The 64,955-nt window shown below is 46.8% G+C and overlaps 1 protein-coding gene across 4 annotated transcripts; it reads right to left on the bottom strand.

The window, feature by feature from the left end:
- Window positions 1–20,526: 20,526 nt before the first annotated feature.
- LOC123189235 (DExH-box ATP-dependent RNA helicase DExH7, chloroplastic) lies at window positions 20,527–50,179 on the bottom strand. 4 transcript variants are annotated; one of them, XM_044601606.1, is made up of 35 exons: window positions 49,767–50,179; window positions 49,582–49,687; window positions 49,034–49,236; window positions 47,794–47,893; window positions 47,281–47,654; window positions 45,568–45,786; window positions 45,256–45,367; window positions 44,950–45,165; window positions 44,428–44,504; window positions 44,217–44,339; window positions 35,525–35,611; window positions 34,709–34,809; window positions 34,538–34,595; window positions 34,290–34,355; window positions 34,103–34,185; window positions 33,808–33,991; window positions 33,031–33,189; window positions 32,844–32,945; window positions 32,587–32,739; window positions 32,412–32,516; window positions 31,299–31,439; window positions 30,833–30,922; window positions 30,573–30,629; window positions 30,362–30,445; window positions 25,803–25,901; window positions 25,561–25,698; window positions 25,336–25,406; window positions 24,697–24,766; window positions 23,785–23,883; window positions 23,381–23,577; window positions 22,696–22,788; window positions 22,242–22,364; window positions 21,618–21,704; window positions 21,265–21,364; window positions 20,527–20,800 (listed from the first exon to the last, which is right to left on the bottom strand). In XM_044601606.1, exons 1-30 carry the CDS (start codon window positions 50,067–50,069, stop codon window positions 23,431–23,433), a joined length of 3,927 nt encoding a protein of 1,308 aa, XP_044457541.1. In that variant the 5' UTR covers window positions 50,070–50,179; the 3' UTR covers window positions 20,527–20,800; window positions 21,265–21,364; window positions 21,618–21,704; window positions 22,242–22,364; window positions 22,696–22,788; window positions 23,381–23,430. The 4 variants fall into 4 exon arrangements, with proteins under 4 accessions (XP_044457541.1, XP_044457540.1, XP_044457539.1 ...); XM_044601605.1 differs by having other exon boundaries at window positions 23,381–23,593; window positions 49,034–49,230; window positions 49,767–50,178; XM_044601604.1 differs by having other exon boundaries at window positions 21,294–21,364; window positions 23,381–23,593; window positions 49,767–50,177.
- Between the last annotated feature and the right edge of the window lie 14,776 nt (window positions 50,180–64,955).

The following is a 64,955-nucleotide window of genomic DNA, read 5'->3' on the forward strand; positions in this document are numbered from 1 at the left end:
GTAAAGTTAAGTTTCAGGTTATCTACAACCGGACATTAACAAATTCCCATTTGTCCATAACCGCGGGCACGACTGTCGAAAGTTCAAATCCCTGCAGGGGAGCCCAACTTAGCCCATCACAAGCTCTTACGGTCAACGAAGGATATGCCTTCTCCCAAGACAATCCGATCAGACTCAGCATCCCGGTTACAAGACATCCTCGATAATGGTAAAACAAGTACAACAACACCGCCCGAATGTGCCGACAAATCCCGATAGGAGCTACACATATCTCGTTCTCAGGGCACACTCAGATAGGTCAAGCTACGAGTAAAACCAACCCTCGAGTTTCCCCGAGGTGGCCCCGCAAGCTGCCCAGTTCGGACCAACAATCAGAGGAGCACTGGCCCAGGGGGGGTTAAATAAAGATGACCCTTGGGCTCCGGAAACCCAAGGGAAAAAGAGGCTAGGTGGCAAATGATAAAACCAAGGTTGGGCATTGCTGGAGGAGTTTTATTCAAGGTGAACTGTCAAGGGGTTCCCATTATAACCCAACCGTGTAAGGAACGCAAAATCCGGGAACATAACACCGGTATGACGGAAACTAGGGCGGCAAGAGTGGAACAAAACACTAGGCAAAAGGCCGAGCCTTCCACCCTTTACCAAGTATATAGGTGCATTAAGATAAACAAGATAATATTGTGATATCCCAACAATAAACAATGTTCCAACAAGGAACGATCTCCAATCTTCACCTGCAACTAGCAACGCTATAAGAGGGGCTGAGCAAAGCGGTAACATAGCCAAACAACGGTTTGCTAGGACATGCTGGGTTAGAGGTTTCACATGGCAATATGGGAGGCATGATAAGCAAGTGGTAGGTATCGTAGCATAGGCATAGCAAAAGAGCGAGCATCAAGCAAGCAAAGATAGAAGTGATTTCGAGGGTATGGTCATCTTGCCTGCAAAGTTCTCGGAGTTGCCTTGATCCTCGTAAGCGAACTCAACGGGCTCCTCATTCACGAACTCATCTCCCGGCTCTACCCAAACAAGAACAACAAGCAAAAGGAGCACAATCAACCACGTGCAATGCTCAAGCAACATGATGCAAACATGGTATGATATGCGGGATGCGACATGTGATGCATATGCAAGATTTGACAAGGAATGATTGAACCTGGCCTCAACATGGAAATCCAAGAGTTCCATTGGAAATGTGAGGTGATTTCGGTTGAAATCGATATAAAGATCACCGGAATCGGATGCACGGTTTGGAAATAGCAAGCAAAACAAATATGGCACCGGTCTGCGATAATCAGCAAGTGACCAACTAAATGCATCAAGATAAATATGCTACAGCACTCAAACATGATAGCAAAATACATGGCAGGGATCCACTCATGATGCTTGACAAAAGATGAACACTGAGCTACGGCTAATTCATCCATTAATAGGTTCAAACAAGCATGGCAAAAGTGCAAATGATAATAGGTTTCAGACTTAGTGAAATTAACACAAGTCTGGAATTTATCATCAGGAAGCACACTTTTGAGCACGAAAACTACATGCTACAGGAACTTAACATGGCAAGGCAAGGCATGGCACGAAGCTACTCTAAGCACTTAACAAAAGTCTCTTAGTGACCTTGAGCGAAAAGAGATCAGAAAATACAATTGCAAGCATGTGAACATAGCAAAAATATAAACAGATTCAGACTTAGTGAAAAACTGGAGCATGCAAATAGATTAACAAGTAGGCATGTTTACGAGCTCGATGCACTCACTACAGAGCAAGACATGACAAACTAAGCATACACCCATCAAGAAAACATGGCATAGAAGCTAGATATGGCAAGAACAATAACATTGCATGCACGGATCAATAGCAACATCCTCGGAAAAATCGCTAAACATGTCAACAATCTGTCAGGATTATTTTATAGCAAAAGTAGAGCTCGATTGACTCAAGATAGGTTGCTCCATAATTGCAAACAAAGACATGGATGGATATAGCACCACAATATTAACAAAACATCCTTACTGATCATCCTCAAAAGACGCACGGATCACTAGGAAACAACATGAACATATGGCATAACAACAAAATCAGGACAAGGACTTCGTGAAATTCTAAGTCCCTGAAATCAACATCAACGATTACGTTACTTTGCAAGCTTGTGCTAGTCACCACCAATATCACACAAATACATGGCATACACCCCTGTAAAGATGGCATGGCATTTAACAAAACACATGTAGAGCTCAGGATCTTAGCATGCACACATTCATCATGGCAAAAATGACAAAAGGCCATTTGCTGAAACAGATCTGACAAATTCATCACATAGCCCTCTTCCAACAGCATTTTGGGCATCAAGATGAGCTCAAATGAAAATGATGCAATGAGATGAAATCATGTACTCGTCGAGATGAACATTTTGATATGCTACATGCACGAATCGGAGCTACGGATGCAGAGTTATGGCATGTCAAAATATGCAAACTAGCTAGGGTTTGGAGGGGAAAAGGTCAACCACGAAGTTCCAGATCCAGATCTGGATCTCGCCGGAGCACGGACTTCGAGGTTCACCGGCCGGGGCTGTCGCCGGAGAGGAAGTGCGGTGCGGCGGCCGGAGTCAGAGGAGGCCGGTGGTGGCACGGACGACGAGGAGGGCGGCGAGGCGGCGCCGGAGTCGAAGCAGGCCGGGCGGCGCCGGAGCTGCTGACGGCGGCGAGCGGGCGAGGCGGCGTTGTCACGCTAGCGGCGAGGGTGCGGCGCGGGCGCGAAGGCAAGCGGTGGCGAACTCGGGCTCTCGGGGGCCCTCCGCGGGCCGGGCGGGCCGCGGCGCGGTGGAGGCCGGCGGTGCCACGTGTTGGGCCCTCAGTGGCTGCGGGCAGCGGCGGCTGGGGTGTCCGGCGCGGCGAACATTGTCCGGCAGCGGAGAGGGGTTTTTTTCTAGGGTTTGGGGAAGAAGAGATCCGGGAATTTCGGGGAGAGGCCTTTATATAGAGGTAGGAGGAGCTAGGAGTCTCCAAATTGAGCACGGTTTGCGGCCACGCGATCGTAATCGAACGCTCTAGGTGAAGGAGGGATTTTTGGTGGGTTTTGGGCCACTTTATAAGGGTGTTGGGCTGCAACACACACGAGGCCTTTTCGGTCTCTCGGTTAACCGTTGGAGTATCAAACGAAGTCCAAATGGCATGAAACTTGACAGCCGGTCTACCGGTAGTAAACCAAGGCCGCATGACAAGTCTCGGTCCAATCCGAAAACATTTAACCCCCACACACGAAAAGAGGCAGAAAGGGCCACCGGAGGACATAGGAGCGCCGGAATGCAAAACGGACAACGGGGAAAATGCTCGAATGCATGAGACGAACACGTATGCACATGCAATGCACATGATGACATGATATGAGATGCATGAAAAAGACAACAACACATGGAGACAAAAACCCGACAACAAGGAAATAAAATAACCTAGGCCGGAAACGGCAAGAGTTAGAGTACAGATAAGGTAAATTACATCCGGGGTGTTACAACACTCCACCCCTACGAAAGGATCTCGTCCCGATATCTAGGACTGGAAAAACTCCGGGTACTCAGAACGGAGGTGATCCTCGCGTTCCCAGGTGGCTTCACGGTCAGAATGGTGTGACCACTTGACTTTGAGGAATTTGATTGACTTGTTGCGAGTCTTGCGCTCAGTTTCTTAGAGAATAGCAACTGGGTGCTCACGATAAGAAAGGTCTTCTTGGAGATCAATGTCTTCGAAGTTGATGGTGCGGTCAGGGGTCTTGAAGCATTTGCAGAGTTGAGACACGTGAAACACGTCGTGCACGTTTGCAAAGTTGGAGGGAAGCTCAAGTTGATAGGCGAGATCGCCTCTCTTGCTGACGATCTTGAAAGGACCCACGTATCTAGGGGCAAGATTCCCTTTGATACCGAAGCGACGAGTACCTTTCATTGGAGAAACGCGGAGGTAAACATGGTCTCCGATCTCAAAAGCCAAATCACGATGCTTACTATCATAGTAGCTCGTCTGGCGCGACTGCGCAGCTTTGAGATTATCACGAATGACTTTGCACATTTCTTCTGCTTCTGTGATCAAGTCATTGCCAAGAAGTTGTCCTTCACCAGTCTCTGACCAGTTAAGAGGAGTACGTCACTTCCTGCCATGGAGAATTTCAAATGGGGCCTTGCCCAAACTCGCTTGAAAGCTGTTGTTGTAGGAGAACTCGGCATATGGAAGACAATCTTCCCACTTCATACCGAAAGAGATAATGCAAGCCCTAAGCATATCTTCGAGAATCTGATTGACACGCTCGACTTGGCCGCTAGTTTGAGGATGAAAAGCTGTGCTAAAACGGATGTTGGTGCCCATGGCCTTCTGAAAAGAATCCCAAAACTTCAAGGTGAAGATGCTGCCACGATCTGAAGAAATCAACTACGGAATGACGTGTAGAGAGACAATCCGAGAGGTATATAGCTCTGCCAATTGAGTTGCTGTGATAGACTCCTTGATAGGAAGGAAATGAGCCACTTTAGTGAGTTTGTCGATGATAACGAATATAGCATCATTGCCACGCTTGGACTTTGGAAATCTAGTCATGAAGTCCATCTCAATGTGGTCAAACTTCCATTCTGGAATGGCAAGAGGTTGGAGGAGACCAGCTGGTCGTTGGTGTTCTGCCTTCACTCTTCTACAGACATCACATTCATTCACGAACTGAGCAATCTCGCGCTTCATTCGAGTCCACCAATATGACTGCTTGAGGTCCTGGTACATCTTTGTACTTCCAGGGTGGATAGAGAGGAGTGAATTGTGAGCCTCGTTCATAATGACTTTACGAAGGTCACCTTTAGGCACAACAACGCGATCCTCGAAGAAGAGAATATCCATGTCATCAAGACGATAGCACTTGTACTTGGATTGACTCTTGGCAATCCCAATCTTCACCTTATTCACCATAGCATCAAGAAGTTGAGCCTCGCGAATCTGATCTTCCAAAGTAGGAGAGACTTGAAGGTTGGCGAGGAAACCTTGAGGAACAACTTGCAGATTGAGTTTGCGGAAAGCTTCACAAAGCTCGGGTTGGTAAGGCTTGAGAATCAAACTGTTGCAGTAAGCCTTCCTGCTCAATGCGTCAGCAATTACATTGGCCTTGCCTGGAGTATATTCGATACTCGGATTATACTCTTGAATCATTTCGACCCAACGAGTCTGCCTGAGGTTGAGATTAGGCTGAGTGAAGATGTACTTGAGACTCTTGTGGTCAGTGAAGATGTCCACTTTTCTTCCCAATAAGAGATGCCTCCAAGTCAAAAGAGCATGAACAACTGCCGCCAACTCGAGGTCACGAGTAGGGTAGTTCTTTTCATTGGGCTTCAACTGGCGAGAAGTATAGGCCACAACTTTCTTCTCTTGCATCAACACTGCACCAAGACCTTGAAGAGAGGCATCACAGAAGACCTCGAACGGTTTGGATTCATCAGGAGGAGTCAGAACTGGAGCAGTGACTAATTTCTCTTTCAGGGTGTTGAAAGCGATGTCACATTCTGGAGACCAAACATACTTCACGTGCTTCTGGAGAAGGTTTGAAAGAGGCTTCGCAATCTTTGAAAAGTTCTCAACGAACCTTCGACAATAGCTTGCAAGACCAAGGAAGCTGCGGAGTTGCTTCACGTTCTGAGGTGGTTCCCAATTCACAATTGTAGACACCTTCTCAGGATTCACCGCTATGCCCTTGGCAGAGATGATATGCCCAAGATAGAGAACCTCATCGAGCCAAAACTCGCACTTTGAAAACTTGGCATAGAACTGATGTTCTCTGAGCTTATCTAGCACCAAACGCAAGTGCTTGGCATGATCTTCCTTGTTCTTGGAAAAGACCAAAATGTCATCGAGGTAGACCAAGACGAAGTCATTTGTGTAGGGGGTGAAGATGAAGTTCATCATGCGAGAGAAAGTCGGAGGAGCGTCGACGAGGCCGAAAGACATGACAGTATATTCATATGAACCATAGCTTGTTCTGAATGCTGTCTTGGGAATATCTTGCTCACGAATTTGAATCTGGTGATAGCCCATACGGAGATCAAGCTTGGAGAATACTTGAGCACCTTTGAGTTGTTCAAACAGCTCGTTGATGTTGGGAAGTGGGTACTTGTTCTTTATAGTCTTCTTGTTCAATGGACGGTAGTCAACACAAAGTCGGTCCGTTCCATCCTTCTTCTTCACAAAAAGAACTCCACAACCCCACGGAGAAGAACTAGGTCAGATGAGACCCATTCGCTCTTGAATATAGAGTTGCTTCTTCAGCTCCTTCAACTCTTCAGGTCCAAGCTTGTAAGGGCGTTTGCAAACAGGTTCCGTGCCAGGCTCAAGATCGATGACAAATTCAACTGGCCGGTGCGGAGGCATTCCTGGAAGCTCTTCTGGAAAGACGTCTTGATATTCGCAAATGACTGGAATTTGAGAGATGGCATCCAGCTCACCCTTCTCATTGAGGGAAAACAGATGAATGGTATCATCCCTTGCGGCAAAGACAATTACATCCTCAGACGAATGAGTCAATTGAATCTGCCTGGCAGCACAATCAAGCTGAGCCTTGTGCTTAGAAAGCCAGTCCATTCCAAGAATAAGATCGATATCCGAGTTACCAAGGACCATTGGGGAAGAAAGAAACTTATAGTCGCCCAACATGATAGTCACATCTGGAACCTCCAAACTGGCACTCAAACATTTACCAGGAGAAACGATATCCATTTGTTTGCCCAAATGGGAAGAAACGAATTCATTCTTGGCAAAAAATGGCTTTGACATGAAACAATGCGATGCACCAGTATCAAAAAGTACTTTTGCAAGAACATCGTTAACAGGAAGGTTACCCATGATGACATCTGACGAGTCCTCTGCCTGAGCTGCATTCATCAAGTTGACCTTGGCGTGCTTGGGGTTATGCTTGACCACTGCGGTACTTGCCGATCTCACAGGAGGAGGAGGAGGAAGACGCCTCTGATTGAAGCATTTGTTGGCATAGTGACCCTTCTGTTGGCACTTGTTGCACGTGACCTCTGAAAGCGGATGGTGATACGGAGCACTTGATCTTGGAGCTTGAGACGAAGTCTTGTTTTGAAAGCCCGGGTTGGGTGGGTGGGAAGATCCGCTGCCACCTTTGCTCTTTTGCTGATAAGGCTGAAGAAACGGAGGAGGAGGCAGCCAATACTTTTGCTGCTTAGCCACTTGAGTAGAGGAAGAAGGAGTTGCATCTCTGACTCGCTTCTTGGAAGCATCACACTTCAGTTGGCCAGCCTCTTGCTTCATTGCCATATTGTAAAACTCATCGTACTTCTTGGGTTCAAAAAGGACGAGAGCTAGCTAGAGTTCTTCCCTGAGACCACCCCTGAACTGATATATCATGCTCTTCTCGTCAGGGACGTCTTGCTTAGCGAAACGGGCGAGCTTCTGAAACATGATGTTGTACTAGTAAACAGACCTAGTGCCTTGCTTCAGGTTGCGGAATTCCTCACGCTTGCTCTCAACCACACTCCGGGGAATATGATGAGCTTTGAAGTCTTGACGGAATTCATCCCAGGTAATTGCACGACCTCCTCTGGAATCCTTGTACTGCTGAAACCATTCTGCAGCTTGGTCTTTGAGTCAGAAGGAGGCAAACTTGACAAAGTCCTCATGCCTGACGTTACTGCATTCGAAATGCTTGCATATGTCCACGAGCCAATCATCAGCGTCTATTGCCTCAACACAATTGCTGAAGGTCTTTGGCTGATTAGCGAGGAACTGGTTGAGTGTAGCAAACTGATTCTGATTGTTGCCATGGCCCTGGTTCCCTTGGTTGCGCTCTTGAAGAAGTTGCATGATCAGCTGCATGTTTGCATTGGTAGCAGCCATCACAGCTTGCCATGCCTCCGGAGGTGGAGGTGGTGGTGGCGGATCAGGATTCGGAGTCGTGCGCGTTGGAGGATCCATCCTAAATAGGGTTTCATCAAGTAGATATACTCATATCTGCTCAGATCATCTGTGAAGATCAGAAAATAATGATACCTGTCGCGAGCTTCAATATTCATCAGACCACATACATCAATATGCATGATTTCCAACAAATCTGTTGCTTGCTTCATTGTTCCGGAGAACAAAGTATTAGTCATCTTGCCCATGAGGCATGGTTCGCAAGCATCAACTGATTCATAATCAAGTGATTCCAAAAGTCCATCAGCATGGAGTTTCTTCATGCGCTTTACACCAATATGACCTAAATGGCAGTGCCACAAATAAGTTGCACTATCATTATTAACTTTGCATCTTTTGGTTTCAATATTATGAATATGTGTATCACTACGATCGAGATCCAACGAACCATTTTCATCGGGTGTGTAACCATATATGTAAACATAACAACAATTTATTCTCTTACTTAAATGAATAACCGTATTGCAATAAACATGATCAAATCATATTCATGCTCAATGCAAACACCAAATAACACTTATTTAGGTTCAACACTAATCCTGAAAGTATAGGGAGTGTGCGATGATGATCATATCAATCTTGGAACCATTTCCAACACACATCGTCAATTCACCCTTAACTAGTCTCTATTCATTCTGCAACTCCCGTTTCGAGTTACTACTCTTAGCAACTGAACCAGTATCAAATACTGGGGGGTTGCTACGAACACTAGTAAAATACACATCAATAATCCGTATATCAAATATACCTTTGTTCACTTTGCCATCCTTCTTATCCGCCAAATACTTGGGGCAGTTCCGCTTCCAGTGACCAGTCCCTTTGCAGTAGAAGCACTTAGTCTCAGGCTTAGGACCGGACTTGGGCTTCTTCACTTGAGCAGCAACTTGCTTGCCATTCTTCTTGAAGTTCCCCTTCTTCTCTTTGCCCTTTTCTTGAAACTAGTGGTCTTGTCTACCATCAACACTTGATATTTTTCTTGATTTCTACCTTCGTTGATTTCAGCATTACGAAGAGCTTGGGAATCGTTTCCGTTATCCCTTGCATATCATAGTTCATCACGAAGTTCTACTAACTTGGTGATGGTGACTAGAGAATTCTGTCAATCACTATCTTATCTGGAAGATTAACTCTCACTTGATTCAAGCGATTGTAGTACCCAGACAATCTGAACACATGCTCACTGCTTGAGCTATTCTCCTCCATCTTTTAGCTATAGAACTTGTTGGAGACTTCATATCTCTCAACTCGGGTATTTGCTTGAAATATTAACTTCAACTCCTGGAACATCCATATGATCCATGACGTTCAAAACGTCTTTGAAGTCCCGATTCTAAGCTGTTAAGCATGGTGCACTAAACTATCAAGTAGTCATCATATTGAGCTAGCCAAACATTCATGACGTCTGCATCTGCTCCTGCAATAGGTCTGTCACCTAGCGGTGCATTAAGGACATAATTCTTCTGTGCAACAATGAGGATAATCCTCAGATCATGGATCCAATCCGCATCATTGCTACTAACATTTTTCAACATAGTTTTCTCTAGGAATATATAAAAAATTAAACGGGGAGCAATATCGCAAGCAATTGATCTACAACATAGATATGCTAATACTACCAGGACTAAGTTCATGATAAATTTAAGTTCAATTAATCATATTACTTAAGAACTCCCACTTAGATAGACATCCCTCTAATCATCTAAGTGATCACGTGATCCAAATCAACTAAACCATAACCGATCATCACGTGAAATGGAGTAGCTTTCAATGGTGAACATCATTATGTTGATCATATCTACTATATGATTCACGCTCGACCTTTCGGTCTCATTGTTCCGAGGCCATATCTGCATATGCTAGGCTCGTCAAGTTTAACCTGAGTATTCTGCGTGTGCAAAACTGGCTTGCACCCGTTGTAGATGGACATAGAGCTTATCACACCCGATCATCACGTGGTGTCTAGGCACGACGAACTTTGGCAACGGTGCATACTCAGGGAGAACACTTTTTATCTTGAAATTTAGTGAGAGATCATCTTATAAAGCTACCGTCGAACTAAGCAAAATAAGATGCATAAAAGATAAACATCACATGCAATCAAAATATGTGACATGATATGGCCATCATCATCTTGTGCCTTTGATCTCCATCTCCAAAGCATCATCATGATTTCCATCGTCACCGGCATGACACCATGATCTCCATCATCTTGATCTATATCAATGTGTCGTCACATGGTCGTCTCGCTAACTATTGGTATCGCATAGCGATAAAGTAAAGCAATTATTTGGCGCTTGCATCTTATGCAATAAAGAGACAACCATAAGGCTTCTGTCAGTTGTCGATAACTTCAACAAAACATGATCACCTTATACAACAACTTATATCTCATCATGTCTTCACCATATCACATCACAACATGCCCTGCAAAAACAAGTTAGACGTCCTCTACTTTGTTGTTGCAAGTTTTACGTGGCTGCTATGGGCTTAGCAAGAACCGTTCTTACCTACGCATCAAAACCACAACGATAGTTTGTCAAGTTGGTGTTGTTTTAACCTTCGCAAGGACCAGGCGTAGGCACACTCGGTTCAACTAAAGTTGGAGAAACTGACACCCGCTAGTCACCTATGTGCATAGCACGGCGGTAAAACCAGTCTCGCATAAGCGTACGCGTAATGTCGGTCCGGGCCGCTTCATCCAACAATACCGCTGAACCAAAGTGTGACATGCTGGTAAGCAGTATGACTTATATCACACACAACTCACTTGTGTTCTACTCGTGCATATTACATCAACGCATAAAACCTGGCTCGGATGCCACTGTTGGGGAACGTAGTAATTTCAAAAATTTCCTACGCACACTTAAGATCATGGTGATGCATAGCAACGAGAAGGGAGAGTGTTGTCTACGTACCCTCGTAGACCGAAAGCGGAAGCGTTAGCACAACGCGGTTGATGTAGTCGTATGTCTTCACGATCCGACCGATCAAGCACCTCCGAGTTTTGCACACGTTCAACTCGATGACGTCCCTCGAACTCCGATCCAGCCGAGTGTTGAGGGAGAGTTTCATCAGCACGACGGCGTGGTGACGATGATGATGTTCTACCGACGCAGGCTTCGCCTAAGCACCGCTACGATATGATCGAGGTGGATTATGGTGGAGGGGGGCACCGCACACGGCTAAGAGATCAAGAGATCAATTGTTGTGTCTTTGGGGTGCCCCCTGCCCCCGTATATAAAGGAGTGGAGGAGGGGGAGGGCCGGCCCTCTCTATGGCGTGCCCTAGGGGAGTCCTACTCCCACCGGGAGTAGAATTCCCCCTTTCCTAGTAGAACTAGGAGCCCTTCCAAGTAGTACGAGTAGGAGGGAAGGAAAGGGAAGGGAAAAGGAGAAGGAAGGAAGGGGGCACCCCCCTCCCTAGTCCAATTCGGACCAGCCCATGGGGAGTGGTGCGGCCACCCTTTGAGGCCTTTCTCTCCTTTCCCGTATGGCCCATTAAGGCCCAATACGAATTCCCGTAACTCCCCGGTACTCCCGAAAATACCCGAATCACTCGGAACCTTTACGATGTCCGAATATAGTCATTCAATATATCAATCTTTACGTCTCGACCATTTCGAGACTCCTCATCATGTCCCCGATCTCATCCGGGACTCCGAACTCCTTCGGTACATCAAAACACATAAACTCATAATATAACCGTCATCAAACTTTAAGCGTGCGGACCCTACGGGTTCGAGAACTATGTAGACATGACCGAGACACGTCTCCGGTCAATAACCAATAGCGGAACCTGGATGCTCATATTGGCTCCTACATATTCTACGAAGATCTTTATCGGTCAAACCGCATAACAACATACGTTGTTCCCTTTGTCATCGGTATGTTACTTGCCTGAGATTCGATCGTCGGTATCTCAATACCTAGTTTAATCTCATTACCGGCAAGTCTCTTTACTCGTTCCGTAATACATCATCCGGCAACTAACTCATTAGTTGCAATGCTTGCAAGGCTTATAGTGATGTGCATTACCGAGTGGGCCCAGAGATACCTCTCCGACAATCGGAGTGACAAATCCTAATCTCGAAATACGCCAACCCAACAAGTACCTTCGAAGACACTTGTAGAGCACCTTTATAATCACCCAGTTACGTTGTGACGTTTGGTAGCACACAAAGTGTTCCTCCGGTAAACGGGAGTTGCATAATCTCATAGTCATAGGAACATGTATAAGTCATGAAGAAAGCAATAGCAATAAACTAAATGATCAAGTGCTATGCTAACGGAATGGGTCAAGTCAATCACATCATTCTCCTAATGATGTGATACCGTTAATCAAATGACAACTCATGACTATGGTTAGGAAACATAACCATCTTTGATCAACGAGCTAGTCAAGTAGAGGCATACTAGTGACACTCTGTTTGTCTATGTATTCACACATGTATTATGTTTCCGGTTAATACAATTCTAGCATGAATAATAAACATTTATCATGATATAAGGAAATAAATAATAACTTTATTATTGCCTCTAGGGCATATTTCCTTCAAAAGGCACATAGTAACGACGAGAGTCTTCATCGAACTCCCACTTGAGCTCAAGCGCATCGTCTGGAGCGGTATCATTGGTCCCTGCATCTGGTTTGTAAGTAATCTGTGAGTCACGGGGACTTAGCAATCTCGCGCCCTCGCGATCAAGACTATTTAAGCTTATAGGTAAGACAAGGTATGATGTGGAGCTGCAGCAAGCGACTAGCATATATGGTGGGTAACATACGCAAATGAGAGTGAGAAGAGAAGGTAAAAGCACGGTCAAACAACTATGATCAAGAAGTGATCCTAGAACAACCTACGTCAAGCATTACTCCAACACCGTGTTCACTTCCCAGACTCCGCCGAGAAGAGACCATCACGGTTACACACGCGGTTGATGCATTTTAATTAAGTTAAGTTTCAGGTTATCTACAACCGGACATTAACAAATTCCCATCTGTCCATAACCGTGGGCACGACTTTCGAAAGTTTAAATCCCTGCAGGGGAGTCCCAACTTAGCCCATCACAAGCTCTCACGGTCAATGAAGGATATTCCTTCTCCCAAGACAATCCGATCAGACTCAGCATCCTGGTTACAAGACATCCTCGACAATGGTAAAACAAGTACAACAACACCGCCCGAATGTGCCGACAAATCCCGATAGGAGCTGCACATATCTCGTTCTCAGGGCACACTCAGATAGGTCAAGCTATGAGTAAAACCAACCCTCGAGTTTCCCCAAGGTGGCCCCACAGGCTGCCCAGTTCGGACCAACACTCAGAGGAGCACTGGCCCAGGGGGGTTTAAAGAAAGATGACCCTTGGGCTCCGGAAACCCAAGGGAAAAAGAGGCTAGGTGGCAAATTGTAAAACCAAGGTTGGGCAGTGCTGGAGGAGTTTTATTAAAGGCGAACTGTCAAGGGGTTCCCATTATAACCCAACCGTGTAAGGAACGCAAAATCCGGGAACATAACACCGATATGACGGAAACTAGGGCGGCAAGAATGGAACAAAACACTAGGCAAAAGGCCGAGCCTTCCACCCTTTACCAAGTATATAGGTGCATTAAGATAAACAAGATAATATTGTGATATCCCAACAATAAACAATGTTCCAACAAGGAACGATCTCCAATCTTCACCTGCAACTAGCAACGCTATAAGAGGGGCTGAGCAAAGCGGTAACATAGCCAAACAACGGTTTGCTAGGACATGGTGGGTTAGAGGTTTGACATGGCAATATGGGAGGCATGATAAGCAAGTGGTAGGTATCGTAGCATAGGCATAGCAAAAGAGCGAGCATCTAGCAAGCAAAGATAGAAGTGATTTTGAGGGTATGGTCATCTTGCCTGCAAAGTTCTCAGAGTTGCCTTGATCCTCGTAAGTGAACTCAACGGGCTCCTCGTTCATGAACTCATCTCCCGGCTCTACCCAAACAAGAACAACAAGCAAAAGGAGCACAATCAACCACGTGCAATGCTCAAGCAACATGATGCAAACATGGTATGATACGCGGGATGCGATATGTGATGCATATGCAAGATTTGACAAGGAATGATTGAACCTGGCCTCAACTTAGAAATCCAAGAGTGCCACTGGAAAGGTGAGGTTATTTTGGTTGAAATCGATATAAAGATCACCGGAATCGGATGCACGGTTTGGAAATGGCAAGCAAAACAAATATGGCACCGGTCTGCGATAATCAGCAAGTGACCAACTAAATGCATCAAGATAAATATGCTACAGCACTCAAATATGATAACAAAATACATGGCAGGGATCCACTCATGATGCTTGACAAAAGATGAACACTGAGCTACGGCTAATTCATCCATTAACAGGTTCAGACAAGCATGGCAAAAGTGCAAATGATAACAGGTTTCAGACTTAGTGAAATTAACACATGTCTGGAATTTATCATCAGGAAGCACACTTTAGAGCATGAAAACTACATGCTACAGGAACTTAACATGGCAAGGCAAGGCATGAAATGAAGCTACTCTAAGAACTTAACAAAAGTCTCTTAGTGACCTTGAGCCAAAAGAGATCAGAAAATACAATTGCAAGCATGTGAATATAGCAAAAACATAAACAGATTCAGACTTGGTGAAAAACTGGAGCATGCAAACAAATTAACAAGTAGGCATGTTTACGAGCTCGATGCACTCACTACAGAGTAAGGCATGACAAACTAAGCATACACCCATCAAGAAAACATGGCATAAAAGCTAGACATGGCAAGAACAATAACATAGCATGCACGGATCAATAGCAACATCCTCGAAAAAATCGCTAAACATGTCAATAATCTGCCAGGATTATTTTATAGCAAAAGTAGAGCTCGATTGACTCAAGCTAGGGTGCTCCATAATTGCAAACAAAGACATGGATGGATAGAGCACCACAATATTAACAAAACATCCTTACTGATCATCCTCAAAAGAGGCACGGATCACTAGGAAACAACATGAACATATGGCATAACAACAAAATCAAGACAAGGACTTGGTGAAATTCTAAGTCCCTGAAATCAACATCAACGATTACGCTACTTTGCAAGCTTGTGCTAGTCACCACCAATATCGCAAAAATACATGGCATACACCCCTGTAAAGATGGCATGGCATTTAACAAAACACATATAGAGCTCAGGATCATAGCATGCACACATTAATCATGGCAAAAATGACAAAAGGCCATTTGCTGAAACAGATCTGACAAATTCATCACATAGCCCTCTTCCAACAGCATTTCGGGCATCAAGATGAGCTCAAATGAAAATGATGCAATGAGATGGAATGATGTACTCGTCGAGACGAACATTTTGATATGCTACACGCATGAATCGGAGCTATGAATACAGAGTTATGGCATGTCAAAATATGCAAACTAGCTAGGGTTTGGAGGGGAAAAAGTCAACCGCGAAGTTCCAGATCCAGATCTGGATCTCGCCGGAGCATGGACTTCGAGGTTCACCGGCCGGGGCTATCGCCGGAGAGGAAGTGTGGTGCGGCGGCCGGAGTCGGAGGAGGCCGGTGGTGGCGCGGACGACGAGGAGGGCGGCGAGGCGGCGCCGGAGTCGGAGGAGGCTGGGCAGCGCCGGAGCTGCTGACGGTGGTGAGCGGGCGAGGCGGCGGGGTCGCGCCGGCGACGAGGCGGCGAGGGTGCGGCGCGGCGGCGCGGGACAGATCCGGGCGGCGCGGGCACGTAGGCAAGCGGCGGCGAACTCGGGCTCTCGGGGGCCCTCCGAGGGCCGGGCGGGCCGCGGCGCGGTGGAGGCCGGCGGTGCCACGTGTCGGGCCCTCAGTGGTTGCGGGCGGCGACGGCTGGGGTGTCCGGCGCGGCGGACATTGTCTGGCGGCGGAGAGGGTTTTTTTTCTAGGGTTTGGGGAAGAAGAGATCCGAGAATTTCAGGGAGAGGCCTTTATATAGATGTAGGAGGAGTTAGGAGTCTCCAAATTGAGCACGGTTTGTGGCCACCCGGTCGTGATCGAACGCTCTAGGTGAAGGAGGGTTTTTTGGTGGGTTTTGGGCCACTTTGGAAGGGTGTTGGGCTGCAACACACACGGGGCCTTTTTAGTCCCTCGGTTAACCGTTGGAGTATTAAATAAAGTCCAAATTGCACGAAACTTGACAGGCGGTCTACCGGTAGTAAACCAAGGCCGTATGACAAGTCTCGGTCCAATCCGAAAACGTTTAACCCCCACACACGAAAAGAGGTAGAAAGGGTCACCGGAGGACATAGGAGCGCCGGAATGCAAAACGGACAACGGAGAAAATGCTCGAATGCATGAGACAAACACGTGTGCACATGCAATGCACATGATGACATGATATGAGATGCATGACAAAGACAACAACACACGAAGACAAAAACCCGACAACGAGGAAATAAAATAACCTAGGCCGGAAACGGCAAGAGTTGGAGTACAGATAAGGTATTACATCCGGGGTGTTACAGAGGAGGAGCTGGCGTCGATGGAGGCGGAGGAGCCGAGGCAGCTGCTGTCGGGCTTCAACATGGAGCAGGCGGAGGCGGAGTTCGCCGTCTCCCGGCCCGACCAGATGGCGGAGCAGCAGGCCATCCTCGAGTTCATCCAGGATGAGGCCTATGTGGAGGCCAACTGGGCGTTCCCCGGCGGGAGCGGGCGGAGTCCGACGCGCTCTTTGCCGAACTCGGCGCGGAGAGATAGAGGCGGAGGAGGCCGAAGGCGCCGGAGTAGCCAGAGCTGCAGCTGCCACCAATCCTGCCGGAGCCGGGCACGAAGATCGTAGACATCTCCGACAATGAGTAGCTAGATGATGGACGTAATACGTATGTTATTTTGTTTGCATGTCTTTGTATAAATTTAAGAATATAGTATGAGATGTCCGGATGTAACAAGTGAAATTTGAGGCCTCCTCAGTCAGTACCCAACGCGTCCGCGGGCATTTGAAGGGCCACATTTGATATATCCGACCTTAGATGCTCTAAGGGACATATCCGGCTTTAGATGCTCTGAGGAGTACTACGTCTCACGACCACAGGACCAAATGGCCACTAGCATGCGTGAAAGATGATTGGAAAGTCAAACCACCGGCATGCCGTGGCCATCTGGCCTCTCCATCTTATCTCGGCGATGATCTCTGTCGATCCATTCTCACTGTAGATGACGATTATATCTGACTAGTTAATGATCCTTGTGCTTGAGTACCGGAAGACACAAATGGCAGCATGCATTATATTTCAACAATGCTATCTGCCCAGCTGCACATCTTTATTAGGTGTAGACTGACCGCTTAACAGTTTGGTGAACCACTCCCGCATGTCTTCTGATTGTCCTGTGCACACATATCCGACCTTTCCAGTGCAGATCCGTTCGTTGTTTTATACCACTAGGAAGGAAGGGATATGCTTCCCAACGTGTTGGGGTCGAAGCAAAATGTCAGTTGAACAGTCGGGACTAGACTCGACGTCCATCGGAAATGCTTGCACGATTTTGTTTATGGATGATTAGTCAACACACAATATTAAATCTCATCACTACCAACCATGGTTAATTAGTGCGCAAAGCTCGTGATGCAGTTAATTATTATTCATACGTGAGGATAAAATGATTCATGTGTATATGAACGTACGTATGAATATGATATCAACTGTATATAACCTCGTTTAACTTGTATATATATAGTATACATGTGTATATCACTCAAGAAATCAAGAGAAAAGAAACTAAGAATCAAGCTCTCTCTCTCCCAATAAGGAACAAATGAAGAAACCAAGAAGAATCGGATGAGCACACGGTCTATCACGATATCTATGTACCGAATGAATGAATGGGCGCGCGTTTCAGGGCTCGTTCTTGCCGACCGATCGCCGGCACGGCCGCCACGCGGTGGCCGTGATGAGGGCCCTGTCTCGCCACCCCAGCGCCATGGCCTTGCCGTCGCCGGCCTCCGTGACGCGGAACCCGCCGCCGCCGCACCCGCCGCTCTTCATCTTGAGCAGCAGCTTCGCCTGGCTCACCGTCCTCGAGCTCAGCCTCGCGTCTTCGAACCCCGCGCTCTCCAGCCTCTCCTTCCAACCGCGACTCATCTGGTCCGCCGCGCGGTCGCCGGCATGGCGCCGACGGTCCAGAGAGGCCATTGCGTCGCTGATCTCCACGCCGAGGTGGTCCCTCTCGATGGCGATCCTCTCGGCGCTGTCGGCCGGGAGGCACTCGTGCAGCGACTCGAACACGGCCGCGTAGTACCGGAGGTTGGCCGCGAACCGCGGGAGCAGGCTCGCGCTTCCGCATCTTCCGGCGCCTTTGCCGCCGCCGCTGCCTTCGTCGACCTTGTCGATCAGGAAGACCAAGGACGGGTTCAGGGACCGGATGTGAGCCAATGCGCTGCGCGGATCCCATGAGCTCGCCCTCGCGTTCTGTGCGGCCGGGAACACGAGGTTGACGACCACCGTCGCGGCGGGGTCGGTCTTGATGCGTTCATGGCGGCCATCCTCCGGCCCGTTGTTGACGACGCCCTCGAACTCGAACCGTAGGTTGGGGCAGCCGTCCGCGAAGCGGGCGAGCCGGGCCTCCGTGTCCCGCAGCTCGTCGGCGCTCGCGCCGAACCCGGTGATGCGCAGGGACACCGGCTCGTCGCAGCAGTCGCCGCTGTCGTCCTGGGAGGATTGAGAGGAGCTGGTGGTGGCGGCGTCGGAAAGGGACTGGATCAGGGACGGCCACTGGAAGCCGAACGAGACGTCGAAGTCCACGACGTGGAGGCGGCGCCGGCCGCCGGCCTCGAACGCCTCCACGATGGCCTGGTTCGCCGTGAAGTGCGCGAACTGGTAGAACGGGGACGCCTGGTAGAACATGGTGAACGCCAGGAACTGCTCTTCGCGAGTCGTCGTCGTTGTCTTCGCCTTCGCCGGCGGCGGCAGCAGGAGCCTCGACGCCAGCGCGTCCGCGAAGTAGGCCGCGACACGCTGGGCAGGGTCGCCCCCGCGGAAGGACGCGTGCCGGTAGACCTCCTGCAGGGCCACGGCCGCTGCGTGCGTGTCGCCGACCTCCCCGGCGACCGCCGACGAGAGGAGCAAGCGCATCAGCGGCGACGGTCCGGAGCCACTCACATCCCCGTCCTCGTGATCAAGCTCAACCTTCACCATGCGATCTCTGGCCTGGAGGAGCATCATGACAGTGGCGCGATCACCGCCGTCAGCGGCAGCCACGTCGCCGACGCCGTCCATCACCTTGCGCTTCTTGGCCGCGGCGCCGCCACCATTGACGCCTAGACTCAACGTCAGGTTCATGTACACCCAAACGCCCAATTGATCTCTCCAGCCTCTCGATCGATCGTCTGTCTAAGAACCTCAGAAGCTAGCGCGCGAAGATTAATGGAGATGGGCGAGGCGCGAGACGTACGACGTAGCGGCCGGGAGAGGGAGGGGGGAATGGGCCACGGCGACGGGGAGGGGTATATATAAGCGACCAAAGGGAATCTAGATGTTCCGCTCCGCGTGTAGCTTAGTTTGCAAGAAATGAAATGGCCGCCAATATGCTCCTCCCGTTTTGGCTGGTTCCCGGGCGCGCTGCCCTTGGATCCCAAGGATAGGATATGCCGGTGGAGTGCTCGCCTCTCAGCCCCCTTGTTTTATGCGCAAGGATCTATCTGCCAAGTGCCAACCTATCATCTACCGGCTGCTAGTGCTACCAAGCTCCACCGCTAAGAACATCTCTCGCTGAATTAAGCATTGTTCAAACCTGGTGTTAGTTAACAATGTGTGTGTCTGACAGAGGAGAGCAGAGTGGACTAGTAGCTTGTGATGAATATACAATGGCGGTTTCAATGGTATCTCGCCATCTAGTCCACACCGCAAGATCCGCTTTTACACTGTAGTATGTATGTATGGCTAACCAAACGGAGGTGGGGCACACATACAGATGTACTATAGTACTATATGGCTTGGCTATGACAAGCCTTGATCGACGCCAATTTAATAGGGTTAGGTGGAAGAAAGATTGATGCCTAAGTTGAGGTCTATAGTTTATTTAAGCGTGTTCAAACTCGTGATTCTCTTGGAAGGTGCATGTGGGGCTAACATGGACTCGATCGAGCATCATCGTATACGTCAAGACGAGGACGGTTTGGGGCATACGTTGTGTGGACTGGACTTCTTTGGACATGGAATCAGTAAAAGTCGCAGAATCTCATTCCCTCAAGAAAATGTAAAAATTGTGGAAAGGGGGGAGGCCGGGTGGTTGCCTGGTTGGGGGCAAAGGTGAAAAAGGGGCTAGGAGTGTGAAGAAGATGCGAGGAAGAGCAGTCAGGAGTGGACCCTTACCGAAGGAGTAAAGCGACCAGACACGAGATTTGGCCAGGAAAATGGGCCGGAGAAAAGGGAGGGCATCAACGACCGTCCCTGCTGACGAAACCATGGCCCTACCATACAACCCCTGAAGCTGCCTCCTGTCGGGCTGCCCTGCTTTCTAGAAACAATATGGCTTCCTATCATTCCATCCTACTTTTTGTGTATATGAACACTACAATATTTAATTAAACAAGTTGGAAGTTGCAAGAGAGTATTTCATTTCAATGCAATTATCTTTCACCGTAGCATATAGGCATTGTGATATGAGTAAATCATACACTTTTGTTCTGTAAAGAAGTCAAGCCAATGAAATCTGGTCACTCTGAAACTTCTTCTCCGTCGTCAGTCACCAACACAGTAAAAGACCGCAGGCGAGCCCTGAGAATCAACCTTCGCTACTTGATAGCATTCATCATGTAGCATGAAGGCCCGGTACAGAAAGCTCATGTGCTCCAAAAAGGCCAGCGGCTGCAGAATATAATTATATGCATTATCACACTGCGTCAAAAAGTAAATGCTAGCTAAACATGATAGGCATGATAATTTCAAATTCCATGCTCCTTTCAGCATTACCGAAGAGTTTCCACGCACTAGTGACGCTACAAAGACGTGCACGTCACTTCTGCTAGCCAATATGACAACTAGAATGGACAAGGTGGGACACCCATAATTTCGTGTGTTCGTGAGATGAAATCATAAGATCACATGGTGAGTTGGTGACATGGAGGGCCACATAAAGGTATACGAAAATTGGCACTCATTGACTAGTTACGAGGCGTCTGTTAGACACAAATGAAGTTAACAAACTAAAATGCCCAAAATCACTAGATCCAACTTTTTTACTAGTATAAGAAATTCACTAGCATGATTTGAGCACACAGGTATCAGGACAAAGACTACTCAGTTACCAAGACAAACATGCTAGAATGTACCAGGTCATTTGCAATGTAGATCCGGGCACCTGATCTGAGGACAAGTTCTCAAGTTAATTCCGCCACAGTTCCACCATTATCTGTACAGTAATCCATTGACCTATTGGAAGTAACAGAAGTTAGTTCAGAAATCAAAACACTTAACCTCGAAACTTAATAGATGACATCCCAAGGCTTGTTTTAACATGTTTTCTATGTAAAATTTGAAAAGTCGAGGACAATGATTTCTTCCATTGAAGAAGCTCTAGTGCTCCACATTTAACATTTAAATCTGCAAGATCATACTTGCCACGCTGTTTGCTCATTCTCCAAGTAAGATCATGTACAAGAAAAAATCAATATGAAGAGATTACCACAATTCATGCTTGTTGGGCCTTTTCTTCTTCCAACAGCAAATGAATGATGGATCTGACCACTTCGTTGTCAACAAAAGTTGCCATCTGAAATCATACATTCAGACCAACTAATTAGAAAATTGCAAGATACAGCATATAGTATGAATACCATCTTCAAGCAGCCTTCTGTGCATAGCACGTTATACATTTTTGCATATACTGAAGCAGCCTTTTGTTGAAAGTAGGTTCCAAATTTTTACGAATAGTGAAGTGATACAAAGCAAATGTATGCGAAGATGGTATGAATACTATCTTCAAGCAGCCTTTTGTTTATAGCAAGTTATACATTTTGCATATAATGAAGCCATCTTTTGTACAAAGTAGGTTATACATTTTTACAAACGATTAAATGATATGAATACCATCTTCAAGCAGTCTTTTGTTCACAGCAAGTTATAGATTTTTGCATGTGGTGAAGCAGCCTTCTGTTCAAAGTAGGTTATACATCTTTTATAAATGGTAAAGTGATACTGGTATAAGCAAATGTATGCACAAATGTGCAGGAGACGCTACAACTGCATGGCATATTCACGTTATCGGTGGTTTCACCTTTATATATCAAACAAAAAGGAGACAACATACCTCCGGCTTTCTTGTCAATTCTTTCAGAACAGCATCAAGTGTAATGCGAAGTTGCTTGAATAAAACAGCAGTCTGTGCAGCAGCAGTTAACCTTAGCCATCCGTCTATAATAACGACTCCAGCCTGGAAACAAAGCCAACACAAGTTTTTGTTTCTGAGCATCAATAGGTTCATGACAGCATACCATGAAAGGCAGAGGACGAAATCTTAGTTGAAGAATCACAAATTTAGTAGTATCATGTTAGCTTAAGTGCAACCCAACAATTGTGAGTCGTACTCCAGTAACATAGTACGACAAATACAAGGGAATTAACAAACACATGGGCAAACCTACACTCATATACTACAGTTTTCCGAAAAGGTGGGGTTCAACGTATTTGCCAGATACTCAACCATTTAAAATTTTCGTGTGCTTCTGTTGTGCGTGAGCGCTGGGGCGGGGGCGGGGGCTTACCTGGTGTTGGATTACCATTGAACCACCAAACAGAAGGAGTGAGTAGGGGGAAATGACACTGGTATCACGTAGAAACACCTTACTAGTCTCAACCTGAAAATGGGGAACAGATATTTAGAGCTCGCATTTGCTGAATTGGTGTGCTGGGGCTGATACCATAATCACAGATACATTATTGTACGGAAATGCTAAAAATCCGACATCAGATTTTCAGGCATGGAAAATCGAACGTTATTCATGGCAATTTATATGGGCGCGAGGATGGCAAATTTATTTGGCAAGCACGGCAATTTCCTGGCAAAAAAATGAACTGAGGCGGATTTGCCATGCTCATCAACTAAACTTGCCGCCCTCGGCAAACATAATTTGCCATGCAAAAATGTTCGATTTGCCATTCCTAAAAATCTGACGTTCGCTGGATATTCGGGTCCTTATTATATGGCATATGGGTCACTAAAATCGAGCACTACTTCAAACAGAAATAGGAATCTAAGAAATTAATTAGTACGTGCAAATTTCTCTGAATCTGCTAGTGTCTAGAAGCCAAGGTAGTGGTACATATACTATCTGACACCAAAATCATATTATACAAAAACTAACTAAATAGACAACATCCACCTCAAGAAGAAAACAAGATGGCAGGGATTGAGAGATACTCTTCCAGTCATGCAAGTCTAAAACAAACCTTTTCAAGGAACACCAGAAATGGGTATTGCACTGACTTCAAGCTGTGATTCACAGACGATGGGTGTATTTGAACTTCTCGCCTTCCATCATACCATCGAGGACGATCCTTACCAAACAGAACATCAGATGGCTTTCTGCCACCCAAAGCTCCTGGATCAACACCCTCCAGAGTTGCTGCAACATTAGGGTATAGACCTGCACTTATGACCGACTACAAATGCCACGTAAGCATTTTATAAAAATGTTAGCATAATATTGAAAATTTAAAAAATAAATGGTAAGATATTATACTTCTGAACAAGTAACAGTACGAGATCATTTCTTAAACATGGGCATATTTATTTTAGACTGTGGTGCACATCAACAAACTGACAAAAAGGTGTACAAAAATCACATCATTACCTTGATAACTGAGGTGTAGCCAGCATATAAGTTGAACGGAAGAGATATATTGGCAAACCAACTCTCAAGATTGCTTTTTCTATTCCCATTCATTTGATTCTGGAAAACGGTAAAATATATTGGCATTAGAAGATTGATTTTTATGTCTGTCTCCACTCAAATTAGAAAAGGAGAATTCAGGCAACAATGAGTAAAAGTAAAGTGCATTGTACCATCTGCAGTACCCCAAAAGAAAGGAAGCTACTTCCTCTCTTCTCTATCTGATGTTACTAAATTTTCAAGGTCTCGAGACAGGAATTTTAAACATTACTTTTACAACTTTGTTGTCATACAACAAATTAAGAAAACTAAATGTAAAATATCTCAATTGCCACTAAAGTCACTAAACTTCATAAATTAAATTAGCAGGTTAGTACTCCTAAACCTGTAATCTGGAAAAGTAGAAGTTCAGCTATTTTGATTTAAGAAGTATTCATATAAGCAACTTGTGAAAGTGAAACTAAAGGCACCTCCTTTCTTTTGAGGGTGAGAAACTCCCAGAGATGGAAAAAAACTGGAATAGATTAATTGTGAATCCTATATTCAACTCAAATATAATGATATAGGTGTTTATGCCTATTTAAGGTAGAAGTGCACTGGAGGCAGAGTTAACTTGGACCATCATGTGACACAAACCGCCAGGATCACCCAAGTGATCCACACATGAGCTTCGTGATTTCAGTACACAGTTTGTAATCAACTAACAGGACAAAGTTATAAGACACATTATACAAATTTAGAGTAAATTATCAGGTTAATTTTTCAATCAACTAACAGGACAAAGTTATATGACACATTATCCAAATTTAGAGTAAATAATTATCAGGTTAATTTTCAGTTACTTACGAACTAATGCAATTCTTTAAGACATACCAGATTATCTTTAGGAAGATCCACAAGTCCAATGTCTGCTAACAATGAGCCATACTGTAGACGCATGTCCCTGGGGATAAAAATCAAATTAGATGGTTGTAGTTGACAGTTACTCCCTCTGTAAACTAATATAAGAGCGTTTAGATTACTAAAGTAGTGTTCTAAACGCTCTTATATTAGTTTACGGAGGGAGTACTTTACAATTTTACTACAAAATAAAATTGAAAAACTTATGTTTGTTAGCAGTAACTGCTCAGTTGACTCTACATTAAAGTATAACAAATTTGGAAGTAGGCGTGAACAAAAAACAGGTTAACAATCGCTTATACAATTAGTAGTGAACTACAGAAGATATGTTCTTGCACCAACGCGGGTATAGAGGAGAGCTGCAAGTTACCAACCAATACTTGAGCTTTGCTAGGTTCACTTAAACCCTAGCTGGTATCACTACGGTTACCATGTGATATTGAGATGGTTGGGTGGTTGCTGATGTGGTAGCGACAAAACGAGAAAATTGATTTATCTGGGCTTTTTTTTATCTCAAAAAAGGTGATAAGTAACTAGTTCCTTCTATCACAGTATTACTAACCAGAATCTCAATCTAGAACCTGAAGATTAAATAACTGTTAGGAATCCAACCTGATCATGTACATCACTGTACTGTTCAAGTAGAATGAACGGCAAAACTGATGAGCAGATCTAGCTCCATGCTGCAATTCAGAATCATCTTTTAGTGTCTGGTATGTACAGCACAAACCATGCCAATTGTAAATTCTAAGATAAAGCATGGTGCTAACTATTATGCATACATACAACTCTATCAAATGACAAAAACTGAATTCCATAACAAAAGAAAGCAGTTACCTCTTGCAGTATGCGGGACCACTTGTTGTATGCAATAACCATTAACAAATGATCTGATTGTTTGTTATCTATTATAGAAGTAGACCCATCAAGATTTTCATTCAACAATGCAGCCTTTGCTTTCTCTACATTTTGCTTCTGTGTTACAAAAAAACAGGAATGTCAGGACATAATTAAAATACATAAAATAGTTTTTTCAGAATAAAATACATGAAACATTTATCATTCTATACAAATAATACCTCATCTTTTGGAGAGATGAAAGGGGATTTATAACTCAGAAAAGCAGCAACAGAAAGAATTGGTGATAAGCAGCCAAAGATAGCCCCATAGAGCATCATCTGCAGTTCTCATAGGCACATCAGAACAGGAAGAAAAGGAGTTGGTATAAACTACAAAAATTATGTTGGACAGATAGATTAATTTTAGTGAACCCTTGGACAGATACAAAACCGATACGTGGCAAAACTCAATTAATCACAAGGTATGAAAAGGAGCACTACACATACAAATTAATGTAAATTCTTCTACGTTAGTCAACTGGTACAGAAATGGATAGAAGGGGTGCAATATGCAACAATTCAAAGATACATGAGGAACACAATAGGGTCTATCACTGAAATTTTTAATTCCATCATGCATTGAAAATAGAATATGCCTCCAGATTTTGTGAATAGGGCAGTGTAGCGATGACTAAAGACTAACTGACTAAGGGGAAATCGGTTTCCGTGGCCTGGAAGCGCAACATCAATCGATGGAAGGGGTCCGGGTCATGGACCGAGCCCCAAGCCGCAGCCACCGTGTCGTGGAACCCATCGAGCCTCAACCAGAAGTCCTCAAAATGAAATCGTCTATGCGCCGTGGGCATGGGGGAGCAGTCCAGCAGCAGGGGGGAGTGGTCCGAGATGACCGACGCAAGGCAGCGAAGGTGACATTCGCCGTGTGCATCCTCCCAGTCCGAGGTGCAGAGCACACGGTCCAGGTGCACAAGAGTGGGAGGGGACTGCTCGTTCGACCACGTGAAGCAACGCCCGTTGAGGTAGACCTCCTTAAGCGCAAGGTCATTGACGAGGCGGCGGAATCTGCCCATCATACGACGATTTAAGTTGCCGTTGTTCTTGTCCTCGTCGCGCAGGATGAGGTTGAAGTCTCCGCAAAGCATCCATGGCCCGGGACAGGCCACACGAATCTCCCGCAGCTCAAGCAAGAACGCAATTTTGTCCGCGTCGTCTTGAGGTCCATACACGACAGAGAGCCACCAAGGGGTGCCCGAGGCCGTGGCCACTCTGGCCGAGAGGGCATTCATGGTGAACAACGGGTCCGTGATACGGCCCTGCTCTTCCAAGCCAGTAAGATGCCGCCCCGCGTGCCAAGAGCTGGGAGGTATGTGTAGTCATCGAACTCTGAACCGAGGGTGTCAAGAACAACAGACGAACAAGTTGGCCATCTCTCGGGAGCTCATATCGCGCTTTGACACCGGGGCCTGACGGCTTCACCGCGCGCAGGCTTACCAGCTGGAGTGCCAAGACGACAGGCAGTATCCGCGACAAGTTGGCCATCTCTCGGGAGCTCATATCGCGCTTTGACAAGGCCCAGGAGGATCGAGCTCTCACTCAGGAGGAGGATTGGCTGCGAAAGCGCCTCAAGGTCTCGTACCTTGGCCTTGCTTCGTTGGAACGCACCATCGCCAGGCAGCGCGCCCGCATCGCCACGCTCAAGGAAGGCGACGCTAGCATGGGATTCTTCCACCGGCAATGCTCCTTTCGTCGTCAGAAGAACCGGATCTTTAGCCTGGCCGTGGATGGGCACACGGTCACCGACCAGGACGCGATGGCGCAGGCTGCTTTTGAGCACTTTGACGAGATCCTGGGCACGGCCGTCGACCGCGACCTTACGCTCAACTTGGAGGGGCTCATTGAGCCTTGCGACCTGGCGAGCCTGGACGCTCCCTTCAGCGTGGAGGAGGTATGGGACGCGATCAAGCGCCTCCCCGCTCGCAAGGCACCGGGGCCTGACGGCTTCACCGCGGAGTTTCTGCGAGCTTGCTGGACCATCGTTCGACAGGACCTTATGGATGTCTTCCAGCAGCTGTTCGAGATGCGGGGCCGTGGCTTTGGCAAGCTCAACCAAGCCCTCATGACCCTACTGCCCAAGCGCGCCGACGCCCAGCAGCTTCGTGACTATCGCCCGATCTGCTTGATTCATATCGTGGCCAAGATATTCACCAAGGTCCTGTCTCTGCGGCTTGCCCCCAGATTGGATAGCTTGGTCAGTCGCAACCAGAACGCGTTCATCACCGGCCGGAGCCTCCATGATAACTTCATCCTCGTGAGGCAATCTCTCAAAATGCTGCACCAACTCGGGGCTCCGCGGATCATGCTCAAGCTCGACCTCACGCGCGCCTTTGACTCCATATCTTGGCCATTCCTCTTTGAGGTTTTGCGCCAATATGGGTTCGGGGACAGATTTCGGGAATGGCTTGCGATCCTGTTATCGACGTCCAGCACCCGTGTCATGATGAACGGCAAGCCGGGCCCCCGATCTGGCACCGCTCAGGCCTGCGACAGGGCGACTCCATGTCCCCCCAGCTGTTTGTTCTCGCTGTGGACACGCTTGGGCGGCTGATGCACCGCGCGCTCGATGCCGGCATACTGCAGCAGTTGCTTCCCCGACGCCCGATCCCGGCGATCTCCCTCTATGCTGACGATGTGATGCTATTCTGTCATGCCACGCCAGAGGACGTTGCTGCCATCAAGGGTATCTTGACCCTGTTCGGCAAAGCGAGCGGGCTGCTGGTTAACTATGCGAAGAGCTCCGCCACCGTCCTGCACGGTGACATGCAGGAACACGAGGTGATCGCCCAATTGGGTTGCCTGGTGGTGCAGCTTCCCATCACTTACCTGGGCATCCCGTTGTCGACGCGACGGCCTTCTGCCGCCCAGTTGCAACCCCTCGTCGATACGGTGGCTGCCCGGCTTCCTACCTGGAAGGCGTGGCTCATGAACAAAGCCGGGCGTCTTGCCCTTGTCAAATCAGTCCTCAACGCAATACCAGTGCACCAGCTGCTCGCGTTCGCTCCCCCAAAGAAGACGCTCAAACAATTGGCGAAGATCCAGCGAGGCTTCTTGTGGGCTGGGCGGGCCGTGGCCAACGGTGGCCATTGCCATGTCAACTGGAGCCGTGTGTGCCGACCTGTCGCGTATGGTGGGCTGGGAGTCCGAGACCTGGAGCGCGCTGGTCTCGCGCTACGGTTGCGATGGCTGTGGTTCGCCCGCGTCGATCCGGACTGTGCTTGGCAAGGTCTCGATCTGCAGTTCTCACACGAGGAGCGCGCGCTCTTCTTCGCCTCCACTACCATGATCATTGGAAATGGCTCGACGGCGCTTTTTTGGGAAGATCGCTGGATTGGCGGGCAGTCTGTAGGTGAGATAGCTCCCCTACTCTACCAATGCATTCCCAAACGTCGACGCAAGGCCAGGACGGTGGCAGAAGGGCTGGCAGGTAACTCTTGGGCACATGATATACAAGGGGTCCTGGGTCTGCACGAGATCGGACAATACCTGCTGCTATGGTAGGCTGTGTGCCACACCATCCTGACGAACGAGCCGGATCGCCTGCTCTGGAGGTGGACCACCAATGGCATCTACTCGGCGCGCTCGTGTTATGCGGCCAGTTTTCAGGGATCCACACGGAGCCATTCTTGGAAGCTGGTATGGAAGAGCTGGGCGCCTCCACGGGTAAAAAATTTCCATTGGCTCGCCGCCCAGGATCGCTGCTGGACCGCTGAAAGGCTTGCGCGACGTGGCTTGCAGCATCACCCTCGATGCCTCCTCTGCGACCAGGCCTTGGAAACTATCCAGCAGCTGCTGCTGACATGCCCCTTTGCACGTCAGACCTGGCACCTTGTCCTTGATTGGTTGCATATTCCGGTCCAAATCCCCGATGAGGAGCACACGGTCACGGAGTGGTGGCTGAGCGCGAAAGAGCTCGCGCCGCCGGCGCATCGGAAGGCCCTCAAATCCATCGCGCTGCTTGTGCCCTGGATGCTATGGAAGCACAGGAACGCGTGTGTCTTCGACAACGCCACGCCATCCATCGAATCCCTAGTGGATAGGATCAAGGACGAGGCCCGGTGTTGGGCTAGAGCAGGAGCCCAGGGACTTCGGGTTGTTCTGCCCACAACCTGGGATGTCCACTGATTTTGTGCTTTTCTTTGTACTGCTCACCTCCTAGGAGGATTGTTCTACCTTTTCCATGAAATGAAATGCAAAGGTCCTTTGCGTTTTCTCGAAAAAAAATCGGTTTCCAAATTTGCATGGTAACCTTAAGATTACAAATAAGATCCATCCTAGTCCTTCCTCTCATCCAGTACTAACGAAATTAATGAGCGTTACAACTGACATGGTGAGATTCTCTTATGGCAACCATCATAGATGATATGCTAATTAGGAAAGGTATCCCAGCAATCTACCAAGTTACTTTGATGAAACTGTATGCATCAAATAACTAGCCCCTCCATCCAAAATACATGACATTTTAGATATGTGCAGGGTCTCTATGATGCAACCTTAGCCGCTATTTTGTATGTGAATACATTAGTACAAAATTATAGGAATTGCAAGCTTATAAAAAAATAATGACAAATCTAATGATATAATTTTGATTTGACTAACCTCAGTTATCTTATTATATACCAATAGTTAAAGTTTGACTGTACACTTTCTAGGAAGTCGTCTATTTTCGATGGATGGGGGAGTGCTACATATGATAAATGAACCAGTGAAATATATGTCAGCCGCACCTTGCCAATCAAAACATCAACAGGTAGTTTTGCTAAATGATAGCCAAGAGGTGATAACTCTTCATGTCCTTCAAAGGCTCCAACCTACTCAAAAGTCAAGACAACAAACAGACAGGATAAAGTTTGATGACGAGCTAGAAAAGAAATATGAATATTGATCTACCTATGATCAGCACACTGCAGGTTTACATGATAGAAAGCAGAATGGAACCTTAAATAACAAGTCAATTGCAGAGGAGATAGCTTCTTCTTTTGGGGGCTCTACAGCCTGCAAAATTATGATAGACAACGTAATGTGAGCACTCTGCAACACAATGTCACACAGCTGACACAAAACAGCAATCAAAACATATATAACTATAATGAAGCTCATGTTGTGACAGAAAACTTGAAAGGTATCATGGATGTGACTGACCCGCCTCCCTACCAACCCAACACAAAAAAATGGTATTTGGGGGAGGGGGGTTGTACCTTTAGTAGGAATGATTTTATGTCACCCAGATGAAGTGATTTTATTTGCAAACACAGCTCAGTCAATGGCATCCGCAGCATCTCAGGCACCTTATAAACAAAGTAGACAGAAATATCAGTGCAAAATGGTTAAATGTTCCATCTAGGATGAGTGAGATTATCTTTAGCATATGAATAGTACTAATGTAAGTGTAGCCCACTTGCGTCGAGACAATACATATCTGCATATGTTGAAATATTGGATGCAAAATCTCTTGTGCAGAATTCAGATTTCTAACTTTCTTAATTAAATGCAGATGGCATGTCAGGGCTGAGATAGCAAGTGCGGGAAAACTGGTAGGTTTTTATGAAGCATGATCAACAAACAAGGAATAGCAGAAAGGTCCTTATACTCTAGAGAATCTGACTGATGTATCTTGGACGCAAGATCTTATACAAAAATAAAGTGAGTATGACATGCAATAACCTGAAATGGCCGCATCAGTTTTTCAAAACGATGGTGAGTATAAAGGCAGAAACACAACCCAGGCCTCACACGACCAGCTCGTCCCCGTCTCTGTTTTGCATTTGCACGAGAAATCCAATCTTCTACTATGCTTGACATTTTCTGCAAAAATATACGACAGAATAGTTAGAAGTGTCATTTACTTGAGATATTATGTCTCAACTTAATCATCGTCATAAACATATTACATATGGCATCCTTATAGGATACCATTTTATTAAGATTTTATCATGTCAACGAATGCATTAAAAGGTTATTATCATGGTCGCGAGGGCAAGCACAAAAAGAACGAAGCTGCTAAGTCATTGATGTGTTCCGCACGTGCATGTTTTCTAGAACACATCCACGTGCGCTTGCTACTGTGGGTAACTAGGCATCATAGGCTACAAGTCTAAATCACAGGCTTTACACAATGTGGCCTTGTAGAAACCTACACATGATGCACATATGACCACTACACCATCAAGTATGATTTCATGAGTGCACTACTTCAAAGGTATTTCACTCAGAAATCCGTGGCCACTACTTCATATAAATAACTTAACGATCAATGTCTGCATGCCCAAAAACCATCAGAGTAACTAGTATTGAAGTGTATGTGGATTGCCTAGCCCTTTCCATCAGTTCGGACTTTTGGTTATGTTGGCTACTGCATGAAGCTTAAAATGGTATCAGAGCCTAAGGTCTTGAGTTCAAGTCCTGGCTTTCGCAATTTATCCACAAATTGCTGCTGCCCCCCTCTGTGTCCACATATAGGCCTCCTGAGCCATACCTCTGAGTCTATTCACGTGTTGACTTCCCGCGTCACACGTGAGAGGGGGTGTTGAAGTGTATGTAGATTGCCTAGCCCTTCCCATCAGTTCAGACTTTTGGTTGCGTTGGCTAGTCCATGAAGCTTACCAACTAGAATGTTGTGACGAAACCCATAGGCTAATAAAGAGAGTGCAATAGTATTTCACCCAGCAGTTATACTTGGTGAACTTGTGCTTGTGGTTTGCATAGTGTATTGATCCTTGTTGGAAAAGTTTTATTTGTTGAAAAAGCACAAATGACAGGTACAAACAAGAGAGATACCTTCTGTGGGTTATAACGATTCTCTTTGTGTTTTCCAGTATCAACTACATATACAACATCATCAATTGTAATGCTAGTCTCCGCTATGTCCGTGGCAAGAATAACCTGCAATACCTTGTCGTAAGTACTAATAAGTAACTAAGTACTTGCTAGATTTAGGGAGACAAGAGTACACCTTGCGAATGTTTTCTGGTGGAGACTGGAACACCTTCCTTTGATCAGTGGGTGAAAGCATTGAATGCAAAGGAAGGATCCAATCAGATGATGCCCCTTTGAATCTAACTGAAGCAGATAATCTATCAATCAGCATTTCGATCTCTGCAACTCCCTGTGGTACAATCAATGACAAATGGATGCTCCACATGATAAGAAATAAGAAATATATGTATTTGAAAAAACAAACATTAAGCTGACATAATGCAATAAACTTACAGGAAGAAATACTAGGACAGCGCCTAAGGGGCAGTTCTCGTCAATATAGCATATTAAGTCTTCCAGCAGATCAAAATCAATGACATCTTCGTTTAAGCGTTTCTGAGTTGACAATTGAAGATTTTCAGTGAGAACTGAAACGTAAAAAAAAAAGGTGCAAGACATATGGTTCAGAGAACAAACTCACTAGATTCAGGTTGGTCCTTTCACTGTATGACTGATAGCAATCAGAGCTATAGTGAGGATTAACATAATTTTCAGAAAGCATTGACTCGTCCCCCCATGAGGACATGACAAGGTTCTTCATTCCTCTCCGGTTATTCACTGAGCTACTAGCATGCTTCCACTGGAAAAGAAATTGAGAAGGATTTAGGCATTGATATAGCACACAATTGATGAGAAACAGTGAAGGACAAGTATCATGCATATAAACTTGCCCGCCGGCTAGCTTCGAGGATTTGAAGGCGCAGATACTTGCACAAATGCCTATCACTGTATACCATAAGATTAAGCATATGTATAACACTCTTTCCCTAAAACAATTCAAATTTCCAAGTTTCTAACAGGGAATTCTAGCTTGTGCAGGTACGAGCCTCATCATATCCTTGCATCATATTGGGCTGGCAATACATGGAAAATAAGTTGCATGCCATCCTTGATTCTTGAAAACAACTGTGATCAGACACAGAAGATCAAGAAAAAGATATCTAGTGCTCACAAAAACCTAAGATGTGTTCTGTGCTAATAATATCATATAATGGAAAACTAGATCAGTATATAATTTGAAAACAGGGGATATTTACAAGATATAGTATACAGTTTGAAAACAGGGGATATTTACAAGATATAGTAATTGAGACAGAGCAGCAGTAGTCAAAGGCTCCAACAGTAAGGTCCTAGAAAGGGGCTCCAACGGTTGACAGATTTGTATTACACTGAGAATAAAAATTAAGCAAAGGGAAACCTTTTCTCCATGCTGTGCGAAGTATGCTCCTGATGCAGGAGAATCCAAAGCAAGACAGTACTCCATTTTCTCATAAACATCTTCAAGGAAGTGAGTTGAAACTGGGTGTGTTCTTCCTTCAACACTAATCACAGGGCAATCTCCAAAATATCGTGCGAATAGGCTTGAATCAACAGTTGCAGACCTGAAGATAAAGCACAAAGATATAAATACACAGATCTCATAATAATCGGTGCAACAAAAAACTGCAAATGTGAAAAGAAATTAAAAAAATATATAAGGGAATGGACATTACATGAGAATCACTTTCAGCTTTCTTCCTGGTTGATTAGAGCGTTTTTCAACAAGACTCTTAAGAACAATCAGTAAGAAGTCGCTCTGACAGGGGCAAATTAGGATTAATCATGTGATTCATCTATCATACGAAGAAACAAGACATTTTGTAGCACATAAAGCAAGAACATACACAAGCAAGTACATACCAAAATAGTGCGTTCATGTACTTCATCTACTACAACATGAGTAACATCACTTAAGTCTTTGTTTCCCTGAAATATGTGAAGTTTGTAAGAAAGGATCCTTAGCAGCTATTAAGAAATGACAAAGGCAGAAGAACAAATATTAAGAAAAAACAGTATTATTTTTTAGTAGCCGAAAGCCTGAAACTTTGGCACACAATCAAAACACTTCATGAAGACACAACAATGATAGATATGAGGGCAGTACTTACAGATAACTTTCTCAGAAGGATACCAGTTGTACAGAACAGAAGCTTTGTTCTCTCATTCCTAAAGCAGTAGCAAGAATCAAAATTATTACAAACATATCTACAACGCATCGCTGAGACTTGTAATAACTCCGAATGAATATCATATGCATATGAGAAAGAAAGAACAAGCACCGAGCACTGTCGAGACGAACTTGATATCCAACCAAGGAATCTTTAGAGCCAGGTGAAGATTCACACCTTTCATCAGACACTCTTTCTGCTACCGAAATGGCCTATAAATAAGTAGACTAATCCAAGTTATATTTAACAATGTATGTATGTTCAATCAAAAAGAAGATACGGATTGATGTCAAAAAGAAAAAGATATGGATGATCATCTCCAGCGACTGTAAGATCAGTGCTTTAAATATAACAGACAGAAATAGGCAGTTACCGTCCCAAATGATCTCATAATAATGCAGCATTTTATGATGTACGGTCACTATATGGTTGAACCCTGATTTTTTGGGGGAGGAATTCAAAAAAAATCAAATCTAAAGCTAAGAATGTTGCAACATAATCTTATATTATATTGTATTTTATTTGGGTTGCTCAAATTAATACCAAGACGTTTGGATTTAATTTAGCATATGACAGGAGGAAAATAGTTTCCATAATACCCTGAGTCGATTCAATAGTTCATAGGCATTTGGTTTTTATCTGAAGTTCGTCTTGTCTATCTTGCTTACAGGTTTTTCCAAGCCATTTGTTTTTTCTTCTGCTGTCCCAAAATTCTTGTCTTCAATTTGTCTGGATCCATATCTAGACAAATACTCCCTCCGTCTCAAAATAAGTGTCTCAACTTTAGTACAACTTATAAAGTTGAGACACTTATTTTGGGACGGAGGGAGTATAAGACAAGAATTTTGGGACCGAGGTAATATTATAGAACAATGATGTTGCATTGAAAAGGAAAGATGAAATATAAGTTCTAAACCGTGATTATACCGCTATCCTCCTAGGTTGTGTGCAAACAATGTTGCAATTACCACCAAGCTCAGACTCAATCATATCATCCAAAATAAACTGTGGCACCTGCAAGTGGATGACAAATAACCATGAGAAATTCCACGCTTCTGGAAGGATTAGAATTAACAGCCCAAGCTGGTACTTGTGCTGCATCGTCTTCAGTACCAAATATATTTCCAAGTGCTCTAGAAAAAACATGTTAGAAATATAACAATCGTCAGGCCCAGGCGCAGGGGTGTGCGACCTGTGCGGCCGCACAAGGCCTCCAGGTGGCAGGGGCACCAATTTAGGTGCACATCAGTAACTTTTCTTTGAGCAGAAGTGCACATCAGTAACTAGGCCTGCATGTTAGTTAATGACAGATGCAGCCAGCAGGCCGAAAGGCCCGGATAGCGCTGCATGCCTGGAGAATACCGATTGTTCGCACACACAAAAAAAAAGGCCTGGAAAATACCAATCGTTCGCACACACAAAAGAAGGCATGAGCGCAGGAGCAGTAATCCCAATCTACAGTCTAACCCTAACGGCGCAGCAGACGGACGGCAGCTGCGGGCCGAGGACGCAGCAGAGGACCAGCAGCCGCCAGCATAGGCAGGGCCCTCAACACAGCAAGGGACAGCAGCAACAATAGCAGGTGAGTGGGCAGGCACACGGCCGTATTCTGGCAAAGTGCTAAATCGACTTAATCAAATCAATTCGACTTAATCAAATCAATCTCTAAATCAACTAATACAGAGCACTTCAATGTACAGGACAGGTGCTAGCTCGCTCGTTGCCACATTCATTTCACAATCCTCATAGTACTAATCAAGGGTGTGTCATCTTTGTCCAACGTGCACATCTGATCGATCTCGCTGTGATGGCATCACGCCTCTCCATCAGTCCCTCACGCCTCGTCCAGGACATTTCGACAAGGCCAAATTTGACATCTGTGAGTTCCGCAGTCTTAGTTCTACAAATAATATCCTGCTGACTGTTTGATGTGTATACCTTCAAATTTGTAATTTTCATCATTTATATACTTGTATATTAATATCCAAGTTGTGTCCTCTAGAGAATATGAATCTAGTTAGGAGACATGAGAAGAAAATTAAAATTAGAGGACTTAATTCAATATCATAAAGGAGTTGTAGATAAGTTGATTATAGTTTGATCATTCTAGGGAAATAGGCCTCATTTTAGAATTTGGCACAGGACCCCTAATTTCGCCGGCCTGGTCCTTGCAATTGTATTGGACAGACAGGACAGCCATATACTCCCTCCGTCCCGAAATAAGTGACTCAAGTTTGTACTAAAGTTAGTACAAACTTGAGTCACTTATTTTGGGACCGAGGGAGTATATCACAAGATTACTCTGTTCACATATTGAATGGTGATCGTCGAGAGACCGGATGGCTCCGCTCCTAGCGCCCCTCCCGCTCCCCTAGCTCCCCTCTCCACCAGCCCAGCCGCCGTCGACTCCACGCCGGTAGCCCTCCTCCCTCGCTCTGCCATGCCCCCCACCTCACCCACCCGCTCCCTCTCCGGTGAGCGCGTCTCCTCCGGCGACAGCCGCTGGTCTGACTCCGGGTTTGACAGCGCGGCTCCCTCTCGTTCCTACCGCGACATCGCTCGCACCCCACCGCCGGCTCTGCCCGTCCGCGACGTCGTTCCCGCGCCGCCGCCCAGCGGCCCCCAGGCTGCCCGCCTCCGCCCCGCTCGGAGGTGCACCGCGTCTCGCGTGGCGCCTCGGTGGACGCCAACGGCTACCAGCAGCTGCGCCGCAGGAACCGACGTTGGCCTCACCGCGAGCCTGCGTGGAGCCCGTCGCCGCAGCGCCAGCGCAACCCATCCCCCGAAGAGCTAGCCGGGCTCTGTTTCCGCTGCCTCGACCCCCGCCACCGCGTCTGCGATTGCACCAACGACATTCGCTGCAGGTGGTGCCTCATCTCCGGCCACGACTCCCGTGGCTGTGACGACTTCCACCGCCACGCTGGGCGCGTTCCACCCGCCGCCCCAAGGGCTGCCGTGCACCACGCTGGCCGCGACCCCCCCCCCCGCCGCCCTGTGGACTGCCGCGCCCCAGACACCGGCTCCTGCTCCGGTTGTGCAGGTCGCCCCCAACCACCGGCCCCAGCTCCGGTCGCGCACGTGAACGCCGCTAAACCAACGCGCATCATCATGTCGCGCACCGTTGAGATGGAGGAGGCGGAGGAGGTGCTCAGCCGGACTCGTCCCCAGGTGTCCGCCGACGACATCGTTGAGCTCCTCTACTCCACATTCGGCTTTGAAGAAGGCGACTTCACCACCCACCTCCACAAGCCTGAAGATTTCCTAATCATCTTCGGCTCCCGCGCCTCCAAGGACCGCATGAACGGCGACCACTACATCTGCTGCCCACGCTTCTCACTGTCGCTTCGCCCATGGTGCAAACTTACCCACGCCGGCTCCGGTGGGTTCGAATACCGCGTCGAGCTCGAGCTCCGCGGCATCCCCGCCCATGCCTGGCACTTAGCGACAGCAGAGCACATCCTCGGGACCGGTGTCTGGATTGAGCGCCTCCACCCGCAGACACGCTCCCGCGCCGACCTGGCCACGTTCCGCCTCTCCGGGCGCCGCGCACGACCCCGCCGACATTCGCCGCGCTGCGACACTGGAGATCGTCGAGGTCACTCCGGGACGCACCGCCTCCTCCGCCCCCATGCTCACCACCCTCACGTACCCCATCGCCATCGCCCTCGCCCGATCCGACGTCGACCGGGCTTGCGCCCCCACCGGTCATGCGGCTCGCCCAGATGGGGCGGGTGACGGGCGCGTGGCGGCTGATGGCGACGCCGCTGCCGGTCAGGGCCCCGGACGCGGCCGTTCGCGCTGCCGCGGCCGCAAGCGCCGCCGCACTGCCGCTGCTCCGGAAGGACGTGCCGACAGCATGTCTGTTGACGCTGCCGGCTGGACGCACCTCCGTGGCCAGCACCGCGCTGACGGCCTCGCCGTCGCCGATCGCTGGTCCGGAGTCTGCACCGCCGTGCGCGCAGACACGCCGCCCGTACCGTCGCCAGCCCGGTGCATGGACGCCTGGCCCACCGTCTGCACCCAGGGCCACCCCTCTCGTCACAAAGCTAAAAGAGGAAAGAGGGGAGGAAAGAAAAAGCGCGAAAGAAAGGAGGCTGCGCTAGCCAAGGCTGCGGCGGCAGCAGATCCCAGGCCGACAGGATCGCCTCTGCGGGAGACCGTGCATGTCGCTGCCCCTGCTGGCCCCCAACCACTGGTGCCAACTCCCCCGACAAGATCGCCTCAGCAGGAGGACATGCATGTCGCTGCCCCATCTGGCCCCCAACTGCTGGCGCCAATCCCCCCCACCTCTGACGCCAGGCCAGACGCGGCCCCGTCACATGTGTCGCCTAGCGACCTGGTGGGCGCAGCGACTGATGTTGAGCCCACCTGCAGCGAGGTCCCGGACTCCCAACCAATGGCGCCGCCCGTCGCCACAGTGGATGATGATCCTTTGTCGGGACAAAGTCACTTTGTGCGCGTTAGCGCCTGCCGCCGCCGCACCACATGCTGACCTATCTTGGTGTCGCCCTGCCGCCAACCCATGGCCTGCTGATTGCTCCCATTGCTGATGCGCCTGATTGCCAGCCCGCAAGCCCTGCAGCAGCCCACGCCCAGCTGCAGATCCTCCAAAGGCCCCAAAACCTGGACTCTCCCAGGCCATCGCCCTCCAACCCTTTCGCTGACGGCCCATCGGATGAAGATGTGATCCAGACGCCAACGCCCACCATCAAAAGTGCAACACGCTTCGCGTCCCCCCTGTCACACTCCGCCGCAACCGCCCACGTGCTCCCTCGACAAGCTCCTGGACCCTTGGCGACTTCCTCGCCGCGGCCACCAGGCAGCTCAGCTCGGTCCTCCCCACTCCGGGCCATAAACCGAGAAGACAGCCGCTGAGCTTTGCCCAACCTCGGCGTGGGCGCTCAGCCACCGCAGCCAAGACGAAGACCGGGGCACTGCCCACTGCCGGACGCCGCACGCAGGTGCAAATACTGCGCATGCTCGGCATCGTCGGTGTGGATCAGGCGATCACCCCGGAAGCCATGAAAGCATACGATGACATCTTTGTTGCGCCGATCCCCAAGACTGTCCTTGCGGCCATTGCGGCACTAGTTGGGCGCGAGCTCCCCACCGACCCCTCTGTCGCACCGGTTACTACGGTCATCGATGGCAGGCCGATCGAGGCCTAGCCGTGCGCTTGTGCCCCCTGTGTCGATCATGCTTTTATGGATTATGGCCTGAAGATTATTGTCTGGAATGTGCGTAGACTGAACACCCGCGCTCGGCGCACCGCCATTTGCTCGCTGATTGTTTCTACCGACGCGTCGATCGTCTGCTTCCAAGAAACCAAGATGGAGTTCATCCACATGTCCACTGTCCTCGAAACGCTACCAATAGAGAGCAGAGCTAGAGACAAGATGCCTAGGACCTGGAGGAGATCCATAAGAACCAAGTCGTGGAGAAGATAGCATCAAACTGGAGATAATAAACCTAACTCTCCACTTGGTTCGAACTTCGATGAGTATGTTTACCTGCCGGCGATCGGCACTGGCGGCGGTATCCTGCTGGCCTGGAAGAGCAGGACGGTGACTGTTGACAATCACATGTTCAGCCCCAACACGCTCACTACCTAGGTTTCAACTCCATCGAGCGTTGATGCCCCCTGGTGGCTGACCATTGTATATGGGCCGCAGCAGGACCATGAGAAGATCGCGTTTCTTCAGGAAATCCGCGACGTCCGCGCCAATTGCGACGGTCCTTGGATGCTTTGCGGGACTTCAACTTGATCTACCGAGACGAAGACAAGAACAACGGGAACATCAACAGACACATGATGGGGCGCTTCTGTCGTGTTATCAACGACCTCACGCTTAAGGAGGTTTACCTTAATGGTCGGCGATACACATGGTCAAATGAGCAGACCCCGCCCACACTGGTTCACCTTGACCGAGTACTCTGCACCGCGGATTGGGAGGAGCGACACGGCGAGTGCCACCTTGGATGCCTCGCCTCGGTTGTATCCGATCATAGCCTGCTCATGCTGGACTGCTCGCCCTCGCCCCCGGTGCACCGGTGCTTCCAATTCGAGGAGTATTGGACGCGCATTGCAGGCTTCCAAGACGTGGTTGCGGCTGCTTGGATTTCGGTGGACGATCTGAGCCCGTTCCGCCGCATAATGCGGCGCATGCAGGCCACCGCGCGCATGCTCACGAGCTGGAGCGCTCGCGCCGTGGGCAACATCCGTGACCAGCTCGCGATCTCGCGTGAGTTGCTCCTGCGTCTCGACTCGGCCCAGGAGCTTCGCCAGCTCACGCCCCACGAGGACTGGCTCCGCCGACAGATCAAGCTGTCATACCTTGGCCTTGCTTCGCTCGAGCGAACTCTGGCTCGGCAGCGCGCGCGCATCTCTTCTCTCAAAGATGGCGACGCCAACACATCCTTCTTCCATCGCCAGTGCACCTATCGCAAGCAGAAGAACAGGATCCACTCCTTGTCGGTTGACGCGTGCTCACCGATCAGACTGGCATGGCCGCGGCGGCCTTCGCGCACTACGATTCCCTGCTCGAGACCGATCGACCTCGAGATTGCGCCCTTGACCTGCAGCACATCATCGAGCCGACCGCCCTTGACGACCTGGAGGCCCCATTCTCTGAAGACGAGATTTGGAAAACCATTAAGCGCCTGCCGACGCGCAAGGCGCCCGGCCCTGACGGTTTTACCGCGGAGTTCCTTCGATCCTGCTGACCCGTCGTCAAGCACGACTTCGTCTGCGCCTTCCAGCAACTTCATTCGCTCCGTGGACGAGGATTCAGTTGTCTGAACCAAGCGCTGCTCACGCTGACCCCAAAGCGCGCCGACGCTGCCAGCCTGTTTGACTACAGGCCCATCAGCCCCATCCACCTCGTCGCCAAGATCTTCACGAAGTTGTTATCTCTCCGCCTCGCGCCCAAGCTGAATGACTTGATCAGTCCCATCCAGAACGCCTTCATCCCCGGACGCAGCCTCCACGACTTCTTGATCGTGCGACAGTCGGCGCGCCTCCTCCACCAGCTGGGAGCCCCGCGCATCCTCCTCAAGCTAGATCTCACCCGCGCCTTCGACTCCGTCTCGTGGCCCTTTCTCTTCGAGGCCCTGCGTCGATATGGGTTCGGTGATCGCTTCCTCGGCTGGATCGCTATTCTGCTCTCGTCGGCCAGCACCCGAGTCCTCCTGAATGGCGCGCCTGGAGCGGCGATCTGGCATCGATGTGGACTCCGCCAGGGCGACCCAATGTCACCGCAGCTCTTTGTGCTTGCTGTCGATACGTTGGGGCGCTTGTTTCGCCGGGCTGCCGAGCTCAACATTCTGCAACAGCTGCACCCCCGTCGTGCGATCCCCATCACCTCGCTTTATGCCGACGACGTCATTCTCTTCTGCCACCCCTCGCCTAGCGACACGTTGGTGGTCAGAGAGATCCTGCAGCTTTTCGGCCGTGCATCAGGCGTGCGGGTCAACTTCCAGAAGAGCACGGCCACGATGATACGTTGTGCGGACGAGGTCACTCCGGCCGTCGCGACACTGGGATGCCCCCTCGCGCAGTTCCCCATCACCTATCTAGGTATCCCCCTCACCTTGCGACGCCCGACTGCCGCCCAACTACAACCCGTCGTCGACAAGACTGCCGGGAAGCTGCCCACTTGGAAGGCGCACCTCATGAACAAGGCTGGACGCCTCGCCTTTGTCAAATCCGTGCTCTGTGCAATTCCCCTGCATCAGCTCCTTGTGCTCGCGCCGCCGAAGAGAGTTCTCAAACTCCTTGAGAAGATCCAGAAAGGATTCCTTTGGGCTGGCCGCACCGAGGCTCAAGGCGGCAACTGCCACGTGAACTGGCGCCGCGTCTGCCGCCCTACTCGCCTAGGCGGCCTCGGCATCCATGACCTGGAGCGCACGGGCCTTGCCTTGCGCACCAGATGGCTCTGGTTCGCGCGCACGGATGGAAACAGAGCTTGGGCTGGCCTCGATCTACAGTTCTCCAGTGAGGAACGCGCATTCTTCTTTGCGTCCACCTCCATGGTCCTTGGCGATGGTCGGCGGGCATTGTTCTGGGAAGACCGCTGGATCAACGGGCAATCCATCTCTGAGATCGCTCCCCAGCTGTTCGCCCTCATCCCCAAGCGCCGCCACAAAAGCAGAACGGTGGCCGACGGTCTTCAGGCGCACACATGGGCTTCAGACATTCATGGCACCCTTGGCATTCAAGAGATTGGCCAATACTTGCTAACCTGGAGGGCCATTGAAAATATCACTCTCTCTGCCGAACCAGACCAGCTCCATTGGAAATGGAATGCTTCTGGCACATACGCCGCCCAGTCCGCATACCTCGACACCTTCCACGGCTCTACTTCCTGCCCGGCATGGAAACTTAACTGGAAAGGCTGCCCCCCCCCCCCCCCCCCCGCGAGTGAAGTTCTTCCACTGGCTCGCTAGCTTGGGACGCTGCTGGACAGCTGATCGTCTTGCTCGCCACGGACTGCCGCACCCTCCTCGCTGCCCGCTATGTGACCAGATGCCGGAATCGATGAACCACCTGATCCTGGACTGCCCCTTCACCAAGCAGGTTTGGCATGACATCCTGTCTTGGCTGCACCTACCTTGCAGCGCGCCTAATGGTGAAAGCTCCCTGTCGATCTGGTGGCACACGGCGCGGCAGACCACGCCCAAGCTAATGCGCAAAGGACTCACATCCGCAACGCTGCTGATCCCTTGGATGGCCTGGAAGCATCGCAACGATTGTGTCTTCAATGCTGCAACCCCATCGACTAGCGTCTTGGTTGCAAAGATCAAAGAAGAAGCTGCGCTCTGGGCGACCGCGGGTGCTCGAGACCTGCGTGTCATCCTCCCACAGACCTGGGAAGTCCATTGATGTTATTTTGTGTTCTCGTCTGTACTGGTGCCTCCTAGGAGGATGTAACAAACTATCTCTCTCTTTTCAATATAATGAAACGCAAAAGCCTTTTTGCGTTTTCTCGAAAAAAACATATTGAATGGTGAAATTGAATCATGGAAAGATTAAGATCTTAACTGCGCCCATATTATGAGGATGGCACTATGCTGAATCTGTCAAGCATGAGCCCCACATGTTATCATCATGGACATGGAGTCAACAGTCGGCCAGCATGTCCAATGCAGCAACTTGCATTTTCATTAAGGCATATGATACGAAGTAGTCAAGTACATCCAACAAAGCCAGGTCGAAATTAACAAATTTTCAAGTTGGCTATACAACCTTTCTCAAATGTGGCAAGCAAGTGAGAATTTCAGAGTCAAGTAGTTTATGGCCAAGGTATTGCAAACCACAACTACTGGCAGAATTTGTGATAGCCAGAATGCTTGTGCAGTACAAAATTGGATACTTCCCTTGCTTCACCCATAATTAAGATATACTTATCACTAGGGAATCAAATGACAAACTGCGATGAATCATCTATGTGCACTCGCAGAAAAGGAGAGGATACGGTTGTGTGATGTGATGCAAAGGCGTGTTGCCTGTCATGTGAAACGGTTATCTTGCAATAACCATTGGCACCAAAGAAAGAAGATACTAAAATAGGAAATAACATTAAAAACTAAGGTACTTGGATAAAAAAACTACTGCAGATACCTGAGTTGTTTTCCCGCATCCAGTTTCTCCGCTGACAACAATTACATCATTCTCTTTCAGTAACTGTAGGAAATGGTTTTTCAGTCTAGCGATTGGTAAAGAAGCTCTTGCTCCCAGCATTTTCTGAATTCAAGGTGAACAGAGAATCTTTAGAACAAATATCCAAAAAAAATGGAGAATACTTGTACTGCAATGCACATTCACTGCATACCAGATACTTGGGCAACTTCCTTTTGTGTTCCAACTGCTTTTTCAAAGCTGTGCTCTCTGCTTGCTCTGGTCTTGATCCTAATTACAGAAAGGCCACATTAATAGTTACACTTGGTTTCTTAACATGCATATGAAGGAAAATTAAATAAGTGGAATTACAGTTACACTTGATTTATTAACACATGTATGAAGGAAAATTACAATAATACAAGATAGTTTTAGAGAGTGAGATACAGTAGTGATATCACAATAGAGAAACAATGTTAACTAAATACAAGGCAAGATAAACAATCCAGGATATAATATGGCTCAAGTTGAAAAGTACCGCTGGAACAGATTCGATGTAAAAGATGCAACCATATTGGTACCAGAAAGTTCAAGGAGAGAAGGCAGGTGTCATTGCTAAATACACTACACATCAGAGACAAGCATGCTGCCAATAACATACTAGGAAGGTCTTGGAAGGAGGAAAATGATAACCAGACACATTCATGATTGCTTGGTGTACTGTTCAGCAAAATACCTGCACGGTTCAGCAAAGTTGCCTCTTCCTTCTCATAGACAGAATTGGTCTCCTTATCATTCGGAGAGTCAATGGATGCGCTGCCCTCAGGAGCACCTCTGATTTGATATGGAAGAGTATTATGTGCGTCCATATCCAATAACATATCCACAAACCCAGCTCTTCGACTATCCTCGGTATCCAGCACCCTTGATGTTGATGAAAATTCTAATTCACCTATTTTTTCATGACCATGCAATATTTAGCAGAAAGGCACAAACGAACTATAATTCATCAGGTAAGAATGCATGATCAAAAATTTCTAACCTTCTTGCCATCTTAAAACAAGTGATGAGTATGGTTCAATAAGCAATTGACGTAGTGGAAGATCAGCAAACAGTTGATATAGAGCAAATGTCGCCACTCTACTTTGTGCTTCCTGTTTACAAATTAAGCAGATGTTTATTAACATTCAAGGCAAGGAACAATAAGGTTATTCATTTTTCAGATGTTATCTCAAGAAATAGTATTACAAAGTGTATCTCAAGAAAGTTATCAGAATAATTAATTGAATTTGAAATGGATTGCTTTTTAAGAAACATTATAAGATACACATATATATGGTTAGTAAACGCTAACCTGAACAGATACGTATTCTTCATCTTTCTCAGGTAACTCAATTTTCGTCAAACCTCCAGCCTTCCGACTTTTACCACGGCCAGTAGAACCACGCAATACATTAACAGCATATATAAATTTACCATCCTTTTCTGATGTTTTACTATACTTCGGTGCATCCCAACCAAGTTTTTGACAGAACTTCTGTAGAATAGCTTTTGGCATTTTACCACAATCTCCCTATAGAACACCATAATAATGAAACAGTTAGAGACAAATGCATAACAGGACAAAACAACACCTAAATAGCTTTGGCAGTGAAAACATGTTGGATCACACCATAGGAAAAAACATGGGAATCATTCCAGTATGTTTGAGTAAATGGAAATTCTCCTATGGAATATAGTGCAAAGGAATCTTTAGGACAAAGACCTGTGTATTGCAACCCTACAAAATCAAACAGAACACACAGGAAAAAATCTTAAGGATTGCAGTCTTCCAAAAATCCTTTGAGAAGGCCCTTACTGTTTCAGATTGTACAGATGTGTTCATTGCCCAAATAATGAGTCTCCAGAAACCTCGACTTATGAAACTTCCATATATGTTATAATTGGTTGTTAGTCCTCATGGAACCATTGCAACATAGTTGCCATTGACAGACATTCCGTTCAACTTCAGTCATTACGATTTGTATAAGCTCAATTTAACTTATGCATTTAGCTGTCTCTGTCCTACTCAATGTAATTTCTCTCCCATACATCCTCGAAGTTTTTTTAGCAATCCTCCTGTTGCAGTACTCCATTAAGGTATTTCCCAAAAAACTAAGGCCTCGTTTGGAACACGAGATCATATCATTTCCTGCAACAGTCCTGACTCACTCAGAGACAGACCATCCATACGACGAACCTCACATAATAATACAGCTATATAAATGTAGCAAACTGGCAATCTAGATAACTTCAATAATGTGCATGATATATATTTTTTCTCGAACACGCACCCAAATGTGTATCATTGTGTATTAGAAGGGAACGTCAAGATGATGCAAGAGTACAAAGGGCTCAAAACTCAGCGCAAGGCGCAAAAAGCGAACAAAACAGAACTGGAAAGGAGAGAAAACTAAAACTAAACTGTACAAGGGCATATGCTGGAACAGGTATATGTTTTCACTCTACTGCATTCTGTGTTTGGCTCATGAATTTGTGTCCGCAGAATAGGGGACCAGCAGGAATGGAGGTAAACTTGACGGCTCATATGAGATTTTGTGCAAAGTTGCATGGGAGATGGCAGTCTCTCACTGCCGCCTCCACATGAACCTTAGGGTTAATATCCAACAGACAATACTATGGAGTAAGGAAATATTAATATGGTGGGATATGTTCTCTTGCCGCTTTAACGAAAACAACCTAATCTAAATCTTTAGTAGTAAAGCTGTTGCAGCTTACTAGAGCATTCGGGGGCAAAATGTTTACACACAGAACATGGGCCCATAGAGTGCAAAACGGTTCTCCGATTTTCCTACTCAGAATTGGAAGATCCAAGCAACCTTAGAGAAGCAAGAAGGTGAAGCCAACTGTATTTGACTTGACATGTCCAGCTCCAGTCTAGAAATCTAGAGCCAAGCTATGCAAAACAGCCCTAAAACTACAAATATGAAAAAAGAGCATATGTAACCACAGTAAAGAGCGAGGGTACACGATTCCTTCACATAAAGATCATGTAAGAGCACCTGACCTTTTTCCATACATCATCTATGTTCCCAAGAAGATGGCCATAACCGTCATGTGATAATTTCTCTATTTGTTGCTGTCTCAAGATTTCAGGGGCCACAACCTCCCAAGCAGACGAGTCTTCAAAAAACAAGTTATCAAGCTCTACTTCCTCTTCTTCAACCTCCTTTGTGCAAGTTTCACCGGCATTTTTAGGAACTTCCTTTTGTAAATTGGATCCTTCATCAATATGGACAAGACTGGGAGATTTGTTCTCACTTGCACCCAGGTCAATCTGACCATCCTCAACACTTGCAATTTCCGAATTAGGCAACACAGGAGATACAGATTGGCTTATATTTTCCTTTGAGCTTCCATTTTTGGAGTTCTCCTTTTTACCTGAAACAAACGTTCATTAGATAGAACTCCAGCAACCACAAATACTTTGAAAACTTATAAGAGACATGTTAAAACTTACTCAAGAATAGGAAAATGATTGCTATAGCTTTCATATCAATAATACAATTGTCAAACTTACCCTTTTTTTTTCTCCTACTTGGCTTTGTTTCAGCAACTTCAAAACTTGCGGCTAAACGATCTTCCCATGTGGAGGAATCATTAGAATTTGCATCCTCCTCCTAACATCAATCGAAGGAATGGAACAAATATACAATGAAATAGGACATGAAACAAGGAGTAAAGAAACAACATGAGAGAGGAATAATGGCATAATGTTAACAAGCTTCATGCACTAGCCAACGCAACCAAAAGTCTGAACTGATGGAAAGGGCTAGGCAATCCACATATACACTTCAACACCCCCTCCCACGTGTGACAGGGAAAGTCAACATGTGGATAGACTCAGAGGTATGGCTCAAGAGGCCTATACGTGGACAAAGAGGGGCAGCAGCTATTTTTTGGATAAATTGCGAAAGCAAGGACTTGAACTCAAGACCTTAGCTCTGATACCATGTTAAGCTTCATGCACTAGCCAACGCAACCAAAAGTCTGAACTGATGGAAAGGGCTAGGCAATCCACATATACACTTCAACAATAATATGGTACAGTCTGTAGTGTACCAATATGCATTTGAAGTTGTGCCCCTTTGTCAATCAGCATCGTTGTCTCCAATGTCTACTTTCTTACTGAACTGATATCATTTTAGAATGAAGATGTAAAACTTTTCAATCTTTAATGACTCGTATGCAAATTGACCACATTAAAATAACATTAGTACATTCTGCAATATAAATACTTTATATCATACTACTTACTAACATATAATGTGAAAATAAACAGTCAAAGATGTATATTTCCAAACTGTATCAATGTCCAAAATAACATCTTGCACTCCATAACAGAGATAGTAATTAACAGACCGTGACAACAGACATAATCATGGGCTTAACAGATAAATTGGACTTCAAATGGTGTGAATAGGGCTCTGGATGATTAGTTAATATATTGTATAACTAATTTTCTGTTCAAACAACAAATAACATTTTCAGGAAGCGTCTCGAATTAGCACACAAGTGTCAAAACAATGAAATGGGTCTCCTAAAAACTAGTTTATAACTTTGTATGTCTGACAGGTGTGATGTAGAGGCACCAAATAAACGAAGTTATTTCAGAATATAAAACAGAGTGGTCTGAGCACTTAACTGCTAACAGATAAACAAAAACAATGTATGCCTAATGAACTCCAATGTTTATTGAAAGAGTATTAAGATTTGATGCAGCAATCCCAACGATAAATCACTTGTTCATGTATCTATACCTCCTCTTGCTGTTCCATGTACTGCAGGATCCATGCAGCTTGCGATGACCGCCCATCGTCCAATGTGACATCCTCTTCTTGCCGTCTCCCAATTTTAATTTCCAACCCCTCAGTGCTAACCTTTGCCTCCTCCACAGGCCCACGACTCTGAGGCACCCAATTATCCTTCGCTGCTGATACTACCTTAACCGAACCCTCTGCTCCTACAGAAGCACACAAAAGTAATCAACAAAAGTAAGCATGGCAAACTAACACCCAGCCATTCAGTCGAATCCATGTCCCATGGCGTGCAGAGTGCGTGCGCATTACCCTGGCGTGCAGAATACAAAATCCAGTATCCACAATTAAACCAATGAGCGCAGAATGCAGGCAAACGGTCATGTGCACAACTGCAAGTGCTGAAATGAGCTAAAGCTCGTACATAAATCGCAGCTATGCATACAAGATACAACGATGCGGACGCGCGCATGGCAGCTCACACAAATGCGCCTGATTACGCACTAGCCGCCACTTCAAAGCACAAAACCCTGAACCCTCCAAACCAATACCTGCACGAGAAGAGGAGGCGGCGGCGCTGGCGAACTTGAGGGGGAGCTCGTCGCCGGGCAGATTAAAGCACAGCCAATCCAGCGCCGACTCAAACGTCGCCGAATCCTGCCCAACAACAAAATTCATCAATGAACAGCCAACTCGATAGCGCAGCAGGATTATGTACGCGTTTGGGGGTACGAACTGGTATAGCGGAGAGAGCCTGCTCGATTTGCGAGGAAGAGAAGCCCTCCAGGGCCAGCTTGTCGTAGACCCCGCGCAGACGCCGCCCCTTCTGCTCCCTCGATTCGGCACGCGCCCCTGGAGCATCTAGGGGCGCGGGGGAGGGGGCGCCGGCTGTGGAGGAGTTGAGGAGGAGTTGTCGGAGGCGGCGTTCGTTCTCCGACGAGATCTCGAGGCGCGGCGCGGCGGATGATGAGGAGGTGGGTGCGGAGGGCTTGGGCTTGTGCTTCTGCTTCGAGACCGGCTGCTTCTTCTTGGGCGCCATTTGGCCTGGCGGCTGTGTCGTCTGATCGTCTCCGGCGACGGCGCGCTGGGGTATCGAGTTCCGGAACAGCGGGACACGTGACGGGGGCTAGTGGGGAAAATCGGCTAGGGAGTTGCTTCTCGTGGAAGATTGGAAGGCTTACTTTGGAGCCCTTCGAGCAAATAGGCCCAAATGCATGCTTCGACAAATTTGACTGTCCAAATTTGATCATTGGATAAATGTTTATACTATAACATTTTTTTTTCGAAAATGATTCATAGTAGGGCATTTCGGAGAACGAGCTTCATGAAGGCCTTTATTTCAAAATTTTCAATTTCAAAAAATTGTGAAAAAACACATGTATGCAAGGATGTAATGTGTATACTCTGCAAAAAAGAAGGATGTAATGTGTATGTGCGTGAAATTTCAGGATGAAATAGCTTGAATTGTGAGCTGCAAAAAAATCATGGACTTCGATGATGAACAACACATATGCTAAAAAGCCCTAGATTTGCCTTTTTTGTATAGCTTTTATTTTAACGTATTTCGACCTAAAAAATTGCACACGTGTACATTATGTATGTAGGTATATGTGTACTTGTGTTCAGAATTTTTGAAACAAAAAAGTTTAAATTTTTGAAGTTTTCAAATTAAGACCTCCACGGAGCTCGGTCTCCATTTGGCATTTTCGAATGATTCATATCTATTATCAAAGTTTAGCGAAAGCACAAAAGCATCTCAAACATAATAAATATTACACAGGCCTCTTTTGGTTCATAGGATAGGATTATCATAGGAATAGGAACTGAAAGTGCGTTATATCGACTAGAGGGGGGTGAATAGGCGATTTTTATGAAAGTCTTCAAAACGTGGAAGTTTCGAAGACAAACGATAGAAATAAACCTATTACCATGCAGCGGAAGGTAGACTACATTAGGCAAACCATAGTCAAGTATTCAATGAAGTGAAAACATAATGACTAATAGTAGCTAGGTAGTAAGGATCAGGTAGGAAGATATTATGAAGTCAATCAGAACAAGCAGTCACTCAGTGAAGACAGAAGATTGTGCAATCATACAATGACTTCACAAGGACCAACAGTAAGTAAAGGGAAGGGAAGGATGAAACCAGTGACTCGTTGAAGACAATGATTTGTTGGACCAGTCCCAGTTGCTGTGACAACTGTACGTCTGGTTAGGGTGGCTAGGTATTTAAACCTGAGGACACACAGTCCCGGACACCCAGACCTGAACACGCAGCTCAGGACACTCAGTCCTCACCGTATTCCCCTTGAGCTAAGGTCACACAAACCTCGCCCAATCACTCTGGTAAGTCTTCAAGGTAGACTCCCAAACCTTCACAGACTTCGTTCACCGGCGATCCACAATGACTCTTGGATGCTCAGAACGCGACGCCTAACCGGCTGGAGGATTCACAATCCTCAAGTGTAATAAGTCTTCAGATCACACAGACAGGAAGACTTAAGTGATGCCTAACACTCTTTGGCTCTGGGTGGTTAGGGCTTTATCCTCGCAAGGAATTCTCTCTCAAAGGCTTCAAGGTGGGTTGCTCTCACACGACAAAAGCCGTACTTTAACTCTGAGCAGCCAACCGTTTATGGTTGTAGGGGGTGGGCTATTTATAGCCACTAGGCAACCCGACCTGATTTGTCCGAAATGACTCTGGGTCACTAAGGAACTGACACGTGTTCCAACGGTCAGATTTCAAACACACACGACAACTTTACTTGGGCTACAAGCAAAGCTGACTTGTCCAACTCTGGACAAGATTCGCTCTCATAGTCTTCACTCGAAGACGTAGGTTTTGGTTAAGCATCACTTCAGTCATTCTGACTGGTTCTCTTGGACCCCACTTAACAGTACGGTGGTTCCTATGACTCAACAAAGAAGAAAAGAACTACGAAAGATCTAAGTCTTCGAGCTCCATAGACTTCATGCGATGTCTTCTCTTGTCATAGTCTTCAATGTGAATATTTTCACATACCACCTTTGACATCAATGTCTTCATACATTTTTAGGGGTCATCTCTGGTGGGAAAACTGAATCAATGAGGGACTTCTACCTGTGTTATCCTGCAATTCTCACAAACACATTAGTCCCTCAACTAGGTTTGTCGTCAGTACTCTAAAACCAACTAGGGATGACACTAGATGCACTTACAATCTCCCCTTTTTTGGTGATTGATGACAAACTAGTTGAAGTTTTAACGGGGAATATAATATGTGAAATTGTAAAGGATAAGGAATTGTCTTCATAAGTTGCAAGGGCTCCCCCTGAAGATGTGCATATAAGTAATTTGCTTTTGGAATGCAAATGCACATGGCAGGTTGTACTCGTGGAGATCCTCTTCAACTTATGATGACAATTCATTATGCATGTGAAGGTATGTGAAGATAATGACATGCATAATGGAAAATGGATGTCTGCAAAATGATCTAAGTGCGGAATTTATCGTCGCACATGCGGAATTTATCATCTCATCATAAAGTAGCAAATAAGTAGCAGACGACCATCGAGTTTAGGTATTACAACTCAAAGAACCAAATGTATCAAAACGAGAGTTGTAAACACTAGGTAAAATATAAAGCAACCGCCCATATGGACCCGCTTGAAGACTATCAAACTCATATGCTTCTCCCCCTTTTGTCAGTAAGGACCAAAAAGGTTTGAAGACATAGAGCATCTACTCGTTCCCAAGATGAGTAGGTGAAGCAGCAGGGTCATCGGTGGTGTTCGGCGGTGCAGAAAAACTTGGAGCAGTGTCGAAGCGTGCTGAAGGAGGGGGCGGTGAAGTAGCATCGTCTTCGTCCTCGATCACTCTGGCATTAACAGTTGCCGCAGAGGAAAAGAACTCAGAGTCTTCAAGAGATGGAGTTCGTCGCAGCACAACCCTTCAAGGAGGTGTGGAGTCAAACTTGAAGCGTTCAGAGAAGCCATCCTCTTGAAGATCACCTTCAGAGCACATAAGCGTCAGCCCTTTCCATGTGCGTCGAGAGGTTTCATGGGCAACAAAGGCATTCTTGGTGGCGAGATTGCGAATGCGGTTGACATCCACCAAGAGGCTTTGTATTTGGCGCTTCAGCCAGTCATGATGCATATCCTGTTTCTGATGAAGAGCCACCAGAAGCTCTCTGTCATTGAGAACACGAGATCACTTCTTGGGTCGTTGAGCAATAGTGCTTTCGGTGGCTTCAGTAAGGGCACGATGAGGTGCACGTGTAGTTCCAGCCAGAGGATAAACACGAGTGACTGCTTCAACTCCTTCAATGTTCTGAGAGAAACTTTGATGCTCCGCATTCTGAAGACTAAGAGGCTCCTTGGCAGGCTCGGGATAAATGGCTTCAACGGACATATCCACATCAGGCAGAAAGGTCCGATGATTGCGAGCAGATGGCTGATATGAGATAGCGGAGTGGAGTTTAATCAGCCGCATTATCCATGGAGCGTAGAACTTCAAGCCAAAAAGATCAGAGTCTGATGCAGCAAGTTGGCGGATGAAGAAGTCCTGTGCATTGAAGCATTTGCCATGAAGAATATAGAAGACCAAAGTCTTCATTGCACCTTCCAGCTTGGCATGTGGAGAATGTCCTTTGATGGGCCAGAGAGTTCGCCTTATGATGTGATAAATAGTCCTTGGCAGATACTCAAGGTCTTCAACAAAGAACTCCTTAGGATATGCAGCATCTTGTGGCAAGGGCTTCATCATACTTAGCATCTGACTCACGTTCGGTACAGGCTTCTGAAAGATGTTCTCCATAGCTTCACTGTGAAGCTGACAGCCAGGTTCGTAGAGATCGCCAGGAGTGGGCAGACCAGTGAGCTCAATGATATCAAAGGCTTTGGTTCGTGATGAACATTTCCTGTCATCCACTCTAGGATCCAAGTCTTTGGATCTCTGTTGTACCCACGGATGTGAAGTGTGGCATAGAATTGGAGCAGCAACTCTTCATTCCGGTGCTCTTAGTCAGTGACAAACGGCAACAAGCCAACCTCTTTGAAGCAATTCAGAGCTTCTTCCAGACAGGGCAGACCAGCTATTGCTTCGGTGTCAAGACGCTTATGTAGGAAGATGCGACCTTGATTGTACAGAATGCAGGAGTAATAGCTTCGTTGTGGATAGCTCCAGAACCGATCAGAAGATATTCTTTCCCTTGAGTAGGGGTTCTTGGAGCTATTGAAGAAAGTGTTGTCTGCTTTGAAGCCGTTGACATTGAAGGATCCAGGTGCTGATGCAGGACCTAGAAATCTGGGCAACCTTGGAATTGGCTTCTGTACCTGAGGCCTATGTTCAACATGATAGTCAAACTGAGGACCAGCAGCAGGCGCAGGAATAGAAGTAGTAGCATCATTGGCTTCGCTTACTTTTGGTGCTTGGGTTGGTGTAGGCTCCACATTTGCTTCAGCCATGACAGCGTCATTGGCTTCATTTGTTTTGGTGGTGGCAGCCTCAAGATTCTCAACCTCCACTTGATGAGCTGGAGGGTCGGTCACAGTCACGTTTTCCTTGAGAATAGCTTCTTGGTGAGACAGGGGTGTAGCAACTCTTGGGGTTTCTTCTTCATCGGCTGATGCAGCCGGAATGTCTTCAGCAGCTTTAGCTTCAGACTCGGAGACTGGAGGCCTAGGTCCTTTGCGAAGCCTGCGTAACGTTGGCGACGCCTGTGGAGTTGGAGTTGGCTGGGCCTCAAAGTCATCGTCCTCTTGTGCTTGTGGGTGATCAGCCCATGATGCATCCTGAGCAATTGGCGTCAGAGGATGACCAATGCTGATGAGTTCGCTGTGTGTTAGCACAGGCGATGATACTTGTTGGTGCTCGATCTGAGGAAGAACTGCATCATCTTCAACATGGTCATGGTGACCAATGTCTTCAGCGGCGGTGGGATCAGCTGCTGGAAAGTCTTCAGCTTCATGAGCCTCTGTGGAAGCAGTCTCATGGACAGTCAGTTGGCGCTCTTGATGTTCAGCGGCAGGGCGAACCATGGAGATGGGTTCAACAATTAAGGGCTCTGTGGGAGCAGCCCGTTCCTTCTTGGTCTTCCGCTTCTTCTTGGAGGGAGCAGCATTAGAGGCTTCAGAATGTTTCCTCTTTCTGGCTTCAGCCTCAGCAGTCCTTGTCTTCTTCAGTTCTGAAGCGGTAGATCTGGCTTTTGGCTTCGAGCCAGTCATGCTAGTTGGGAAGACAATGGGATCTGCTTCCTGCCTTGGTGCATTGGGTTCGGCCACAGTGGGCTTCTTCTTCCTCTTAGCAGCCATCCTGGGATCAATGCCCGGACGCCCCAGGGCCTTGCGCTTCTCAGCCTCGTTGTAGCCTTGCACACACTTGTTAGCCAGGCTCTTCATGCGCTCACGAGAACCCTGAGCTTCTGCATGTTTCTTGAGAAAGGCTTTTTTGAGCTCGTGCAACATAATCTTGAAGTTTTTCACCTCTTGCACGCTGAGCTTGGCCATATGCTTCTTGAACTGAGCTTTCTCAAAGTCAATCTTTTGCTTCAGTTCGACGATGCGCTGAGCTAGAGCTAGCTCTGAAGCAATGGTGCCATGGAAGGCGACACTGAGGCCAAGTGGAAGTTACAGATCTTCGAAGCTGAGGTTGGGCGTGTCAAACCACTCATCAATGAAGTTATGGATGATTGCCACGTCAAAGAGAGGCAGATCATTGAAGATTTCTGCTTCTTCCTTGCTCTTGATCAGTTGCTCAAGAGCGTCATCTGCAAAATCTTCATCACTGGACAGATCGATGGCATCATTGCGTAGAATAGCAGCAGCTGTCAGTTCTTGGCCGGTGTGTGGCAGAGGCATCTTGACTTTCTGGGGCTTGGAGATGCGTGACAAATCTTCAGACTGCACACTGTCTTCAGGAGGTGCAGTAGCCAGTGGCTTCGCCCGTGAGATTTTTGGTGCAGAGGCAGGCTTTGAAGCTTTAGGCTGCTTCAACTTCTTTGGCTTCGGCGCTGTTGGCGCTTCATCTGATTCAGCATCATCTGCAGGCTCATTCACGGCTGTCCCTTGAACCACGATATGAGTGATGAGACCTTCCAAGTTGTAGAAGGGCCCAAGAAGATTGGGTTCAGCTTCACGAGTTCCATCGGCACGGGGAGCAGAGGGACTAGGGTTGAAGTCTAATCCCAAAGATTTCTTGTTCTGCTTTGCCGAATTCTGGGCAAACTGGAAGTTGCGCTTGAACAGATTGTCGTCACGACACCATAACAGTGACGATGGGTCAGCATCCGCAGGCTGTGGTCCTCGGACCATGCAGGGATAGAAGCCTTGTTCAATGGCTTCATCTCTGGACCTGGGTTGAAGATTTTTATAGAGGATGTCTCCCCATGGTCGCTTGATGGCATTCTTTTCAGCATATTCCTTTGTCACAAATCTGTACTTGAATCACTGTTCTGCCCAATATCGTCGAATCCATTGGATTCGTGTCTTGCGTTGATTCTAATCCTCTTCGGAATCTATCTTGTACAGCTCTGAGAGGTCATCGGGCAGATCTCTTGATGTTTCTCCTTGACGCTTTCTGCCACCCTTCCTTGCTGATTTCTCTGCAGCCATGAACTTTAAACTGAATGGCTTCAATACGTTCAAAGGCTTCAAAGGCTTTCGCTTGCTGGATAAACAGGAACTGGCTTCGGGAGAATTTATGTGATACTGTAAGAATTCTGCAAATGAATGCAGACTATGAGAACCAAGGGATTCTCCCACGGACATGTACCTGTGACAGCATTAAGGTGCGAGGGAAGGGGAAGAGGTCATATGCATTCTCAGAAGATTTTGAAGATAAATCAGTTTAGAAGACATTGACCTCATCGTGCGAAGACATTCACTCATAGATAAGGAGTTGGTTCCAGATTTGTACGAATCCGCGGATCAGTACAAGTGAGGAATCTAACTACTTTGTGAAGCATAAGTGAATATACTAGGCATATTATGAGATGCAGTATGAAATAGATCCAACTTGTGTGAATAAAAACTGCTTGTGGTAGAAAGTGACGAATCTATAGGATCAAAGGGGCCGTAAAAGGAAGTTTTATTTACCACACGAAGAACTGCTAGACGGAGTGGAAGAGGAGGCCGAGCAGTCCGATCGTCCGTGCCCTAACTTGGCGACGGCGGAGAAGACGATGTCCGTGGTCGGCGTGAAGACGGCGTCGGAGAGGTTGCGGCAGCTAAGCGCTTCGTCACCGGCGTCGTCAAGGGCTAGCGGTGGCGTTAGGGTTCGTGCGAGAGTGGAAGAAGAGATAATGACTGTGGTGTGGCGTGTATTTATAGGGACATGGGCGGCTCAGTGTTATTACACAGGTGCCCCTGGCGATTCACATTTGAGGAACACGTGGCCATCATGCAGCATATCGGGGGTTGTTCCACGTGTCACGCACGCCTGGATTGTCGGGTGGTCGTTCCAACTTCTCCAGGTTTCAGGTGAAGGAATTAGCATTGAAAGCGGACTTAATGTTTGTCTCTGTATCTTCTGCTGACAAAGACGCAGAGAAGACATTTGACAGTTTCAAAAGAATGCATATGCTTTGGAGAGATAGAGTTTGAGATAGAAAGCATAGAGAGGTTAGGGTCCGATCACATTCACTTAGTTCAAAAGATTCAACAAGAAGACATAGCTATAAGTGAATGTTGTAGAGGACAGAACGCTAGTATATATATAATCAACACAGTGAAGATAATCATGAAGACATGTTGAGATTGAAGCCAAACCAAATGTGAAGACATAGCAAATGTAACACCATGAGTGAAACACTTCAGACAGAACATTTGGTGGTGGCGTTACCCACCGTATAGGAAGAATTAGACCCAGACACGGCGCACAATTATCGTGGCGCTCCGAAGTCAAATTCCTCATTAATGTATTCACACTTAGAATGCATGTCTTCATTGATTGAAGATATACTTTACTTCGTGTGTTGCACATCTAAGTCATCAATATGCATAAGTGTTAGGATGTGTGCCTGATCACAGGACATTTGAGGATTCCAGGATATTTAGCTCACACCGTAACTTGCAAAATCTCTTCTCATCCAAGGGCTTGGTGAAGATATCTGCCAATTACTCTTCAGTATTGACGTGTATGATATCAATATCTTCCTTCACAACATGATCTCTGAGAAAGTGATGATGAATCTCAATGTGCTTTGTCTTCGAGTGCTGAACTGGGTTGTTGGCAATCTTGATGGCGCTTTCATTGTCGCAATAGAGTGGCACTTGCTTCAGATGAATGCCATAGTCTTTGAGTGTTTGCTTCATCCACAGAAGCTGAGCGCAGCAAGATCCAGCGGCAATGTATCCAGATTCAACAGTGAAGAGAGATACACAGTTCTACTTCTTTGAGGACCAACATACAAGTGATCGTCCCAGAAAATGACATGTGCCTGATGTAGACTTGCGATCCACCTTGTCACCAGCATAATCAGCATCCGAGAATCCAACCAGATCAAACTCTGGGCCCTTTGGATACCATAATCCTAGAGTTGGGGTGTGAGCCAAATATTGAAGAATTCGCTTCACAGCTAAGTGATGCGACTCCTTTGGTGCCGCTTGGAATTGAGCACACATGCAAACACTAAGCATAATATCTGGCCTAGATGCACATAGATAAAGTAAAGAACCAATCATGGAGCGGTATACCTTTTGATTGAACTCTTTACCATTGTCGTCGGGACCCAGATGATGTTTGGCTGGCATTGGCGTCGTGAAGCCTTTGCAGTCTTGCATACCGAACTTCTTCAGGCAATCTTTGAGATACTTCTCTTGAGATATGAAGATGTCGTTACGTTGTTGTCGTATTTGAAGACCGAGGAAGAACTTCAGCTCTCCCATCATGGACATCTGATATTGCTCTTGCATCATATATCCAAACTCTTCACTGTATTTCTGATTGGTGCAGCCGAAGATAATGTCATCCACATATATTTGGCACACAAACAGTTCACCATCATATGTCTTCGTGAAGAGAGTGGGGTCGAGGGAACCAGGTGTGAAGCCTTTTCTCTTCAGGAAGTATTTGAGTGTGTCATACCAAGTTCGAGGGGCTTGTTTGAGGCCATACAATGCCTTGTTGAGCTTGTATACCATGTCAGGATGTTTTGGATCTTCAAAGCCAGGCGGTTGTGCAACATACACTTCTTCTTCAATCTTGCCATTGAGAAAAGTGCTCTTCACATCCATTTGATATAGAAGTATGTTATGATGATTTGCATAGGCCAGCAGTATGCGTATGGCTTCAAGTCGAGCCACAGGAGCAAATGTTTCATCGAAGTCAATCCCTTCAACTTGAGTATATCCTTGAGCAACGAGACGAGCTTTGTTTCTGACAACTTGACCATGCTCATCTTGCTTGTTGCGGTATATCCATTTGGTGCCTATTATATTGTGCTTCCGAGGATCAGGACGCTTAACCAGTTCCCATACATTATTCAGCTCAAACTGTTGAAACTCTTCTTGCATAGCTTGAATCCATTCAGGTTCCATGAAGGCTTCTTCAACTTTCTTGGGTTCTGTTATTGAGACGAATGCGAAGTTCCCACAGAAATTTGCTAGCTGTGTTGCCCTTGAACGAGTGAGCGGACCGGGTGCATTGATGCTATCAATTATTCTCTCAATCTGCACTTCATTGGCAACACAGGGATGTACAGGGCGAAGATTTTGCTCTTGCTGATCATTGTCATTGTTAGAGAGATTGTCTTCGGGCTGAGCATTGTCTTCAGGTTGATCAGGTGCGGAGATGATAAGTTCCTCTTCAGGTTGAGCTTCAGAGGGTATGATTTCTCCAGTTCCCATAAGTTTGATTGATTCACTGGATGGAACTTCATCTAGCACATTTGGCAGGTGCTCTCTTTGTGAACCGTTAGTCTCATCGAACCGCACATCCACTGTTTCAACCACTTTATAATGAAAGAGATTGAAGACTCTGTAGGAGTGCGAATCCTTTCCATATCCAAGCATAAAACCCTCATGTGCTTTTGGTGCAAATTTTGAAGTGTGACGTGGATCCTTGATCCAGCACCTGGCGCCAAATACTTTGAAGTAACTGACATTTGGCTTCTTGCCAGTAAGGAGCTCATAAGATGTCTTGTTCAGAAGCTTGTGAAGATAAACACGATTGATTGTGTGGCATGCAGTATCAATGGCTTCAGGCCAGAATTTTCTTGGAGTCTTGTATTCATCAAGCATTGTTCGGGCCATCTCAATGAGTGTCCTGTTCTTGCGTTCGACGACGCCATTCTGCTATGGCGTGTACGAAGCTGAGAATTCATGTGTGATGCCCAAAGTATCAAGATATGTATCAAGGCCAGTGTTCTTGAATTCAGTGCCATTGTCACTTCTGATGTGCTTCATCTTGGCGCCATAGTTGTTCATTGCTCGACTGGCGAAGCGTCTGAAGACATCCTGCACTTCAGTCTTGTAGAGGATTATGTGCATCCATGTATATCTAGAATAATCATCAACAATAACAAAGCCATATAGACAAGCAGTAGTAGTAAGAGTTGAGTAATGAGTGGGACCAAAAAGGTCCATGTGGAGCAGTTCGAAGGGTCGAGTTGTTGTCATGATTGTCTTCAAGGGATGCTTGTCCCTCATCATCTTTCCTGCTTCACAGGCACCGCATAAGTGATCTTTCTTGAACTTGATGCCCTCGATGCCTATGACATGCTTCTTCTTTGCAAGGGTGTGGAGGTTCCTCATGCCAGCATGCCCTAGCCTCCGATGCCAGAGCCAGCATTCTGAAGCTTTTGCTAGAAGACATACGGCAAGTTGTGGTCCTCCTGAGAAATCTACCACGTACAAATCATCTTTCCGATACCCTTCAAACACTAGAGACTTGTCAGATTCCATTAGAACCAGACAATGATATTTTCCAAACATCATGATCATATTTAAATTGCAAAGCATTGAGACAGACATTAAGTTGAAGCCAAGGGATTCAACAAGCATGACTTTATCCATGTGTTGATCCTTTGAGATTGCAACTCTACCTAGACCCAATACCTTACTTTTACCAGTGTCAGCAAATGTGATGTGACTCTTGTCGGATGGACGTAAGGTTGAGTCCATAAAAAGGCTTATCTTGCCAGTCATGTGATTGGTACACCCACTATCAATAATCCATTCTGAAGTTGCTGGTGTCGTACCCTACAGTGCAGTTAGGGGGATAGGCTTCACGAAGAGAATTGTGAAGCAAAAACATTTGACAAACTAGTGGGTTATGAAAGCTTAGATCGAGATTTGGACTGATAGGGAGAGTAGCAAGCAATTCAGGAACGAAGTACATAATAAGACCATTCGGGCATTTGATCTTGCGCCCTACAAGATGTTTAAGGTCCCCAGCAATAGCGTCAGACGATTTTGGTTTTCTGCTGGAGACCCTTCCCTGCAAAAGAGAGTTAAGCTTTCTTAGCCACCCACATCTTTAAGGGTGGCTTAGAACCAATAAGTCTAAGTGCAGCATCTGAGAACTTTGGCTTTGGAGCCCTAGCAAAAAGTCTTGCAGGAGGACAATAGTACTCATAAGAATAAGCAGAATAGTTCTTGGTCTTATGAACATGGCGGTTTGATGAACCGCACTCATATTCATAGGCCTGAGTATGGTTTCCCTGCAAGACATTTGCGTTAGTGCGACTCAGGTGAGTCCTCTGTCTGTATGAAGCCTTTGGACCGTATGAAGCCTGTGGTTTGGGGTTTTTCTTATTCACCTGTGGTGTCATGATGACATTCACAGGAAGATTCTCCAAACACTTTTTCGGCACCCAGATCTTCTTCATAGGCGGTCCATTCCTGCAGTTAGTACCAATATACCTGGCAAACACTTCACCATTCTGATTCTTAAACAGTTTATAGTTTGCAACAAAGGATTCATCAATGACAATGGGGTTAGCACAAGTGAAGCCAGATAGAGTGGATGGATCTGCTGAAGGTTACTTTGCAGCAACCCATGTGGTTTTCGGGTACTGCTCAGGTTTCCAGTAAGAGCCATTAGCATTCATTTTCCTTACGAACCCAACACCCTCTTTCCTAGGATTTCGGTTCAGGATCTGCCTTTTGAGGACATCACATAGTGTCTGATGCCCTTTGAGACTTTTGTACATCCCTGTTTCAAGCAATGTCTTCAACCTAGCATTCTCATCAGCAATAGCAGTGGTATCCTCAGCAGAGGGGTTAGTTCCCACATCAACAGTTGAAGATATTGCAACAGTAGCAGCAGTAGAACATTCAGCAACAGAGGTAGCATTATCACGCTCAATGCATTTAAGACATGGTGGTTCAAATCTTTCCTGAGCTGAACTAATCTGTTCGGCGCGAAGCGACTCGTTTTCTTTCTGAAGATCTTCATGAGCCGCTCTCAATTTCTCAAGATCTTGCTTCCTTTGAAGATAATCATAGGAAAGCCTTTCATGAGTTGTTGAGAGCATTTCGTGACAACTTTCAAGTTTCTCATACTTAACATGAAGATTTTTTATGTCTTCAACTAAGGACCGACATCGAGTCATTTCAGCGTCTAACAGATCATCGCTTTTGTCTAACAGTTTTTGAATGTGTTCCATGGTTTTCTGTTGTTCAGTTGTAATTTTAGCGAGTGTTTTGTAGCTGGGTTTGGAACCACAATCAGAGTCATCGTCGTTAGATGTTTGATAGTGAGTAGTGCGTGTGTTTACCTTGGCACCGCGTGCCATGAAGCAGTAGGTAGGAGTAGAGTAGTCCTTGTCATTTGCATCGGTGTCGGTGATGGAGTCATTGTCTTCAGTGTTGAAGATGGACTTGGCAACGTATGTTGTATCCAGACTCGCAACGCCAGAATCGGACTCCTCCTCAGACTCCACCTTCGCCTCCTCAGAAGCGGACTCCTCCTCTGAATCCATTTCCTTGCCAACAATCGCACGTGCCTTGCCAGATGAGCTCTTCTTGTGTGATGAAGACTTTGAGGAGGACTTGGAATAAGACTTTGAGTATTTCTTCTTCTTCTTGTCATCAGAATCATACTCCTTGATCTTCTTTTTCTTCTTGTTCTCAATGTCCCACTGCGGACACTTAGAGATGTAGTGGCCAAGTTTCTTGCACTTGTGGCATGTTTTCTTCTTATAGTCATGAGCAGAAACTTCATCATTCCTTGAGCTTAATCATGAAGACTTTCTGAAGCCTTTCTTCTTGGTGAATTTTTGGAACTTCTTCACAAGCATAGCAAGCTCCTTTCCAATGTCTTCAGGATCATCAGAACTGCTGTCAGATTCTTCTTCAGATGAGGAGACAACTTTTGCCTTCAAGGCACGAGTTCGCCCATAGTTGGGACCGTAGATATCTCTTTTCTCAGAAAGCTAAAACTCATGTGTGTTGAGCCTCTCAAGTATGTCAAACGGATCGAGTGTCTTGAAATCAGGACGTTCTTGAATCATCAGGGCTAGGGTGTCAAATGAACTGTCAAGTGATCTCAGGAGTGTCTTGACGACTTCATGCTTGGTGATCTCAATAGCGTCGAGGGCTTGAAGCTCATTTGTGATGTCAGTGAGTCGATCAAACGTGAGCTGGACATTCTCATTGTCATTTCTCTTGAAGCGGTTGAAGAGGTTGCGAAGGACACTGATTCTCTGATCTCTCTGGGTTGAGACGCCTTCGTTGACCTTGGAGAGCCAGTCCCAGACTAGCTTAGATGTTTCCAAAGCACTCACGCAGCCATACTGTCCTTTGGTCAGATGACCACAGATGATATTCTTGGCAGTAGAGTCCAGTTGAACGAACTTCTTGACGTCAGCAGAAGTGACACCTTCTCCAGCCTTGAGAACGCCGTTCTTGATGACATACCATAGGTCGACGTCAATGGCTTCAAGATGCATGCGCATCTTATTCTTCCAGTAGGGATATTCAGTTCCATCAAAGACGGGGCACACAGCGGAGACTTTAATTATCCCTGCAGTCGACATAGCTAAAACTCCAGGTGGTTAAACCGAATCACACAGAACAAGGGAGTACCTTGCTCTGATACCAATTGAGAGTGTGTTATATCGACTAGAGGGGGGGTGAATAGGCAATTTTTATGAAAGTCTTCAAAACGTGGAAGTTTCGAAGACAAACGATAGAAATAAACCTATTACCATGCAGCGGAAGGTAGACTACACTAGGCAAACCATAGTCAAGTATTCAATGAAGTGAAAACTGAAAGTGCGTTATATCGACTAGAGGGGGGGTGAATAGTCGATTTTTATGGAAGTCTTCAAAACGTGGAAGTTATGAAGACAAACGATAGAAATAAACCTATTACCATGCAGCGGAAGGTAGACTACACTAGGCAAGCCATAGTCAAGTATTCAATAAAGTGAAAGCACAATGACTTAATAGCAGCAATCTAGTAAGGATCAGGTAGGAAGATATTATGAAGCCATACAGAACATGCAGTCACTCAGTGAAGACAAAAGATAGTGCAAACATACAATGACTTCACAAGGAGCAACAGTAAGTAAATGGAAGGGAAGATGAAACCAGTGACTCGTTGAAGACAATGATTTGTTGGACCAGTTCCAGTTGCTGTGACAACTGTACGTCTGGTTGGGGTGGCTAGGTATTTAAACCTTAGGACACACAGTCCCGGACACCCAGTCCTGAACACGCATCTCAGGACACTCAGTCCTCACCGTATTCCCCTTGAGCTAAGGTCACACAGACCTCGCCCAATCACTCTGGTAAGTCTTCAAGGTAGACTCCCAAACCTTCACAGACTTCGTTCACCGGCAATCCACAATGTCTCTTGGATGCTCAGAACGCGACGCCTAACCGGCTGGAGGATGCACAGTCCTCAAGTGTAATAAGTCTTCAGATCACACAGACAAGAAGACTTAAGTGATGCCCAATTCTCTTTGGCTCTGGGTGGTTAGGGCTTTATCCTCGCAAGGAA

This window comes from Triticum aestivum, chromosome 2A, assembly GCF_018294505.1.
Source record: "Triticum aestivum cultivar Chinese Spring chromosome 2A, IWGSC CS RefSeq v2.1, whole genome shotgun sequence".
Lineage (NCBI taxonomy): Eukaryota > Viridiplantae > Streptophyta > Magnoliopsida > Poales > Poaceae > Triticum > Triticum aestivum.

Excerpts from the sequence above, each read along its gene's own strand:
- LOC123189235 (XM_044601604.1), bottom strand. The coding sequence starts at position 50,069 with ATGGCGCCCAAGAAGAAGCAGCCGGTCTCGAAGCAGAAGCACAAGCCC. Across the intron at positions 44,505-44,949 it reads AACTTTGCTGAACCGTGCAG|GATCAAGACCAGAGCAAGCA; the intron begins GTATTTTGCTGA and ends TTCTGTAATTAG. Across the intron at positions 23,884-24,696 it reads ATCTTCCTAAAGATAATCTG|AATCAAATGAATGGGAATAG; the intron begins GTATGTCTTAAA and ends ACCGTTTTCCAG.